Source organism: Pinus tabuliformis, chromosome 1_1 (assembly GCF_031772625.1).
Source record: "Pinus tabuliformis cultivar Carrire ecotype Pingquan chromosome 1_1, CPIR1, whole genome shotgun sequence".
Lineage (NCBI taxonomy): Eukaryota > Viridiplantae > Streptophyta > Pinopsida > Pinales > Pinaceae > Pinus > Pinus tabuliformis.
In genome coordinates, this window is record NC_142297.1 from 943,973,361 (window position 1) to 944,045,449 (window position 72,089).

Genomic DNA, 72,089 nt, shown 5'->3' on the forward strand with positions numbered 1-72,089 from the left:
TAACTATCTTTACACACTCTGCTCTCATTATAACCATAACTCTCGCTGTCCTATCATTGATATGTGTACTCTGCTTCATTTAGTGTTGTATTGTTCATTCCCTTGCCTTGTTGTCAGCACAACACCTTTCATAGGATTTGTGGTCATGGAATCCCTTTTCCAATTGGAGGGGGGAATGTATGCATTATGGGATAACATGCGATATGATTACTGCACTCTGCCATAACTTGTTGATTTGACAAAATATTAGTATTGCATGTATACAAAAGTTTTTCTGATTGACATTTTTGCATGCATCTTATCTGCTACTATTTAAAACTAACACTATGGATTCAAGAACATTCTATGCAAAATAGTGATTTGTTTACAGGAGAACAACAAGTATGGGCAGAATTCTATTTGAAGCATGACCATAGTATTGCAACTAACAGAAGAAGCTCGAGCAACTTGCGAACGTGACCAATTGTTCCGACATGATGTGCTTGCCTGGATTCCACCTTTTGCCTCACTTTCAGTATCCATTCAGCCTACATCAGCTTCAACAAATGCCAGTTCATACATGTCATTCTACATTTTTTTTCGGAGGTAAAACTTGAGGTAAAATAGCATAATTTTCTGATTTATTATGAATTTAGGAGAATTTAATGAAAATCCATTTTGAGCATTATTTATCATCCTTCATTCCACATCTTTACCACTTCCTATTTTTCAGTGGCATATCATCTTTCAGTTTGGGGGAGTGTTGCTTTCATTCATTTTTTTCTTATGACCATGTCATTCATATTATTTATCATCCATTGCTATTCTTATTCATTCTCGACCCCTCCCTTATTCCATGTTGTTTTACACCAAGCATAGGATTCAACAGATGCTAGCAACCACCTCTATTTGTTTTCTAGTATCGCATGAGGGCATGCTAATTCTTCAGCGAGGGGGGAGGAATCGCTACGCATGATGAATGTTTTCTACTTTCTTCCTCATTTAAGGCATACAATTTCATTTTTATACAGTGCAGAAATTGATTTCCATAATACTTTTAAAACTATGAACTCAATTCTTGTGATTTCTGGAAAATACAAACGTATCATTAAAATATATAAACCCAGATAATTTCAAGTTAAATTGGTTCATAAAATTTTAGAAATCATGCACTATCACCTACAGCCATTATGTTTATATCTCATGATCCGTGCATCAAAACGATCTGATTTTTGGATCATAGAAACATTAATATATTATAAATCTACTTGCAACATTTCAGCAAAATCTCGTTTGTAGTTTTTGAGAAAATGGTTAATTAAGTTTGCTATTACTTATATCATATTTTGCTGCAACTTCATATATACATATAGTTGAATGTTAATGTAAAAATTGTTACACCTTCATCAAGATTACTAAAATTGAATATTCATTAATTGAGGAAAAATTCATTTTTTCTATCCATTTAATGAGCTGAGATGAACAAACTTTTTATTGCTTGGTTAACACATGGGTTTTCTCTTTGGGTTGCATGAGAACATGCAATATATTCAGTTTTTGTTGCATGAGGACATACAATATATTCAGTGTGAGGGTATGTTGGGCCGTTAATATGCCATTATTATTATCACTTTTGAACACTTATTCTACCCATTTCTACTCTTCTTTATCATGTCATTTATCATAATTTATCATATAATTCCATCTTATAATGATTTATGCTCTTATGAAAAAATATTATTTATTCTCCTTTATTTTTAATAAATTGATGATTATGCATTATTTTATCAATGATGCTTTATTAATAAATTAGTTGTAACATTATTCACCATTTTTAGCCTCCAAGATAATTTCTAGATTGAAGATTTGATCATTAAATATTCCAACTCAGAAATTCGTTGGAATAAGAAATGACAATTTTAAGGTTGAGATTCTGGCAAATGAAGAAGAATATGGAAAATCCAGAACATGGGTTTTGTCCTGAACGGACCAAATTAACTTTATTGAAGAACAGTTTGCCCAAATTTGGTTTGTATTGAGAGAAACGTAGTGTTCTTTGAGCATGATTTTCTCAGATTTGTTGTTTGGCCGTTTTCCAAATTTCAGCTGCAAAGCCAAATTCGCCTTTCTCTTGTTGAAAGGTGGATGGAAATATATTTTTTTGTTGATCAATTAGTTAGAAACAATCCAATTTTGTAATAATGATCATATTGTAATCATCACAGTTGTAACTGCTCTCTGCTCTCTGTGTATTTAAATCAGAACAAAGATCAAAGAAGGGGAATGATGAATTCAGAGAGGGATGGCTGAGAGATGGAGAGATTTCTTATTGTAATTATACAATTCCTCATCGACTCCCATTGATTAAACAGAGATCGACTGTTTGTGAATGCTGTTATTCATGATTAATACAACAACGTGTTGCCATTTAACTTCTTTGTTCTGCAGTAGCTCAGCGGCGTTTCACCGGTGGTTTTGGGCCTGACCCTGGTGGATCGATCCGATGTTTATATCTCTACCTTTTCGTTATTGTTGTGAGATAGTTCATATTTTCTTTTATTACAGTTTGCAAGTTAATCGGTTCACTGTTTAACTGCTTTGATATCAGTGTGTTATATTAACGAATCACGTTGCTGTTATTTTATTATTTAACAAGAATCTCAACACTGTATAATTTATCTTGTTAATGCCCTAATAGAGTTTTGCTATTCTATTTCAATTATGGTTTCATTCCAATTGTTGTTCCATTTGATTGATATTCATTACAGATTGTTGTTCAATAAGATTGGTTATCCGATTCCATTAATTAGAGTTTGATGTTCAGATTTATTAAATAGGATTCGTTGTCTAATTCCTTTAATTATAGTTTGTTGTCCATTTACTTTGTTGTTCATTTCTGTTTATTAATTGCAAAGAGTTTGCTTTTAAAGAGTTTTCCTAGTTTACTTTCAATAGCAGCTTTAGTTCAATTTCTATTTCCTTTTAATTGCTTTAAAGCGGGACTATCAACTGTAGAGATCATTGGTTATTGCTTCCTCGTTCTCAAATTGATTTTCTTGTTCTAGTTTGATTTCAATTGCATCAATCTCTAGAGGAATGAGTTATTGCTACTGTATCCTCGATTGATGTTTGTTGAGTGAATAGTTGGATTCAGAGCATTTCAGTTTATGTTGTTGTAGTTAGATTTCTTTTTCAAGCATTCATTTACTTTTTCATTTTAATCACTATACTGCAAAACATTACTCTTGAGTAAATAGCCTCCTTAGACTGAGTACACTCTTGAAATAAAAAGTCGTCCCTGGGTTGACAATTAATGTGAAGATAATTAGGAGTGAAAAAGACACCTTTTATCGCTCAACAAACTTCAACGTCCATAGTCGTCCTTTGCCGGCCAGGCTGAAGGGTCTTGGATAAGGTCACAAAGGTTGAGGCAGTGTGTGGGGCGACTCCTGCGACTGATGTAATGTAGTGGAGGTGGTGGTGGGAATCTTTTCAATTACGGTGGTTGCGGGGATTTATTGCTCGACCTCCACAGTAAGGTCGACGATCAGAGCTGGTGGAATAACTTTTGGCTTTTTGATAGTTGGGGAGTGGAAGAATCACTTTCTCTTGGGCTTGGGGACTGTGGGCTAGGAGGGGGCTTGATCTACTCCTATTGGGAGCTTCATGGCCAGCGACATTGTTATGATAGGACAAAACATGATGGAGCCTTGAAATTGGGTAGGGTAGTTGCTCTCACCTGACTCGAAGCTAGCAATTGTCTGTATTAGTTCGAACATTCTTTCCTCCATCTGGAGCACCATTGGTTGGATTTCCTCCTCAATCGGCCGCATCCTACTTCTCTCCTCCCCATCTACCCCTTGCCCCTGCGGATTAAACGCTCCAAAGAGGTACTTGTGCTTTCCTTCTGTTATCTCACAAGCCACTCCTGGCCATGACCCCACTTATCTGTGTAACACTTCTGCCGTTAGGACAAACCTCTACGGTCTCATATTAAGCATTTCTGGGTGGACACACCATGGTATTAGGTAAGTATGTGCATGGGAGGCACCAAACTAGAGTTCTTCTGAGAATTGTTCCAACAGAGCCCTGGGTATCCTCTCTATTGACCTTATGGTGGCCATCATCTACTCATACCAATCTTTGAAGGATATTTCATTGATCTCTTTCATGTTGGGGTTTCCTGATGCCTTCCATGGATCATACCAGAGTGCAATTGGTTGGCCTTCGACTATGGGCACCATTTCCATCTTCTTTAGTGGCCTCCATTTCCACATCGTTAGCGACATCAAAAGGTATCCAAACATGAACCCAACACCTCTTTTGTACACGTCTTTACATGCTTCAAACAACTTATTGAGAACAAAGGCTGACCAGTTGAGCACCTCTCCTTGGCAACAATGTTCCGCAACTGAGATTGCGTCCAAGGTGCATTCGTTCTTTGTGAAGTGCCACATTGTTTTTCCTACAATGAGGTAATAGGAAAACCTAATATCATCCTTGTTAATCTTATCTAGCTTTGCTCCTCTCCTACCCTGCTCAGTCCCATATCTGGCATAAATGTTTCCTTCATTCTGCTTCTTGCCCCACTTAGCCTCTGACTAGAACGCGATGCTAACTGCATTTCCACCCTCATCTAGTCCTGTGAGCTGACTGATATCTTCCACATGGATGGGGTACTCCTTATCCAACCACAGTGATCCTCCATGCATCCTACTCACTAACAGCTTGGTACACTGCATCACGGAAAATTGAGTGTCGAACATAGGTAGACTCCTCAAATGGAGTATTTTCGATCTCTGTATTCCCTTAAAGTATTCCCTGACATTGGAGGTCTTGGTGCCATCCTCCTTTTGGAAATCCTCCACATAAACTTCTCTTTTCATGGTCGAATCTCGAAACAATCTGTGAAGTCGTTGTCTATCAAATTTTTCTGGTCATACTTTCCATACAGATTATTGACCATTTCAATTCATGCATCCAAGGTGTCCTATAGGACTGATATGAGTCCTTTCGCCATCTCCTTTCTCCCGTGATAGACTATCTACACTAGAGGCTTCCTGCATCATTGTCTCTGCACCTATTCTTTAGAGCGAACCTGTAACTCTTCCATTGTATGCAATTGGAATTCCCTTCATTCTTCTGCAACTTAAGTAGCCAGCCCTGACATGACATTCCCTGACTGATGAGGCCTTAATAACTAATTACTCCATCAATTTTCCCATGCATTCTAGCTATACCTTGCTGCCGCTGGCTGACTTGGATGCGACAACCATGATGTGGACTAGAAAGTATAGAGTGGGCTACATGGCGTATTTATTTTGCCTTGATGGGTTTATTTATTAACTAGCTTTATGCTTAATGGGAAAAGATATTTCAGATCCTACTTTGACAGTTGCTTATTTAGTTACTTAATTTGGAAATGACTACTGGTACGACAGACAAGACGGGTATCTGTGTGGTCATAAATGTTGGAAAAACTGCATGCCTACGTGTACTCTGTTGATTAGGATTATGTGTGTGGCCACTGGCTCTACTAACTGGGATTACATGTGTATCCACTAATGCTACCCCCTCACTAACTCTAATGATTGGGACTAAATCTGTGTCCACTGACGCTACTTCCCCTCGACCACAAATGGGTTGCGGTATGTGAAGACTTTGCCGCAACCTTATTATTCCGCCACCCTTCTTCTTCTTTCTATTTTACGTGTTGCGGAAGGGCTTCAGCCATGCACCATTTACCCATCCATGCAGTAAGACTCCATCCAGTTGCGCGAGCCTTAATGTACCCGAATCTCTTATTTCCGTTACTATAAATGGACCCAACGATTGCATCTGCAGTTTCCCTTAGAACTTCTGGAATTTGCTGTTGTAAAGGAGTACCTGTCCCTCGACTTCAAACGACTTCCTCTTGATATGCCTATCGTGCCAAGATTTTTTCCTTCGTTGCTCCACTGATTAATGGAACTCTACTAAAAAAACCGAGTTTCGTCAAGTTCCATCAGCTAGTTTAGTCTGTCTCGTAAGGCAATGTTGTCCGTCATTCCCGTTGCCTCTTAAATGAACATGCTGGGTAGTATAAATTCTGTTGGTACCACTACTTCCCTTCCATATACAAGTTTAAATGGAGTTTTCTTATGGAGTCTTTTTATTGTCGTCCTATATGCCCATAGAGTCATGGGTATTCTTTCATCCCAGTCGTCCCTATTGGCATATACGACTTTCGTGAGCCCTTTCTCTAGTATCTTGTTAAATGCTTCTACTGCACTGTTGGCTTGTGGGTGGTACGGGCTACTCTTGTTATGTTGAACCATGAAGGTCTTCAGTAGAGACTCAATGGTCTCGTTCAAGAAATGCATCCCTTGGTCACTTGTGAGGCTCCTCGGGCATCCGAACTGTGAAATGATGTTCTCAAATATGAATCTTGCTACTGTTTCTGCTGTGCAGTCCTTTACGAGTGTCGCTTCTGCCCACCTTGTGAGGTATTCTGTTGTTGTTATGATGTACCTTGCTCGTGAATGCCTTGCCGGTGGAGAAATGGGTCCAATGAAGTCTACTGCCCATTTATCAAAGATTTTCACTGTGTGGACCGGATGTAGAGGCAGCTCATCACGTCGCGAAGGCTTCTCGACCCTTTGACAAAAATCACATGTCCTCACTAATTCTTTAGAATCTTTATGGATAGTTGGCCACTATAGTCCTATGTGGCGTATCTTTCTTGCGGTGGCCTTACCTCCTAGAGGACCTCCTGCGACCCCTGTGTGGCACTCCCATAAGAGATCATTCCTTTCATGCTGAAGGACACAATGCCTCAGTATTTGATCTAAGCCCATCTTGTAGAGGTGTCCTACGATCAGCTAGTAATCTTCTGCCATAATTACCAAGTGTCATCTTTGTGCTACCGTGTATCTTACTGGGTAGTGACCGTTTGTTAAAAATGAGGCGATTTGTTCCAGGTTTTCTGGGATTGCCTTTATTCTAAATAAGTTTCCATCGGGCAATCGATCATCCACCACTCCTTCATTCTCCCCTGTGTCTAGCCACGACAGGTGCTCTAGTCCCAGATTGAGTCTGCTAGGCTTTACCACTACCTCAAACGTAAATTCCTGGAACAGTAACAACCATCAACATATTCTCCCTTCTAGTATTGGCTTGTTTACTAAATATTTGAGCGCAGAATGGTCTGTAAAGAATTTGAATGGCATGCTCAGTAAATAGTGCCTAAACTTTTGGAGAGATAAAACCATTTCTAGGGCTTCTCTTTCAGTTGTTGTATAGTTTCTTTTTGCAGTAGACAGCTTTCTGCTAGCATAGTACACTGGATGGTCCATGTTTTTCTCCCCTGGTTGTGTTAAGACCGCTCCCAATGCTATCCCTGACGCATCGATGTGCACATGGAACATTTTGTTCCAATCAGGATACACCAGTATATGGGTGCTTACCAGTCTTTCCTTTAAGTTATTCAGGGTTGTCTGATAATCCACAGTCCAAATGAACTCTTCCGTTTTCTTCAGTAATTTTTCCATTGGAGTTATGATGAATGCGTAATTCTTGATGAATCGCTTGTAGTACCCCGTATGACCCAGAGTTTCTCTTTGTTGCTTTATATTATCCATGGTTCCATGTAGATAATTAAGACAACCTTTGTAGGGTCTACACATACTCCATCCTTGCAGACGATATGGCCTAGTAAATTTCCAAAGGGGATTGCGAAGATACATTTCTTGAGATTTAAAGAAATCTGCAATTGTCTACACCTCTTGAACATTATTCTTAATAAGTTGGTGTTTTTTTTCAACAGGTTGTATACCATCCAGTCATCCATGTAAACTTCTAGAAACTTATGAATATAATCTCGGAATGCAGCTATGACGATCCTTGAGAAGACTGCTGGTGCATTCTTTAGTTCGAATGGCATCACATTGTATGCATATGACCCCCACTCCATAGTAAATGTTGTTTTCCTTTTATCTTCTTCAACTATTATGATTTGGTGGTAACCTGAAAACCCATCTATGAACGAATATGCTTCGCTCCCTCCAACATTATCTAGGACCTCATCACTGAAGGGCGTGGGGAATGGGTCATGCTTGCATGCATTGTTTAGGTTTCTGTAGTCGACACATACTCTGATTTCAGTTGCATCGTTCTTGCTCTGAATAACTATCGGGCTTATCCACTCAGCTTCTTCCACCGAAAAAATGATTCCCGCTTCCAACATTTTGTCAATTTCCTTCTTAACTTTCTCTTTCACCCTTGAGTTCAATCTGTACGGTCTGGGTTTTACCGGCCAGGAATCCAGCCTCAAAACAATTTTCATCTCCCCAAGGTTTCCTTTTATTCCCTTCTGTTCTACCACTCAAGCTGGGAATAGATCCTGATATTCTTGTAATAGGTCAAAAATTTCTTTGGTGGCTTGCTTGTCCCAATAGTCTCCCACCAATGCTATCTTGGGCTTATCCTCTGACCCAACATTTTGCTTTCTCAACTTCATTGGTAGAAGGTGGGCACCTTCCATTAAGGGGCTCTCCCAGATGTCCCTCTCCCCTTCCATTTCCCCAAAGGTTAGGTGTCTCAGTCCCTCCAACCCATCGTCTTCTGATTCTGCATCTACCTTGTCGTAGGTTGCATATCCTGGCGACTCTATTTCATACAGATATTGCAGAAAATTTGTTGGAAATAATACTGAGAGGGGGGGTGAATCAGTATTATCACATTTATAAAACTTTTCATTTCCAAACTCTGATTCATATATGCTACTTCCACAACTTCTTATGATTATGTTAATTGATTTTCAATGAGTGCATTAGAACATTATCAACCATATTATCAGTTAACAAATGCAGTAACATAAAATAGATCATCACACATAAGGCACACACATGAACACCATGATATAAGGTGGAAACCCAATGCGGGAGAAAACCACCTGCTGCAAGTCATCTCAATCTTCTTCTTAATAAGAAAATCCTTTTACAATGTTTGTACTGGTGTAGTCTTATACCAGTACGGGAGATACAACCCCCTTTGCTCTTGTACTAGCCGATCCATTTACTAGTACGCAGGCTGCTACCTGCTACAATGCTCCAAAGATTTCCTTTAGCTCTTGTACTAGCTTAGATACTAGTACGTAGGTGCTGACCTACAATCTTCTCTCTTCTAGGTACCACGTTTCATCAATTTTCAGACTGGATACACTGAAGCACAACACATAATCTGAAAGGCCACATTTCATCCAATTTTCATACTGGACCCAACAACAACATAAACAAGCTTCTGAATCATCCAAGCACTAGATCCATACATATACAAGTGAGTCATCAACCAGATCTAGTCCATCAGATCACATGAAGATAAGTCATTATGAACCCGATCCATTCATCTATCAAAACTGAAACATACTCTATCACTTCTCAGAATACTGTCATAATATCAGAAACCAGACATCACTTCAAAACCCAGAACACAGCAATGATAAACATGGACAGCTAAATATATTTCAAGAGAAGTACACAGCTTCACCCATGTAATGCCTGCGTACAAGTACGCACTGTTCTTCTGTGGCACCGCGGACCTCCGCACCTGCCCCTTCTGTGGCGTCGCGCACCTCCGCACCTGTGCCTTCTGTGGCGCCGCGCACCTCCGCACTGCGCCTTCTGTGGCGCCGCGCACCTCCGCAGCTGCGCCTTCTGTGGCGCCGCGCACCTCCGCAGCTGCGCCTTCTGTGGCACCGCGCACCTCCGCAGCTGCGCCTTCTGTGGCGTCGCGCACCTCCGCAGCTGCGCCTTCTGTGGCACCGCGCACCTCCGCAGCTGCGCCTTCTGTGGCGCCGCGTACCTCCACAGCTGCGCCTTCTGTGGCGCCGCGGACCTCCGCACCTGTAGCGCTTCTGCGCCTGCGTATCTCCGCGCTTTACTTTCACTACACTTGCGTACCTGCGGGTATAGATAATTTCAAGACTTCAAGAATAACCCAGACTGTTAGATCTACAGATCTGATCATGCACCGAAGAGATCTCAACCCATCAGTAGATTCACCTTATTTAGATCTAGACATTACTCCCAAGAGATCATAGTATTTCAGATCTAGCTCCCATAAGATGTTCAACCCCAAAAGCATACTTAAGCCAAATGATCTCCTTTTCTTTATATAGGCAAGCTCTTCCTCAAATCATGGATCAATACCACGAGCCAAAACCATAATAACACAATACCGTTGGCTAAATACCAAGGGTTAAACATAAGAAACCCCACGTGTGCTTTTCTCTGCCTTGAAGTAAGTGAACTGGGGGTACGCACCTCCTGAACGGGATAACTGCGGGTATGTATGCACTTTATGTAACACCGGCCTGCGTGTACGCACCTTCTTTAAGGTGTACCTGCGTACCCCTTATTTTCTTCAATATTTGATAGCTGATCATCAATCTCTGCTGCTGACTTGAAGTACTGTGATCTATCACCTAAATGGGTTGCCATCAAGGACAATACTTTAGCCATAATGCCAACAAAATTTTCGTCGGGCCTTCCCTCAACCAACGGCTCTAGTGTGAACAGACTCCCTTTTATTGCCTGGAGTGCCTCTATCATTAATGCCTCATCGCCTTTGAATGAGAAGTTACTAAAAAGCTATACTTCCATGGTATCCCAATCTGTTGTCTACCGACAGATCTCCTCTTAGACATACCAAGCTCGAGGGACAGTGCCGAGGGTATGTATAAATGCATGTACCCATTGATCTTTCGACATTCCCTTTCTCTTCCAATTCGTTATGCAATCCTTGATGTTCTTCTCAGGACTTGAATCCCCCCTGTATCTTCCCTTATCCTGTGGCCGATCTTCATCTCAAGCAAATCTTTCTTTCATGGCTTGTTTGACACTCGTCCACTCTCTTAGTGCATTACAGTGTGTTTTCCACCATCTTGTCGGAGTTGCCATGAGGCCGATGTTGAGGAAGGAGATCCTTTGATCCTTTGTCATTTCCTTGTATACTTTGTCTAAGAAGGTGTCCACCGGTTCAAGGCCATGGTACTTTGGATAGTCAGTTATCTCCATTTCTCCTCGGTTTACTTGGCTTATCATTGCACATCGTCTAGTGGTCAGTTCATATCCACCCTGCTACCATGCATCCCACGCAACTTTTGAACTGGTTTGCAAGCTTTACATACTTCTCCAACTCACTGATCCTCCAGCCGTAGGGTTTATGTACTCCTCCCGCTTCCCTCCTATGAGTGTGTATAGTTGGTCTAACCCTCCTAGCTCATCCTTGTGATCTGCTGGTTCTGTAAACCTAGGCCCTTGGTAGGGGTCTAATGGTTGGATCACCCTTAGCCCATCTGCTTCGAAAATCATCAGTTCCTTCTTTAAGTCTATGACCGCATAGTTCTCATATGCCCAATCAATCCCCTGGAGTTCTGGGGATGGGTCCTTATCCCCCATGATGTCAATCACCTCGAATTTTGTGTGCCTCTTCACCCCTGCCACATCAACCTCTACAATCTCCAATCTCCAAATTGGTAGTATGCAGTATTGATTTGCTATTCTTAGTTGAATTGGTGAGTATTTTAGTTGAGGCTTCCTCATTGCCTCCCAAGTTTTCCTAGGTAGGATGTTTACATCCGACCCTAAGTTTAACATGGTGTCCCTTATTTGGAATCCTGCCACTTGCGCATTGATTCAGAACTCCTTACCACTTCTTCTCTTGTTCCATTTCACTCTTCTGGAAGCCTTCTCTTGCAAACCTGCGCGTGGTCGTTCCACTTCCTCTTCTTCCATGGATACTGCAGCCTTTAGACTTTTTCTCAACTCCTTCAGCATGCCTTCATCCTCAATGATTTTCAAGAACATCTTAAACCATTCCCCAATCGGCTGGGTGTGATCAGGCATGTGATATCGTGGTATTTTATTATCTTTCTCCACAGTCTTCACCTTGAACAACTTAGCTGCTTCGTGATAGTACTGCTTTTGGCATTCAAGCTAATATACCTTTTGCGGACACATGGCTTTAAGGATTAAGGGGGGGTCCTCTATGTAGTGGTCCTCCCCTGTATTCTTCCCTCCTCGAGTGACTATATTAATATTGGTTGTAGGGAGGCCATCATTAGTCCGTGGTTCAGCATTCACCAAGTTGGCACCTCTCTGTCTAGTCCTTTCTTCCCACTTTGCAATGAGTTCAGGACAGTCCTCTGTTGCGTAGGTATTAATTCTGTATTGTGAGCACCATCGTCTCCTCAGCAGGAGAAATTCTTTGGCAACATTCCCTTCCTAGTCACAGTTGTAACACCTCACGGGCCATGTTCCTCCCGTTCTTCCTCCTTGCCCATTTCCTCCTCATCCTCCCTGGTTTGACTCATTAATTCTGAACATGGATCTATCCAGAGTTTTTGTTAGAGTGTCCGACACTCGGCACTGATCGGTGTGATGCGTTTTTGATGCACAAAACTCACAGTAGTTTTTATTGGGGATGTTAGATTACTTTTTGAAAATAGGGCACATCCGTGGCAGGTGTCCATATGCCCTATAGATCTCGCAAAAGTCTTGATTATTCCTCCCTGGGAAGGCCCCTTGCACTTTTACCACCACAACTCCTACGATTGGTGGGGCTCCTAATGACCCCACAACCCCGCTTGGATTATTAATCCCCCACAACCTCTGGCATTCCATCGCAATGTGCCCCTCCACCATGGAGTGGGTGCACCAAACGTTGGGTCTGGTTGGACGCATTGGATGAATTTAGTTTCTCTGTCAAAGTCGCGATCTGGTTCTGTAGGCCTAAAATCAACAGATCTTGCAGGCTCGTCCCTCCCCTGTATTCATACAAGTATCTCGCCATAGCTTTTATGCGTGATGCTTGTTCCAACACATCCTAGAGGGCTCCTATCTTCTGTTGCGTTAGTGGCATTCTGCTCAAAGGCAAGAGTGCCTTAATGAATCAATCCCACTGGTGGTTTGTGTCCAGAGTGTAACTCAACTTGGTAATGGCATCCTTAAACCTTTGCATGAACTCCCAAGATGTCTCACCCTCCTTCTACTTAATTTCCCATAGTTTCGATAGCCCTTGTTGATCTGTCTATGGTACCTTGAATTCCTGCACCAATCCTCTCTTAATATCATCTATTGTGGCCCTCTGATTCTGCTCTACCCATTTTATAAACCAGCGCAGAGCCCTTTCCCTCAACGTGGTTTGGAATTCTACTGCCTTGTCATTATTTGGGGTCTGACGGGCCCTCCAAATAGCTTTGCAGAGATACCAGTGTTGCTCCACATCCTCGTTTCCTCTCCCCGCAAATTCAGGATATCTGGTAAAATATCCTGCCATACTAAGCTAGGTAGGAGCTATCAGCATGAACCCTTTGCTCCGAGGCTGTTGGGATCCCTATTCTAACACCCTGCGGTTGATAGGCAACCAAGCGTGCACTCCACCTGCTCCTCGAATTGACTAATGCATGAAAAGTGTGACGAGAGACCAAGGGCATAACATATCCATGAGGACAAGTTGGTGTTCCGTCATTTATAGGGGCGAGCTAGGAGGAGCTTGTTCACAAAGCCAACCGAAGAGCGTAGCCAAACGGAGGGAAAACCGGTGGGGCGGTCCCACACCATGGGCGGGTCGACCACACGATGGCGTTACATATCATTTGTAGGTGCGTCAGTTGGAGATATGTGGAAGGGTCAGCCGAGGGCGTGACTTCCATGCAAGGAGGCGTATAAACAAGCGATGAAGCTTGACATTTGAACCATCGAACTTGGCTTCGTTCGAACAAGGAAAAAGCACAGAGATAAGGGTATAGCTGCAGCAAGGCGCAGTGCTAATGCGCTCGCCTGCTAGGAAGGATACATGGAGATTTGCGTAGGTTTGAAGTTCGGTTGAGTGTGGGTGGAAGGTGTGTAGGGGTGCTCGCCTGCCAAGGTTTGAAACAAAGGTTGAGGTTGTAAGTTGGGCGCAGGTCGTGCACGGGTGCACCTGCCCGACTTGACAATAAGACCCGATTGTATTGTATTCTTGGTTAAGTCGTGGTGAGACCACCGTGCGCTCTTGCATGGGTGGGTGCCCGACTTGGGTGTAAACGCCGGTGGAGCCAAGCTCCCAGTCACTTGTAAAAATTCTTCATATATAATAAAAGAATTCTCTTGCATATGGATGTGTTTATGCTGTTGTTCTATGATGTTCTTATATTAATGGTTTCCACACATTAATATGTTATTCATGTTTAATGATGAATGTTAAGGCATAGTTCGTAAAGTAATGTAACAATGGTGAATGTTAATTACTTAGACGGTGCCGCACACGGCCAATTTAACGAATAAAGAATTAGGGCGTGACAGGTGGTATCAGAGCAGGGTTGCTCATGACAGGTGAAGCTGATTCAGGGTTGAAGAAGCTTGATGAACGCAGAGAACAGAAATGTATGGAGGGAAAAGTTATGGAGAAATCGTGGATTAACAGTCCGGGTTTCGTGGACTTGATGGTGCATGGCAAGACCATTCAAGCTTTTGTGGACACAGGGGGGCCACTCATAACTTCATGATGACACGATTAGCAAAAGAGGTTGGACTGATGATCTTCCCATCGAATGTGGAAGTCAAGGCAGTGAACTCTAGAGCTAAAGTGGCGGGTTTGGCACACGAGGTGGTGTGCAGATAAAATACTAGAAGGTCAATTGGACTTCACAGTGATGGAGATGAACGACTTCGATATGATACTCGGACATGTTTCTTGAAGGGCAACATGGCTATTGTTGTCCCCTTCTGTGATGAGGTGGTGTTGGTTAGACAGTCACAAACTTGGACTTTGCCCACTCATAGGCAAAGGAGGGAAGTCAGGGTGTAGCATGTTTCGGCACTGAGTTTGGAGAAGGCTATGAAGGAGTCAAATATGGAGACATATGCGGTGATGTTTAAGGGAGTTGAAGGTGATGGAGTGGGGATGCCTGTTCCAACCGAGATTTCTGAGGTGCTGACCAAATGTGTGGATTTGATGCCTAATGAGCTGCCAAAGAAGCTTCCACCAAAGCGTGCAGTGGACCATAGCATTGAGCTTGAGCCAGGAAAGCAACCCCCAGCTAAAGCACCTTATCGGTTGTTAGGACCTGAGTTGGAGGAATTGAAATGATAGCTAAAGGAGTTAGCTGATGCAGGTTTCATGAGACCTTTAAGGTCCCCTTATGGAGCTCCAGTATTGTTCTAGTGGAAGAAGGATTCGAATGAGCTACGGATGTGCTGTGATTACCGTGCATTGAACAAGCAGACATTAAGGAACAGATATCCTTTGCCATTGGCTGTTGATTGCTTTGACAAGCTTGCGAAAGGCCGAGTGTTTTCCAAGCTGGACTTGAGACATAGGTATTATCAGGTGCGGATAACTGAAGGAGATGAAAAGAATACTACGATAGTAACAAGGTATGGTAGCTTTCAGTTCCTTGTTATGCCATTCGGGTTGTGTAATGCTCTTGCTACGTTTTGTACGTTGATGAATGATGTCCTACGACCATACTTGGATTCGTTCGTAGTAGTGTACTTGGACGATATAGTGGTGTTCAGTGACAACATGGAGGATCATAAGAAGCACTTGACGATGGTGTTCGAGGCACTGAGGGAAAATCAGTTGTACTTGAAGAAGTCTAAGTGTGTGTTCGCTCAGACCAAGATTCCATTCCTTGGTCATATTGTTGGTCAAGGGTACATACGGATGGAGCCGAGCAGAGTGAAAGCGATCGAGGACTGGGTTGAACCAAAGAATTTCCATGAGACGAGGGTGTTTTTGGGCATGACCAACTACCAACAGAAGTTTGTAGAGGGGTACTCGAAGGTAACATCATCACTGACAAACCTAATGAAGAAAGACAAGAGGTGGAGTTGGACGGATAAATGTTAGAAGGCATTTGATGACTTGAAAAGGAGGATGGTTACAGCACTAATACTGAAGTTGCCTGACTTCGAGAGACCGTTTGAGGTACACATTGATGCTTCGGATTATTCCATAGGAGGGGTTCTTATGCAGGATGGGCATTCGGTGGCGTACGAGAGTTGGAAGTTACAGGATAGAGAACGGAGGTATCCGATCCATGAGAAGGAGATGACTGCGATCATTCACTGTCTTCATGTGTGGACGCATTACTTGATTGGGAAGCCGTTTGTTGTCAAGACGGACAACAATGCAGCAAGTTATTTTGCATCACAACCGAAGCTCTCTACAAAGCAAGCTCGTTGGCAGGACTTCTTGGCAAAATTCGACATGACTATTGAGTATAGACCGGGAAGACACAATGCGGTAGCAGATGCCCTTAGCAGGAAGGGACAACTTGCCACATTGGAGGGAGAAGATCGGGTAGCTAGGAGTAGGAGTCGAGTTCAGATGTCGGAAGAGATGCAGAATAAGCTCAAGGAGAGTGTTGAAACCGATACTTGGGCGCAGAATATAGTGAAGCAGATAAAGGAGGGAAAGACATGAAAGTTCTTTCTACGAGACGGGTTCTTGTTCTTTGGAAACCAACTCTATGTTTCAAAGTCATCTGGGCTTAGGAGTCACCTTTTGAAGGAGTGCCATGACTCACCATGGGCTAGCCACCCAGGGATGCATCGTTCTTTGGCATTGTTGGAGAGAGGGTTCTTTTGGGAGAAGATGTGGGAGGATGTAGAGGAGTATGTACATACGTGCATCATTTGTCAGCAGGACAAATCAGATACTCAAAGGCAAGGAGGACTGTTGCAGCCTTTACCGATTCCTGAGAGACCATGGATGAGTGTCTCAATTGACTTCATCAGTCAGTTGCCACAGGTTCAGTGGTATAATGGGATAATGGTCGTGGTTGATCATTTTTCCAAGTATGTTGTCTTTGTTCCAACAAAGATACCTTGTGGAGCCGAGCAGACTGCAGAATTGTTCGTTAAGAACATAGTGAAGTATTGGGGGATGCCATTAAGCATTGTGTCAGACCGAGATCCACATTTTATAGGCAGATTTTGGACCACATTGTTCAAGTTAGTCGGGATAGAGTTGTTGATGAGTTCGAGTTACCATCCGCTGATAGATGGGCAGACCAAGAGGATCAACGCATTGCTGGAGGACTACTTGAGACATTATGTGACGGCTAATCAGAAGAATTGGCCTGAACTCTTGGATATTGCTCATTTCATCTACAATATCCAAAAGAGTTCTGCGACAGGGTATAGTCGATTTGAATTAGTGAATGGATAGATGCCAGTTGCACCGCATACCATAGTGACAGGAGGTTTCTTGAGGAGTCCTCATGCGAAGAAGTTCATGAAGGCTTGGGATGAGACCTTGGAGTTGGCACGGTTGTGCTTACACGAAGCTGTTAGGAGAATGAATAAATGGGCTGATCGAGGAAGACGAGATGCGCACTTCAGTGTGGGAGATATGGTGTTTCTCAGGATTACCGAGGAGCAGTTTAAGCTAGCCAAGGGGACTGCAAGCAAATTGACACGAAAGTATGAGGGACCATTCTGAGTGAAGAAGAGAGTGGGGGAAGTTGCTTATGAGCTGGAGCTTCCGCACCATATGCACATGAAGCATCCGGTTTTTCACATGAGTCAGTTGAAAAAATGCAGACTTGATGCTGATCATCCAGAGAGAGCTGAACCGTCGAGAGGACCAGCCGGGATTGTGGACAAGCCAGGACTGGAGTTGGATAAGATTTTGAGCTACAAAACTACAAGGATTGGTTGCCACATGAAACGGGAGTATCTTGTCAGATGGAAGAATGCACCAGAGGTGGAAAGCTGGGAATCAGAGGACTTGCTTTGGAGATGGAAGAAGAAGATTGCGAAGTATGAACGGAAGATACTGAGGCAGTCGAGATTGTCGAGGGCGACAATGATTTCGAGTGGGGGAGGATGTAACACCCTGCGGTTGATAGGCAACCGAGCGCACGCTCCACCTGCTCCGCGAATCAACTAAGGCATGAAAAGTGCGATGGGCGACCAAGGGCATAACATATCCATGAGGACGAGTTGGTTCTCTGTCGTTAATAGGGGCGAACTAGGAGGAGCTTGTTCACAAATCTGACTGAAGAGCGTAGCCAAACGGAGGGCGAATCGGTGGGGCGGTCCCACACCATGGCCGGGCGACCACACGATGGTGTTACATATCGTTTGAAGGCGCGTCGGTTGGAGATATGTGGAAGGGTCGGCCGAGGGCGCGACCTCCACACAAGGAGGCATATAAACAAGTGATGAAGCTTGACATTTGAACCATCGAACTTGGCTTCGTTCGAACAAGGAAAAAGTGCAGAGATAAGAGTATAGTTGTAGCAAGGCGCAATGCTAATGCGCCCGCCCACCGGGCAGGATACATGGAGATTTGCGCAGGTTTGAAGTTCGTTCGAGTGTGGGTGGAAGGCGTGTAGGGGCGCCCACCCGCCAAGGTTTGAAACAAAGGTTGAGGTTGTAAGTTGGGCACGGGTCGTGCACGGGTGCACCTGCCCTACTTGACAATAAGACCCGATTGTATTGTATTCTTGGTTAAGTCGTGGTGAGACCACCGTGCGCTCTTGCAAGGGTGGGTGCCTGACTTGGGTGTAAATGCCGGTGGAGCCAAGCTCCCAGTTACTTGTAAAAATTCTTCATATATAATAAAAGAATTCTCTTGCATACGGATGTGTTTATGCTGCTACTCTATGATGTTATTATATTAATGGTTTCTGCACATTAATATGTTATTCATGTTTAATGATGAATGTTAATGTGTAGTTCGTAAAGTAATGTAACAATGGTGAATGTTAATTACTTAGACAGTGCTGCACCCGGCCAATTTAACGAAAGAAGAATTGGGGGCGTGACACCTGTAGTCCTAAATTACTAATAATACTAGTTCTTGTGTTGCTCTTGATGTTGAAATTGATTTGGTATTTCTCCCGCGCACTATATACTCACACTGCCTTGGCTAAGCTAATAACAAATTCCTCCGGATTGTGATAAAGTACCAAGGGAAGATCAAGGGAAATGCTACCTATGTCTCGGGGGTATTGCTGCTGACTCTTAACAGATGCTTCTCCTTCATTGAATAATCTCCTCATCACGTCGCCCATATCCTCTTTGCTTCCTTCTTCATGCCCATGCGGCCTCTGCTCTTGTGATGCCCCTTCCGCAACATGTACTTGCGATCCGCCTTTTGCAACCTGTAGGGAAGGTCCGACTTCATTTCCCTAGATGCTACATCTTCCTTCACTGCTCTTGCTTTGCCCGACACCTTCTCCTTCCTTCTCGACTCAGGGTTTTCCCTTCACTACTCCTACTTGGTGGGGCCCCATTCTCTTCTTCCCCAGAGTCTGAATCGCTCTTGTCTACCACTTATCTGCTAACAGTGCCATTCTTTGCACCCTGGCATCTCTTTCTTTCTTCAGCTCTTTGACATCCATCCCTTCAGCAGCATCTCTATCCCTCAACCGACAACATTCCCCCCTCTACGTTCTTCCCCCAGTACTAGGTTTTTACATTGCCATCCCCATGACGGGCGAAGGCAATAGTCCTTCTTCCACCATAAACATCTTAATCCATGTTCGTACTTTCCTCATCAACTTAACCCTTAGTCCCGATCCGAACACAACATCTACCTTTGAGAAAGACTCATAACTCTCAACAGCAATCTCAACTACATATCCTTCCACTGTAGGCTTTACCCAAAAATTAACTTCTCTAATCAGATCATTATCCAACTGTTGCAGTAGGGTGATATTTGACGGAGTCCAGCTGCGACGAGCTATCGCTGATCCACCTGGCTGAGTCTGTCCCTTCAGCCTTCTTAACCAATTGTATAGGTCCTCTGGGAACTTACACCAGAAAATTTCATACTAATCATTAGTGTCGTCAGCATATAAAATTTCCTCACTCACCTTGTTGATCAGTTGACTTCTACAGGTAGCCTGCTCCGCTACAAATTGATCTACTTTATGATTCCACCAATCCCTGATCTCTCTCTTAAATATCCTTGACACCATAGTCTGAACCAGTTCTCGTACCTTTGGGTCCTGGCAACAGAACCATTTGTTGGCTCGAAAGAGTCATTAGGGGGAAGACCCTGGGTTCGGGCACAGGAGGCCAACAATAGTCCGTTGTAGTCTAGGACAATGTCGACATTTTCACCTTACCCCAAAGGGCAAGGAGTCTCACCTAAGGCGTGCCATGACCAAAAGGGAGAAGGGTTCAACATGGAGTCGAGAAAGTATTAATCAGGTTGCATTCAATCACATGTACAAAAACATTACATATAATGCAGAGATAAAAACATACTCGTGATATTCTAAGAACTATCGACTACATGCAATTGATAAGACATTCAAAAATTTGAAGATTCATCATACACAAGGCCCAGATACATCACAAGCTGCAACCGATCTTAGTTGTTTTTTATATTAATATTAACAACAAACATTAGTATATGACTCTGGCTTTTGCCGCAAACAACTACAGGAAATACTCGGCTCAGTTCCACGTGTTTGGTTTAGCTTCAAGGACCAAGTCTTCCAGGCTCCTGCAACCTTCCCTCTATCTACCCAACTGGGGATCCTTTCCCCTACTCACATAGCTCTGCTTCTCCTCTTCTTAACCTCGCTAAATCCAACCCCCTTCTTTTCTGGTCTTTTCCTTTTATATCCTTCTCTGTTGCCTGGACTGCGAGTTCTTGCTCCGCTGTTCTTCCCCTTGGCGGCTTCTGCACCTTCTCGCCCCCTCGGTAGCCTTTGCCTTCCGCTACCACCTTGACACAACTCTTGTGCACCTGCTTATTCCGCCAACCAACCATTGCTACCACCCATTTCCTTCTCATCCTTTGGTCAGCCAAAATTGGTCAAAACCTTTTCAAAATTAAACGACGGCCACAACAAGCAATTTGTTGAGATTTCCAAGTGTAATATCTACCCTATTCATCTCATGCAAGAGGAACTTAAATGACGATAAACTCTTTCTCTGCATTTCCATAGCTTCTCATAACTTCTGTTGCATCATGTTGGTCATCAAGAGAGGATGAAGACCACTGGGACTGATCTTATTCTTCTTCTTAAGAAAGCCTACAACTAAAATAAATGACCGGCATGGGGTATTGGAGGCCGAAAGAGCAGCCACAAGTGAAGTGCAGGCAAATATGGTAATGGCCTTCGCTTCATTGATGGCTCCTTCAACTCCTGATCTACCCATTGATGTTGTTGTTGTTGAATGAAGGTTGTGGCCAATTCTCTTCAAAGTAGGCATGCATTTTCTAACTTGGACTCCATGTACTTGCTCTTCCTGAATTTTTCCATGCAATTGCCAAGGGAGTTCTATGCTTTCACCACTCAATTATTCATCATGTGATCAGGATGACTTAATACACTGGGAATCTGGGAATGGGCATGAAGTAAGGCATGGAGAGAAATCTGTACTGACATGTTGTGCTTCTTTATTTCTGACATGCTCTCTTTCAACACATTGCAGATATCAAGCAAACTGACCAGGTCATCCATATGTCGGCTTAACCATTTTGTGTCTGTATTATTGTCCATCTGCATGTGAGGGTATAAATCCTTCAGACTGGAATAGATAAAAAGCACAACTTCCAGCGCTTGTGCAAGCCAAGCTGCAGAAAAATTGTATGACTCTAGCTCCTATTGTTGCTGCATAAGCATCTGCACCTTATCTCGAAGTTGGTACTGGAAATCATCTGTGGTCGGGTGCACTCTATAGGTCGGCACGCTCCTTGACCTCTTATGCTTGCCGTGACTACGAACAACAGCAGGCATCAGTGAGTGCAGAGCCGCCCCAAGAGAAATGAGGACAAAACTCATGATTGCGACCAATACTCAATCCCTTAATTTCCTCCTTCTCAGGATCAAGATCTGTTTCTCTCTCTCTATGAGACTGTGCTTGCAGTTTCTTGCCTCTCGGAACATTTAGGGGTATCTATTAATACAAGTCAATTTCACACATCCGTGCAGATCAGGGAGCACGAGGATAGCTACGAAAGCATGGTTGATGGAATGAATAGCAGAGATGAAACGTGAGCCCGCCATGCGTGTTACTTTTCTATGGAGCGTGTGTCTCTCTGCCCGGCAACATGCCCAGACAAGCCAAGTGGAGATGGGCATTTTATGTATGAAGTGGGGCATCATGAGTCTATTGCTTCTAATGAAATGAAGCATATAACAAGATTAGAGTTAGATTTAAGCAACACTTCATGTCTCTGCAAATTCACATGGAGGGCACAATGGCTGATTCACGGTTTTTCATTTATGATTAATAATTGCCTGGCAATTCGCATACGGAACGCCACTGCATGGTACATTATGTGGTTAGCAAAATACGCATAGACAACGCATATTATGTGTTTAGCTACATGAGAAGGGAATGAAAAGGAAAGGAAGCCATTAGTTGGTCGCTCGGTAAGGATACCAAAGGAAGCAGAAATAATAATTTTCTGCAAGGTGTTGCTCATAAGACGCGCAGGAGATTACTCCACCTACACACCGAGCGTTGATCGATGACCATCTTAAAAAAACACTGGATAAATCGATGAATGTTTATGTTGGATAAAATAATTATCTCGAAAGAGTATCTGTATGTTTATCTTGGATGTTTATTTACCGATGTGGATGTCTATCTAAGAATTTTATTTACCAATGATTGAAATGGTATATATGGTTCGACAGTCATGGGTTTGAAATGCAATTAATAAATCTTTCATATTTCCATTAACTATTTTGGAATCAATAGGCATGATAGACATTATAAGTCACCATGTAGAATTGATAGGCATTGGAGGTCATTATGTAGAATTATAGGTATTATCAGTCCATCTCTTAGTGTCATGATATAAACAATTAGCTAATTAATATCCAAGAGGAACTAGATGCCTTATTGCCATGGATTATATCACAGTTGCTTCCAACGGATATCAGGTCCCGTATTCATGAATTAGAACTCAAGAAAAAGGGCATCTTATCTACTTTGGAGGCCTCTTGGCGTAGAGCACGGCAATTTGGATAAAAGAAGGTGACAAAAACAAAGTTCTTCCATTGCTATGTTAATCATAGGCGCAATATTAATTCCATTTGGGAAATACATGATGCGGATTGTGCGCGCTTCCAGTCATAAGAGGACATAAGTGGAGCCGCTGAGGGTCACTTCCAAAATGCTTACGAACGAAAGGGGGAGGTTGATGTAGATGCTATGTTATGGGCTGTTGATATGTATCCTACTATATTCGATGACGATGATAACGAACATCTCTTCAAGGCTGTCACAGAAGTTAAGTTAATGGAGGTTTTAAAAGCCTTCAAGAGGGATAAGAGCCCGGGCCACAGATGGTTAGCTGAAATATTCACACATTTTTTTTATATTTTTAAAAGTGATCTTTTGAATATGGTGGAGGAGTCAAGGATCACGGGGAAAATCCATCCTCGCATAAATTTGACTTATATAGCTCTCATTCCTAACCGTCGACCATCATTGACTTTTAATGACTATAGGCCCATTTCGTTATGTAATATTATTTATAAGATCATTTCCAAAACCATTGTCAGCTGGTTGCGGAATATACTGTCTAAATTTATATCTCGTGAGCAGGGAAAATTTTAAGAACCCCCCCTAAATTTATAAATATAATAAATGGGCGAATCTCCATGGTATATAGGAAAAATGGAAGGCGATTTTATCAATAATATAATATGTATATATAATTTTTTGGCGAATCTCTCACCAGGCATGGCGAATATTTTACTCAATTATAAAATCTTGTAAGATCTTGGCGAGTCTTTCACTAAATAATAAAACTTTGTAAAGTCCTAGTGAATCTTAGCATAGGCTACATGCTGGTTTAATTCCCCCATTTAAATAAGCTACATTCCAAGTGAATACCATGGGTCAATACCATGTGCCATTTTGGTGAATACCATGGGTCAATACCATGTGCCATTTTTATTTTTATTAATTCTAATATTAGGGTTAATAATGATTTTTTGCATGGTATTAATAACAATCTATTAATTCTAATATTAGGGTTAATAATGATTTTTTGCATGGTATTAATAACAATCTAGTCCATGGTATTTGTCCCATAGTATTTTCGCCATAGGTTTCACCTAAATATAACCCATTTTTTGAGTGTTCGTAAACATAAGGTGACTTATGGAGTAAATATAAAAAAAAGTTTTATTTGTTTACCATACCTCTCGTTTATTTATATTTTTATTAATTTATCATACCTCTTTTACAATTATTAATTTACCATACCTCTTTTACAAATATGGTATTTGGCCCATAGGATTCACTTAAATAAAACCTCTTTCTTGAGCCTTCATAAATAGAATGAGGGTTATGGACTAAATATAAAAAGAGGTTTTATTTATTTACGATACGTCTAGTTTATTTATATTTTTATTTATTTACCATACCTTTTGAGTAAATATAAAAAGACGTTTTATTTATTTACCATACCTCCACTTTACTTATATTTTTATTTGTTTACACCCTTACATGTATATAAGGTGACTTATGGAGTAAATATAAAAAATGTTTTATTTATTTACCATACCTCTCATTTATTTATATTTTTATTAATTTACCATACCTCTTTTATAAATATGGTATTTGGCCCATAGGATTCACTTAAATAAAACCTATTCTTGAAAATGGGCGAATGGATTCACTTAAATAAAACCTATTCTTAAAAATGGGCGAACGGAAGGTTGTAAGTCCTAATTTCAAGGGCTAAATTTACCTTTTTTACCCTCTCCCTTAAAATAAGGTGGGCTATTTGAGGTGATTTGTAAAAATGTACTATGATACAAAATATTCGCCCACTAAAAATTTAAAACCCCTTAATTTCGCCAAAGGGCGAACATTCACCCCTAAAATTATCCTTGCTCGTGAGCAATATATGGAGATTTTATAGGACCGGCAAATACATGATGCAGTTTCCATTGCTCAAGAATGTATGCATTCGATACATAAAAAGCACATTAATGCTGCCATTCTGAAGGTGGATCTGCAGAAGGTGTATGATTGTGTTGATTAGGGATATCTGCGTTTGGTTTTACATAAGATTGGGCTACAGCCCAGATGTGTGAATTGGGTCATGGCATGTGTTTTGAATATTAATTATGCAGTGATTATCAATGGATACCCTACTCAGTTTTTCAGGGCTGGACAGGCACTGCGTCAAGGCTTCTCGCTATCCCCCCTCTTGTTCATCCTGGCTATGGACAGCTTGAGTTTGTGAATAAAAAAAGCAGTGGTGGATCAATATCAAAATTTCACATGGTTTTTTTTGTTGATGATGTGCTCATCATGGGTATGTTAAATCGTCTCTCATGGCTTAATCTTTTTCATATATTTAAAAAATTTGAAAATGCCTATGGTTTGGGTATGAATTTGAAAAAATCAATTGATTATCATGATATGGGGGATATGGAAGTCATTGATTATATTAAGAATTTGTTCGGTATTGAGGTGGAGTCGATGTAGAATGGTTTGCAGTATCTCAGTTATCACATTAAACCAAACTGTTATAGAAACATAGATTGGCAATGGTTGGTTGATCGGTTTTTCAAACGAATTTCTGGATGGGAATTCCACTGTTTATCTCTGGGTGGACGTGTGACTCTCACATAAGCTATTCTTACACAACTGGGGGTATATTGGGCACATTTATTTCACATTCCTATGGCAATCATTAATAGTATAAACCGTATTATTGCCAATTTCATATGGGTTGGTGGCAATAGACAAAACAAATTCCACCTCACCAAATTGTCACATATTGCTTGCCCAAAAAGAATGGGGGGTTGGGGTATTATGAATCTTAAATCTTTTGGAGCTTCGCTGCTGATGAAATCCTTATGGTGAGCTATCTTATGAAAGATCAAGATTTCCTATATTGGTTTCACAGGCACAAGCTTAGAATTTCATGTGGATCGGCCATATGGCTCAATTTACAAAAGGTTCCAAATTATTTTTTACAACATCTGGTGTGGAATATGGGTATTGGTCACTCTATCATTATTGGGGTGGATCGGATTCAAGGAGTTGGTGGGGATTGTTGTCTATCTGAATCTTTACTTGCTTTTTTATATTGAAAAGGCATAATATTTTGGAACCAACTAATTAATACATGGCGAGAAAGGTTCCCCATATGGAAAACACCACAAGATCTGGGGATGGTTGGTAATCTGGGTATGGAATGGATACAAATTTCTACTGGCTTAAAAGCATTGGGTATATGCAGGGAGGTACAATGTGATAGACTAATCTAGTCGGGCATAATGAAGTCCAGAAATGTTATGGTGGTTGATGTATATAGTAAGCTGTGTGGTAGTGATGGCGGGTATATGGAGGATCCAACAATGTATTCCCTCTAGAAAAATCACATTCCTATCAAAATCATTTGTTTCTCATGGTTAGTATACCACAACAAGATTCTCAGATGGTAGAACCTAAAAAAGCGTTAATGGCATGGCCTAAGTATGTGTGTGATATGAAAGCAAGAGGAGGAAAACAATTACCATCTATTCCTCAAGTGTCACAACGTAATCTAGGTATGGGAAAAATTAGCTTTGCATTTTGATTTCCCTTATAAACAATTTCTTGACATTGTAGATTGTATGGGGTGGTGGGGTAAACAAAAGCCTGCATGGAGGAATATTCTACTCTTTCTTTTCTGGTCCTTATGGAAATGGAGGTATAAATTCATTTTTGAAGACTTGGCTGAAGACTTTGAACTGATACATGAGAATATTATATCGTTATACTCATTGTATCATGTTCAAGACATTGTACCCAAAAAAAAATCATATTTCAAGGAGAAATGGCCCTTATATGGTGTTCCCAATTGCTTCTTCGACGGTGCAGCACAAAACAATGTTTGTGGTTGTGGTATCTGGTTAGTAATGTCAAATGAACTACAATATAGAGCACACTGGAATGTTGGTATGGGATCAAATAACAAGGCTGAGGCAATGGCACTATGGGGTATCTTATGGCTTATAAATTTTCTCAACATCCCCGAGATCCATATATATGGGGATTCTAAGATCATCTTGGATCATGTAAATGGCAAGGCACAGATCAAACAACCAGCTCTTCTTGGCTGGTTAAGGAGAATTGATAGTCTTTGGTCTAAGCTCGGGAGACCTCCAATCAACCACACTGGCAGAGAACATAATCAGATTGCAGATGCGCTCTCAAAGAAAGGACTGCAAGGAAATGTGGGAGAAGTGCAGATGGACATAATTATGGAGGAGAATACTATGGGCACCATGGAGTTCATGTTTCCAGGATAGTATTGCATATAGATTTTGGCTTTTTTGTATAACAGATTTTACTTTTTTGTATGACAACAGGTAAAAAATGAACTCAGGACGATATGTTTTCTTATATGTTTCACTGTGAATATGGGCTGATGGTTTCATCAGAAAGTTTATATTTGATGAAATATCTGTGGTGACTCTCTTTCATATATGCTATACTCCATATGCAGCTCTTACTTGTATTTTCTCTCACTGGATGTACATGACTGTATATGGTCTGTTTAATGGGGTTGATTGTCATAGCAACCTAGATTATTTGGTTTTATGATGAACCATGCTAAGGAATGTTACTATGATGTATATGATCCAATAGATTAATATAAATATAGATTTTTTAATATTGAAAAGAAGAAGAAGAAGAAGAAAGCTAATTACTACGAATGATTTCGGAGCAAGCCAAGAATATATGAAAGGAAGGACTACATTTTGTTTAGGCTTTATCTGTTTTAATTGTAAAACTTTTACTATGCATTAATAATTTGTTTTTTCGGATGTACTTTTATTTTTATTCCATTCTTTTTACATAATAATTGAGATATACACTACAAAAAAAATGTAAAATATTTTTTAAGTTTCATTACATTATAAAAATCATTGGTTAATAAAATGTTGATAAACATCAATTTATGATAACTATCAAAACACTAACTTCATTATATATCTTATATGGTTAAAATTATAAAAATTATAAAAATAAATTTATTCCAAATTATTGTTATTATTTTGATTAATTATAAAAAGAACTAAACATGTAAAGAACACACACAATATTCTTAACCATGTAGATTCACCCCAACATTACCATGGAGATTCTTAACCTGTAAATCGGCTTTGTGACAATATTATAGGCTAATACCATGCCTTATTAATACCACATGCCCAAAAAACCAGCACTCATTTAATATGATACGTGTTCATATGATTTGTTTTTTTTTAAATTAATCACTTAGCCTTAATTAAAAGGGAAAAAGTGCATAACTACTTTTGAAATAAATCTTAACCTTTGATTTGTAACTATTACTAAGGTTATTCTAGAATATTCTATTAAGGTTAAATCCATTCTAGATTACCAAATAATTATTGCTAATTAAATTAAAATCTTCAAAACCCATAGTAATAAAGTCTCATTCATATAATTGACTAATGTAAGGATAATTAGCTATTATATAATATAATAGTAATCATTTACTTGTATATATGGTCTAAGTACAACTATCATATCCTTAGCAAGAAAGATATGTTTCATATAGGAAGATGCCTTCCATTTTCTCACTCATGAATATTCTATGATCATTCTATGTAGATTTTACCATCATGGGAATACGGAATCTATTCATGTGAATGGAGAAGAGGAAAGATCCTATGCTTGGGGAATCTTTGTCCTTAACTTTCATGGCTATAATGATGGCTATTATCTTTGTAAGTGGTAGGATTCTCTCATGTGGAAAAAAAGTGGATGGTTGGATAGTAATACCATGTTTATAATGTCAATAGTAGCGATGCAATACCTTCAGTCTTGCAAGATTATTATTGCCTCTTATTAACTATTAGAGGACATGCGTTTTTTTTGTTGTTTTGTGTTATTATCAAAAGTTAAAACAATTGATTACACACTTTCTCCACATGCTAAAGAGTAATGAAAAGGAGTACCTTAAGGGACTATTAAGAAAAGAAAAGGTGGGTCCTCGTTAAGGTGTGTAGGGAAATGGAAGACAATGTCGCGACTAGTTTGAGTGTTATATGAGGCCTTAGGAAGTTTTGTAATAAGCATATTGTGTTGTCATGAGAATAATGGATTGGGTTAAGTGATTTTAGAGCTTTGTAGGAGGTTCCTTCACCATGTTGGAATCATGGACTAACTTTGGAGTAGAACTGTGGTTAATTTTATTTCACTTCCAATGCTCAAAGGCAAGTCACTCCTAAGAAATTATTCTAGTGAAAAATGATACGTTACAAGTAAGTATTCATTGTTAGCTTCTGATTCAATGCTTACTTTGGTGCTATTGTAGTGAATTTAAAAGGAATTGAAAGAAAAATATTCAGACACAACTATTTCACAATTCTTTACTATGTTCCTATATGAATTATGTAATGCATTATTGTTATAGGTTAAATTCAAACTTTTAGATGGTTAACTAAGAAAATAAATTTAAGTAGCATTGGGTGGCTTAGTAAGGGAGACATTCTACGAATGGTAGAAGTTAATAGTAGAATAAAATTGAATTTATAATTGAAAAGGAAAATAAGATCTTGATGAAATAAAATGAACTTTATAGACCTCAAAGTACTATGAACAAGGACTCCATCCATGATACATATCCTTTGTAAAGGGTCTTTCATTACCAAGAATGAATTCTAAGTCAAATTAGATAATGTTAACATAAGGGCCTTGATTATACCCGAGAGAAAATGCATCCTAATGCTAAATATTTACTTGTGAAACATAGGTACTAATTCTAAAAATTTATTTTCAAATCATAAATATATTTAATGAAAACACATGCATGATCATATACACTAAAAAAATATTGAGTTTTCTTCTTTTTTTTCTACGTGTTGGATAGATTAAGTATTTTAGTTTTAGCTTTAGATTAACAAACATAGTGGTTTGGCCACATAAACATATATAAAAAAGAAAACTATTTTTCCACCTTAATAATCTTATCTCAATTTTCAATCGTCCTTTAATAATTACATATTTATAAATATTTATTTACAAATTCTAAACAATTTTTTTAAAGAAATATATATTTATACATATATCTCATAATTATAAAATATATAAATATTTTATTTCTAATATAAACTTTTATTTCCTTATCCATATAGAAAACGAAATTTACTTTTAGAATCATAAATATAATTCTACGCACATAAAAACTAAAAAAATGATTGACTATGCTATAATTCTTAAACATGGTCTTAACACTTCACCTTGTGATTTCATGATTTCATTCATCTTAACATTTTTTAAGAATTAAAATTAACATTAAAAAATATAGTGCTGTATATGAATCGATTGTTATTTACAAAGATGGGAATTCAAGAACCTAAATTTTTTGAATTATGTTATTTTTTATAATAATAAAAATTATATCTTTTTCAAACTTATTGAATTTCTTATGATTTAATATTTCACAAAATGTTTGAATTAGTTGTGAATGTACCTCTTATAATCATTCTAATCAACAAATTGTTGCTATTATAGAGTAAGTTCAATGAACAAAGTATTAGTTTGCACCAACCCAATAACAACTTAGAGTAAGTTCATGCTAGTATCTTCGAGTTTACATTCATTACGAACTTTAAAAATTATTTTTGAGAAAATGATTAATAGAAAATGGAATGCCCGTGTTTTTTAATTACTTATAAAACATTATATTCTTCCTGGTGGAAGATATGAAAGTATTTTAAAGTATTTTAGAAAAAGTTAATATTTTAGTTTCCTATAGGGTTGTGAAGCTTGGTTACAATGTGTTTAAAGTAATCTGGAAGAAAATCAATAAAAACAAGAATAAGTCATAATATACAAATTAAAATCAATATATAATATTCTAATTTCTTTCTTGCAACTTAGCATTCTGGACATTTAGACTAAGATTATGATTGGGTAACTAATGTAAAAGAGTAATTTAGATTAAAATTATAATTAAGTAACTAATGTAAAAGTGTAAATAATTAATATTAAGATTAATAAGATTCATAGCATTCTGTCAAATTCAATTAATAGTTGCCAGAGGATAAAGGGAGGGTGGCATAAGGATGTTAACTGTTAGCCACACCTTCAAAGACAAACAAAATACTAATACAAAATATAGATATTGTTAAATGCATTATTACAATAAAATTTAAATAAAATATGAGACACAACTATTTAGGTGGTAAAGCATTTCCTTTAAAAACAACTCCCTTGCCACTGTGTCCTTGTTTGCAACATGAAATGAAATGTTAAACTATTGAAATGTTTTAAGCCATAGGATCCACGACCTTCTTCATTTACACAATTAACTAACTTACTAAACCCTATGAATCTCTTCCACCACGTTTATGACGATATAGAGGTCAGAGCCACCATCGAAGAGATGCTGCTAAGAATCGGATAATGATATAGTCAGATCAGCAGCCATCGGAGAGATGCCGCTAAGAATTGGAAGAACTTCCACACTTAACCAACTCCGCGGTGGCCGCCAATCGCGTGGAAGAGAAGAGGGGGAAGCGGCAGAGGAAAGAGCTGCATACCTTCCAGAAACCTGCAACAAGGTGAAGAAGAATTCCACCTCGTGAAGCAACAAGGCGGGGTTGCAGTTTCCTGTGGCAGAATCACTCAGTTTCTGAAGGCCGATAAGTATGTCGAAAGGGTGGGAGCAGGCGCCACCTTGCAGCTATAGTCAATTCGATAAATTTGGCGATTTTTATAGGTAAAGCTGCGTGACATTTTCAGGATTTTGATGATATATTCTCATAGATACGTTCTGACTGTTACAGTAAATGTTTTGCATGTATTCTTTGCGTTTTTAAACTGTTTATAAAACAATTTGTTTCTGTCCACACAATTCTTTTGCCAGGGGAAAAGGTGTCGTTGGATAGTGGATCGGTGGATGTGCTAAAGTGGCCACATTAATTTTCGTTTGTAAAATAATAAAAATGTTGCTTATGCAGTTTTATGTAAAATCAATTCTGTCTGCGTCCATCTGAAGATCTTAGGGCCTTGGAGTTGGATCACAAGTGCTTTTCCACCGAGTCATACTCTGGTTTAGATTGAGCTCCATGGCAGGAACTTTTATTCGGAAATTGAAAATTAATTTTATGATAATATTATTCTGAAATTGAAAATTAAAATATAACATTTAGCTTTCAATTTAATATTTATGTCTGTAATATACAATAAAACAACTCACAAAAATAATAGCGGACATATTGTTTAAAGTTTATAATTTATGTAGATCAAAAATAAGATTTATAATTATAATAAAATTATATTTTGTTTTATTATAATATTTTATAATTATTTATTAAGTTAATTATTTAATTTATTCTGCATTTATTTAAAAATGGTAGGGCCCTGGACTTGGATGCCAAGTGCTTTTCTAAGAAGTCACACTCTGGTTTACACTGATCTTCATCCGACAAACTTTTATTCTGAAATTGAAAATTAATTTTATAATAATATTATTTTAAAATTAAAAAAAAAAATATGACATTGAACTTTCAATTTAATATTTATGCCGTACAGTAAGACAACTTACAAAAATAATAGCGAACATATTAATTAAAGTTTATGATTTATGTAGATCTAAATTAAAACTTATAATTATATTAAAATATATTTTTTAATTTTATTATGATATTTAATAATTATTTATTAAATTAATTATTGAATTTATTTATAAATATATACTTATATTTATTTATGCATTAAAATTTATTTAATATATGACCAGCAATATAAAATATTTGAATATTATATATTTAATATATTAATAATTATAATATTTAAATTTAAAGTTTTAAAATTAATAAATCAATAAGATTTTGATTCAGCGTATGATGGAACAGTTTAGCCGGTCATAGAATACGATAAATGAATATATTTAGTCTAGCAATGCGAGAGATGAACATATTCGAGGTCACAATGAGAGTAATATTGGAATGGGAATGTGGGAATTATCCAGTGACTTCACAAGTTTTTTAATTAATTTTATTTAATTTTAGTATGTTTTTATATTAATTATATGACAATTTTATAAATATTTTATTAATTTTATTTTGAATTTTTTTTGTATTTAATTATAATATATATAGATATATTTTGATATATTAATATTAATAATATAATAATTTTATTATAAATTAGTATAAATTTATTTTAAATATGAATTTAATATAAATTTAGAGGGATCCAATTTTTTTGTATGTAAATATTTTTATAAGTTAAAATTTATATATATATATATATATATATATATATATATATATATATATATATTATTTTAATCAATATGAGAAACTTTGATAATGGACAAATATCTTTACTCATTATACTATTGTGTAAAATAAACTTCTCGACTCAATAATAAAATGATCTAATTACCTTTTAACTTTTAACTTTTTTATGTTTAAAATATATATTAGAATAATAATAACAAAAATAATTTACATTTAAATATATTATATTTACATAACTAAAATTACATAGATTATTAATGAGGAATTCAATAATATCATTTGAAAAATTGACCATATGTGTAGAGAATAACACTCCCATCAATTACGCAGACAAAGACAAAGGCCAATTGAGAACGAATTAAACCTAACTTAATTAATCCGATAGACCTTCCTTTGAAAGAGACTTTAGTCGCCCTTTTCTTTCTAAAGTTGACACCTGTCGTGCAATTTTTCTTTATTATCTTTGTCATTCTACCAGAAGCAACTGCTGGAAATTCGTATCCACTTACCTAATGGAGTTGCAATTGACAACCGATAAACGCAAGAAAAATACACATGGTATATGCATCGTTGTCATTCTTTGATAATAAAAAACAATAGTGTTGCTTTCTGCACCGTTTATCACGCTGGGGATGGATACGTGTAACATGCTCAGCGTATATATCGTGAAGCACTCCAACCATTCCTGCAGGTCTTCTAATAAACTCTATTCATTTGCGTTAAACTGATGAGTATCCCTGCTAGGAGTATGAAATGAGATGGATGCATCAGAGAAACATAAGCGTACAATTCGATTAAAGTATGCAGGTGAACATAAGTGATGAATTCTGCGCAAGATCCAGAGGGGAATGCTGGCGATTTTAAATCTCGAATTATCAGATTAGTCTTCCTCAGCCCGCTGGCGTTGGGCGTGGTTTTTGTGGTGAGCTTCTTGGTCGTGCTATTCACAGCCAGAGGAATTGTGCCATATATCCTCCTCCCACTCCATGGCGAAGTATTTGTCTCTTTTGTTGCCTGGAAATTGATCTCCAGGTGGCAGAGAATGCGAAAACAACAATCTACTGAAGGTGCCAACGTATTCAACGGAGAATATCTGAAGAATCTGACTGGCCTTCCTGCAATATTCGCTTACGAGAGCATTGAGATAGCCACAGGCGGGTTCAGCAAAGAAATTGGAAAGGGAGGATTTGGGCAGTTTATGAAGGAACTTTGATGGATGGTACACTGGTGGCCGTAAAATGTCTGCTCAACGAGTCGAGGCAGGGACAGGCAGAGTTTTGTGCAGAAATCGCCACAATATCGTCCATCAATCATTCGAATCTTGTGAGATTGCATGGAATTTGTGTAGAAGGTGCTCATCGTATTCTGGTCTACGAATTCATGCCCAACGGGTCTCTTGATAAATGGTTGTTCGGCCTAGGCAAGTGTTTAGATTGGAAAACTAGATATTCAATTGCTCTGGATACCAGCCGGGGACTTGCGTACTTGCATGAGGAGTCGAGGCTTTGTATTCTACATCTAGACGTTAAGCCTCGGAATATTCTGCTCGATGAGGATTTCAAGGCGACCGTGTCTGATTTCGGCATGGCAAGATGTCTAAATAGAGATATAGAAAGCCACTTGGTGACACTAGTGAAGGGCACGATTGGATATATGGCGCCCGAAAGCTTTGGGGAGTAGGAATCACGTCCAAGAGTGATGACTTCAGCTACGGGATGGTACTTCTTGAGATCATCAGCGGGCGCAGAAACGTCCATAAAAATGGGGATTCGGACAACTGGTATTTTCCTTCCATTGCTTTTAACAAAACGAGGGAAGATAAAATGGAAGAATTAATCGAGAGTGGATTAAAATTACAAAGGCCTGAGGGTTTTGACAGGGCATTTAGGTTGATAAAGACAGTGTTGTGGTGTATTCAAAGCAATTCAGAATTGTATGTATGTCCTGCATATTGTCTTTCAATGAAATGCATTTGGGTTTGTAGAAATAAGTAGATAAATCAATTCAAATCTCAAGATAAGAATATTTTAAAAATTATGTTTTCTTGGGGTCCTTAATAAATATAGTTAAAGTCTATAAGCACTTTTTTAAGGCATTACAACACACCTGAGTAACTAACTTAATCATTTGCACATTTCTTGTCTTTTGGTGAGCGCATTGGGACTTTTACAAAAGTTGTCCTGTTTTTCCGAACACAGAAAGGATCAAAGAACTAGATGTATCTGCTGTGTTTCTTTTCTTGTTTAAAACTTTTGAACAATCGATATCATTCGATGTTTATGTAAATTAATCAAAGTCTCATCAATTTTAGGTGAACAATCCATTGATACTGCGTTGTAGCATTTCTTTTTGCATTATGATTAGGTGAAGCAGTAAACCATGGTGCATATTTAACTATAATGGCCTATTGTCTTTTAACTCCTGAATTTATATTTTATGCGATAGCTGAAGAACTTGTAGCTTGTTAATTGAAAAGAAAAACTTATTGTTGGATGATAGAGCTTGACATTATTCTTGTGGTTGATCTCTATTGGATGAGTTTATGTTTGTTGATTTAGGACAATGGCAACGTCCTTAGGCTCTATATGCATTTTATTATCAATATAATATTTTACATAATATTTCTCACTGTAACTGGAAATGGAATGATGTTCATCTTAATTGCACTCCATTGGTTGACATTGGAATGATGGCCATCTTAATTACACTTCATTGGCTCACTGAAGAGTAGAATATGTAAACAACTTAAAAGTGATTATTAATGAGAGGATGAGATTTACCATTTTTTTTTTATGTTATCTACAAAACATAAAACACATATAGTTCAATAGCAGATATTGATTGTGAACCAAAACAAGTTTTAACTGATCTAATAAAATTGAAACTTGAATATCTACTTTAAACGCATATGATAACAAACACTACTTATGAGAAAAATAGTGTTTGACAATAGAATTCTAATTAACAACTTTGTATTTTCTTTGGATAAATACAATTGTGTCTCTTCTTGTGGTCACTCGTTTTAGTGACCCACTGGTGCTAACTAGAGCTGAAAATTTTCTTGTCCTTGCCTTTGGAGCAATTGTATGCATGTGGAAGTAAAAGCAATTATGTCCCACTGGTGCTAACTAGAGCTGAAAATTTTCTTGTCCTTGCCTTTGGAGCAATTGTATGCATGTGGAAGTAAAAGCAATTATGATATCGCTATTGATTTGCCAGACCATTGTTATGTACTTTTTCAGGTATGAAGATGTGTAACTTGTCGTTTAGCTTGGTACATTCTCTTGTATACCACTTTACTTTGAATTTGTCAATATCATAAGTCCAGTAGCGATTTAAGTGTATGTCTGCATGGCAGAACTGTTTGCATGGCAGAACTGCATTGGGCTTGAACTTTTCTAAAAAATTACATTGTATTTAAAGAAATATGATGTCCAGATAGCATAGAACTCCAAACATCAAATCTCTTTACTCCTTGTAGGCTTGAACCAAAATCTCTTTTACAGAAATTCAAAAACTCTAATTTAATAATCCTATCGGCCTCTCTTTATACCTTTTAGGACAATTGCTAGTTTATTTATTTCATGAAATCCTCTGTGGTTATCTATTATCAATGGAGCTTGCGTCTAGATATAGCCTGGACACATGTCATTTGAGAATCTTTGATATAAACACGTGTCATCACTTTGAGAATCCTTGATATAAATTGACGACTGTAAAAGTTAATTGAGTGAGTATAGTTCAGTTGGGAGAGCGTCAGACTGAAGATCGCGTGTTTGATCTACACTAACTACATTCGTAGTGAAAGTCTCCCCAACATGCTTACCATATTCGTACTGAAAGTTTCCCTATGGCGATCTTAATATGAAATTTGATTGCTTACCATATTCGTACTTAAAGTTTCCCCAACACGCTTACCATATTCGTACTGAAAGTTTCCCTATGGGATCATATTGCTTACCATATTCGTACTGAAAGTTTCCCTATAGGGATCTTAATATGAAATTTGATTGCTTACCATATTCGTATTGAAAGTTTCCCTATGGGGATATTAATATGAAATTTGATTATTTTGCATTGAAAAAAGGAATTGTCTTTCGTGTGATTTTTCGAAAGTTTTCCCAACTCATTCACCACATCGTACTGAAAGTTTTTGTTTCCCTAGAGGGATCATGATATGAAATTTTATTATTTTTCATTGTACTTTCCTATTCATATGAAATTTGATTATTTTGCATTGTACTGTCCAATTCAAAAGAAAAAAAAAGAGTTGTTTTAGTGTGATTTTTTGGACTTTCGTCGTCCTTTTCTTTCTAACATTGAATCCTGTCGTGCAATTTCTGTCTATTATCTTTGTCATTCTACTGAAAGAAACTGCTAGAAAGTTGTATCCACTTACCTAGTGGAGTTGTAATTGACAACCGATAAACGCAAGGAAAATACACATGGTATATGCGTCATTGTCATTCTTTAATAATGGAAAACAACAATGTTGCTTTCTGCACTGTTTATCACGCTGGGGATGGATACGTGTAACATGCTCAACATATATATCGTGAAGAACTCCAACCATTCCTTCACGTCTTCTAATAAACTCTATTCATTTGCGTTAAACTCATGAGTATCCCTGCTAGGAGTATGAAATGAGATAGATGCATCAGAAAAACATAAGTGTGCAATCCGATTAATGTATGCAGGCGAACGTAAGTGATGAATTCTGTGCAAGATCCAGAGGGGAATGCTGGCGATTTTAAATCTAGAATTATCAGATTAGTCTTCCTCAGCCCGCTGGCGTTGGGCGTGGTTTTTGTGGTGAGCTTGTTGGTCGTGATATTCACAGCCAGAGGAATTGTGCCATATATCCTCCTCCCACTCCATGGTGGCGTATTTGTCTCTTTTGTTGCCTGGAAATTGATCTCCAGGTGGCAGAGAACGCGAAAACAACAATCTACTGAAGGTGCCAACGTATTCAACGGAGAATATCTGAAGAATCTGACTGGACTTCCTGCAATATTCGCTTACGAGAGCATTGAGATAGCCACAGGTGGGTTCAACAAAGAAATTGGAAAGGGAGGATTTGGGGCAATTTATGAAGGAACTCTGCTGGATCGTACACTGGTGGCCGTAAAATGTCTGCTCAATGAGTCGAGGCAGGGACACGCAGAGTTTTGTGTAGAAATCGCCACAATATCGTCCATCAATCATTCAAATCTTGTGAGATTGGATGGAATTTGTGTAGAAGGTGCCCATCGTATTTTGGTCTACGAGTTCATGCCCAACGGGTCTCTTGATAAATGGTTGTTCGGTCTAGGCAAGTGTTTAGATTGGAAAACTAGATATTCAATTGCTCTGGATACCGCCCGGGGACTTGCGTACTTGCACGAGGAGTCGAGGCTTTGTATTCTACATCTAGACGTTAAGCCTCAGAATATTCTGCTGGATGAGGATTTCAAGGCGACCGTGTCTGATTTCGGCATGGCAAGATGTCTAAATAGAGATATAGAAAGCCACTTGGTGACAGTGGTGAAGGGCACGATTGGATATATGGCGCCCGAATGGCTTTGGGGAGTAGGAATCACGTCCAAGAGCGATGTCTTCAGCTACGGGATGGTACTTCTTGAGATCATCAGCAGGCGCAGAAACGTCCATAAAAATGGGGATTCAGACAACTAGTATTTTCATTGCTTTGCTTTTAACAAAACGAGGGAAGATAAAGTGGAAGAATTAATCGAGAGTGAATTAAAATTGCAAAGGCCTGAGGGTTTTGATGAGGAATGTAGGTTGATAAAGATGGCGTTGTGGTGTATTCACAGAAATTCGAAATTGTATTTATGTCCTGCATATTGTCTTTCAATGAAATGCATTTGGGTTTGTAGAAATAAGTAGATAAATCAATTCAAATCTCAGGATAAGCATATTTTAAAAATGATGTTTTCTTGGGGTCCTTAATAAATATAGCTAAAGTCTATAAGCACTTTTTTAAGGCATTACAACACACCTTTGTAACTAACTTAATCATTTTCACATTTCTTGTCTTTTGGTGAGCGGGTTGGGAATTTTACAAAAGTTGTCCTGTTTTTCCGAACACAGAAAGGATCAAAGAACTAGATGTATCTGCTGTGTTTCTTTGCTTGTTTAAAACTTTTGAACAATTTAATCAAAGTCTGGTCAATTTTAGCTGAACAATCCATTGCTACTGCGTTGTAGCATTTGTTTTTGCATTCTGGTCAGGTGAAGCAGTAAGCCTTGGTGCATATTTAACTATAATGGCCCTAGTGTCTTTTAATTCCTGAATTTATATTTTATGCGATAGCTGAAGAACTTGTAGCTTGTTAATCGAAAAGAAAAACATATTGGTGGATGATAGAGCTTGACATTATTCTTGTGGTTGATCTCTATCGGATGAGTTTATGATTATTGAGTTAGGACAATGGCAACGTCCTTAGGTTCTATATGCATTTTATTATCAATATAATATTTTACATAATATTTCTCACTGTAACTGGAAATGGAATGATGTTCATCTAAATTACACTCCATTGGTTGACATTGGAATGATGGCCATCTTAATTACACTTCATTGGCTCACTGAAGAGTAGAATATGTAAACAACTTAAAAGTGATTATTGATGAGAGGATGAGATTTACCATTTTGTTCTTTATGTTATCTGCAAAACATAAAACACATATAGTTCAATAGCAGATATTGATTGTGAACCAAAACAAGTTCTAACTGATCTAATAAAATTGAAACTTGAATAGCTACTTTAAACGCATGTGATAACAAACACTACTTATGAGAACAATAGTGTTTGACAATAGAATTCTAATTAACAACTTTGTATTTTCTTTGGATAAATACAATTGTGTCTCTTCTTGTGGTCACTCATTTTAGTGACCCATTGGTGCTCACTAGCACTGAAAATTTTCTTGTCCTTGCCTTTGGAGCAATTGTATGTATGTGGAAGTAAAAGCAATTATGATATCGCTATTGATTTGCCAGACCATTGTTATGTACTTTTTAAGGTCTGAAGCTGTGTAACTTGTCGTTTAGCTTGTTACATTCTCTTGTATACCACTTTACTTTGAATTTGTCAATATCATAAGTCCAGTAGTGATTTAAGTGTATGTCTGCATGGCAGAACTATTTGCATGGCAAAACTGCATTGGGCTTGAACTTTTCTAAAAAAATACATTGTATTTAAAGAAACATGATGTCCAGATGGCATAGAACTCCAAACATCAAATCTCTTTACTCGCTTGAACCAATATCTCTTTTAAAGAAATTCAACAACTCTAATTTAATAATCCTATCGGCCTCTCTTTATACCTTTTGGGACAATTGCTAATTTATTTATTTCATGAAATCCTATGTGGTCATCACTCTGAGAATCTTTGATATAAACACGTGTCATCACTTTGAGAATCCTTGATATAAATTGACGACTGTAAAAGTTAATTGAGCGAGTATAGTTCAGTTGGGAGAGCATCAGATTGAAGATCGCGTGTTCGATATACACTAACTACATTCGTAGTGAAAGTCTCCCAAACACGCTTACCATATTCATACTGAAAGTTTCCCTATGGGATCATATTGACTACCATATTTGTACTGAAAGTTTCCCTATGGGGATCATATTTCTTACCATATTCGTACTGAAAGTTTCCCTATGGCGATCTTAATATGAAATTTGATTGATTACCATATTCGTACTTAAAGTTTCCCCAACACGCTTACCATATTCGTACTGAAAGTTTCCCCATGGGATCATATTGCTTACCATATTCGTATTGAAAGTTTCCCTATAGGGATCTTAATATGAAATTCGATTGCTTACCATATTTGTATTGAAAGTTTCCCTATGGGGATATTAATATGAAATTTGATTATTTTGCATTTAAAAAAGGAAAAGTTTTCCCAACTCATTCACCACACCGTACTGAAAGTTTTTGTTTCCCTAGAGGGATCATGATATGAAATTTGATTATTTTTCATTGTATTGTCCTATTCATATTAAATTTGATTATTTTGCATTGTACTGTCCAATTCAAAAGGAAAAAAAAAGAGTTGTTTTAGTGTGATTTTTTGAACTTTCCTTGCCCTTTTCTTTCTAACGTTGACACCTATCGTGCAATTTCTGTCTATTATCTTTGTCATTCTACTGAAAGCAACTTCTGGAAAGTCGTATCCACTTACCTAGTGGAGTTGTAATTGACAACCGATAAACGCAAGGAAAATACACATGGTATATGCGTCGTTGTCATTCTTTAATAATGGAAAACAACAATGTTGCTTTGTGCACCGTTTATCACGCTGGGGATGGATACGTGTAACATGCTCAGCATATATATCGTGAAGAAATCTAACCATTCTTGCACTCCTTATAATAAACTCTATTCATTTGCATTAAAATCATTAGTATCCCTGCTAGGAGTATAAAATGAGATACGTGCATCAGAAAAACATAAGCGTGCAATCCAATTAATGTATGCAGGTGAACATAAGTGATGAATTCTGCGCAAGATCCAGAGGGGAATGTTGGCAATTTTAAATCTAGAATTATCAGATTAGTCTTCCTCAGTGCGCTGGCGTTGGGCGTGGTTTTTGTGGTGAGCTTGTTGGTCGTGCTATTCACAGCCAGAGGAATTGTGCCATATATCCTCCTCCCACTCCATGGTTGCATATTTGTCTCTTTTGTTGCCTGGAAATTGATCTCCAGGTGTCCTAGAACGCGAAAACAACAATCTACTGAAGGTGCCAACGTATTCAACGGAGAATATCTGAAGAATCTCACTAGACTTCCTGCAATATTCGCTTACGAGAGCATTGAGATAGCCATATGCGGGTTCAGCAAAGAAATTGGAAAGGGAGGACTTGGGGCAGTTTATGAAGGAACTTTGGTGGATTGTACACTGGTGGCCGTAAAATGTCTGCTCAATGAGTCGAGGCAGGGACAGGCAGAGTTTTGTGTAGAAATCGCCACAATATCATCCATCAACCATTCAAATCTTGTGAGATTGGATAGAATTTGTGTAGAAGGTGCTCATCGTATTCTGGTCTACGAATTCATGCCCAACGGGTCTCTTGATAAATGGTTGTTCGGTCTAGGCAAGTGTTTAGATTGGAAAACTAGATATTCAATTGCTCTGGATATCGCCTGGGGACTTGCGTACTTGCACGAGGAGTGGAGGCTTTGTCTTCTACATCTAGACGTTAAGCCTCAGAATATTCTGCTGGATGAGGATTTCAAGGCGACCGTGTCTGATTTCGGCATGGCAAGACGTCTAAATAGAGATATAGAAAGCCACTTGGTGACACTAGTGAAGGGCACGATTGGGTATATGGCGCCTGAATGGCTTTGGGGAGTAGGAATCACGTCCAAGAGCGATGTCTTTAGCTACGGGATGGTACTTCTTGATATCATCAGCGGGCATAGAAACATCCATAAAAATGGGGATTCGGACAAGTGGTATTTTCATTCCATTGTTTTTAACAAAACGAGGGAAGATAAAATGGAAGAATTAATCGAGAGGATTAAAATTGCAAAGGCCTGAGGGTTTTGATGAGGAATGTAGGTTGATAAAGATGGTGTTGTGGTGTATTCAGAGCAATTCGGAATTGTATGTATGTCCTGCATATTGTCTTTCAATGAAATGCATTTGGGTTTGTAGAAATAAGTAGATAAATCAATTCAAATCTCAAGATAATCATATTTTAAAAATTATGTTTTCTTGGGGTCCTTAATAAATATAGCTAAATTCTATAAGCACTTTTTTAAGGCATTACAGCACACCTTTGTAACTAACTTAATCATTTGCACATTTCTTGTCTTTTGGTGAGGGCGTTGGGACTTTTACAAAAGTTGTACTGTTTTTCCGAACACAGAAAGGATCAAAGAACTAGATGTATCTGTTGTGTTTCTTTTCTTGTTTAAAACTTTTGAACAATTGATATCGTTCGACATTTATGTAAATTAATCAAAGTCTGGCCAATTTTAGCTGAACAATCCATTGCTACTGCGTTGTAGCATTTCTTTTTGCATTCTAGTCAGGTGAAGCAGTAAACCTTGGTGCATATTTAACTATAATGGCCCTAGTGTCTTTTAACTCCTGAATTTATATTTTATGCGACAGCTGAAGAACTTGTAGCTTGTTAATCGAAAAAAAAAACTTATTGGTGGATGATAGAGCTTGACATTATTCTTGTGGTTGATCTCTATCAGATGAGTTTAGGATTGTTGAGTTAGGACAATGGCAACGTCCTTAGGTTCTATATGCATTTTATTATCAATATAATATTTTACATAATATTTCTCACTGTAATTGGAAATGGAATGATGTTCATCTAAATTGCACTCCATTGGTTGACATTGGAATGATGGCGATCTTAATTACACTTCATTGGCTCACTGAAGAGTAGAATATGTAAACAACTTAAGCGATTATTAATGAGAGGATGAGATTTACCATTTTGTTTTTTATGTTATTTGCAAAACATAAAACACATATAGTTCAATAGCACATATTGATTGTGAACCAAAACAAGTTCTAACTGATCTAATAAAATTGAAACTTGAATAACTACTTTAAACGTATGTGATAACAAACACTACTTATGAGAACAATAGTGTTTGACAATAGAATTCTAATTAACAACTTTGTATTTTCTTTGGATAAATACAATTGTGTCTCTTCTTGTGGTCACTCGTTTTAGTGACCCACTGGTGCTCACTAGCGCTGAAAATTTTCTTGTCCTTGCCTTTCGAGCAATTGTTTGTATGTGGAAGTAAAAGCAATTATGATATCTCTATTGATTTGCCAGACCATTGTTATGTACTTTTTCAGGTCTCAAGATGTGTAACTTGTCGTTTAGCTTGTTACATTCTCTTGTATACCACTTTACTTTGAATTTGTCAATATCATAAGTCCAGTAGTGATTTAAGTGTATGTCTGCATGGCAGAACTGTTTGCATGGCAAAACTGCATTGGGCTTGAACTTTTCTAAAAAATTACATTGCATTTAAAGAAACATGATGTCCAGATGGCATAGAACTCCAAACATCAAATCTCTTTACTCCTTGTACGCTTGAACCAATATCTCTTTTAGAGAAATTCAACAACTCTAACTTAATAATCCTATCGGCCTCTCTTTATACCTTTTGGGACAATTGCTAGTTTATTTATTTCATGAAATCCTATATGATAAACGTCTAAATATAGCCTGGACACATGTCATCACTCTGAGAATCTTTGATATAAACACGTGTCATCACTTTGAGAATCCTTAATATAAATTGACGATTGTAAAAGTTAATTGAGCGAGTATAGTTCAGTTGGGAGAGCGTCAGACTGAAGATCGCGTGTTCGATCTACGCTAACTACATTCGTAGTGAAAGTCTCCCCAACACGCTTACCATATTCGTACTGAAAGTTTCCCTATGGGACCATATTGACTACCATATTCGTACTGAAAGTTTCCCTATGGGGATCATATTGCTTACCATATTCGTACTGAAAGTTTCCCTAGGGCGATCTTAATATGAAATTTGATTGCTTACCATATTCGTACTTAAGTTTCCCCAACACGCTTACCATATTCGTACTGAAAGTTTCCCTATGTGATCATATTGCTTACCATATTCGTATTGAAAGTTTCCCTATAGGGATCTTAATATGAAATTCGATTGCTTACCATATTCGTACTGAAAGTTTCCCTATTGGGATATTAATATGAAATTTGATTATTTTGCACTGAAAAAAAAGGAATTGTCAAGTTTTCCCAACTCATTCACCACTTTCATACTAGAAGTTTCCGTTTCCGTTTCCCTAGAGGGATCATGATATGAAATTTGATTATTTTGTATTGTACTGTCCTATTCATATGAAATTTGATTATTTTGCATTGTACTGTCCTATTCAAAAGGGAAAAAAGGAGTTGTTTTAGTGTGATTTTTTAGACTTTTTGGTGGAAAACATTTGAGGTAAAATGTTGATTTCTGTAATTTAAAGTAGTTTTTTGACTGTATATATGGATTCAGCACCCTAGAAAATCCCGAGTTGTTTTAGTGTGATTTTTTGGACTTTCCGGTGCCGGAATCCATTGGAAAACATTTGAGGTAAAATGTTGATTTGTGTAATTTAAACTGGTTTTTTGACTATATATATGGATTCAGCACCCTGGAAAATCCCTAGGACACTTTGATTGCACATGATTATCCATCTAACTTGTGATTTCGATAAATTCTGGCTGGATTTTAGAGAAATTTGACGAGAAAAACCGACCTTAAAAACTTCCAAAAAAATCACACTAAAAACAACTCCAAAATAAAAAACTTTCTAAACAACTTTAACTTGACATTCTGTTCTGTTAGAAACATTTTCGAGCGTTGCATTCCACAGAGGCACATTCGGCACATTCTGTCCCAGAAATGTGTCTTTAAATCCCTAGAGGATTTCAGTGAAATGTGTAACCAGAGTCTGTTCTATTAGGGATTTTTGTAAAATACCATTTGTGATGACATTCAGGATTTCAGTGAAACTGGCCAGCACAGGTTGTTCTTTTAAAGGAAAATTCAAAAAATGTGAAATACCATTTGCGGTCACATAAATTACATATATTGTAAAACAATTACAAATAAATTCCAAGTGGATTGAAGTACAACATTGCGGTTAGAAGAATATATCTATATATATATAAAGGGCCGGAAAGTTTAGATTTGCCATTTTCAATTATAGCGAGATAAATTGAGAGTTAAAATAAAAATTTAATGGTGATTTAAGACTTTTGTTAGATTGGAGTGTCTTCCAAATTTCACCGTATGAATGTTACTTTGGTTATTCTGTAAAATCAAACTTGGCAACTCTGATGCCTCTGCTAATCATCTATTTATGAGCCCTTTTCCGAAACCCTAACCGTGATTTAACCGTTGCAGGCAGAAGATTGGGCTTTCTTGGCAATGCACCGTCCAAAGGTAAATAGTTTATTTACTTTTGTTACAGAGATTAAAATGTGGTGGATATTATTCATTTTCACCGTAATCTAATCTCAGTGTTCTGTCGCGAGTTTGGAGATAATTTCCCATATATCTTTTCTTTGTTTACTAGCCGGCACAAGGGATTACTTTTTATTGGGGTTCGTAAGTGCGGCATCTCAGTTTTCTGTTGTGAGTTTGCAGATAATTTCCAGAGATAATCTTTTTTTGTTTACTAGTCGACACAAGGGATTACTTTTTTTTTCGGGTTCGTACCTGCGGTTTTTGTTGTGCAACCCCTTCCTTACTTTAAATTGGGGTTCGTACTTGCGGCTTTTGTTGTGCAACCAGTTCCTTAATGGTGTTTTCCGTAGCTTAATGGTCGCTACAACTCTAATTTACCACCCCAATGCAGTGGTAGTTTCAAGTTGAATTTGTTGTAGTATTTAACATAAGGGTTTCCCTACCCTTGTCATTGATTGTTAAATTTATTGGGACAAATTGGGTTTTCTTTGAAAAAACTGATTTGGAAGGTCTGGTTTTCCTGAGTACCCTTGTCATTCATTGTTAAACTTATTAGGACAAATTGGGTTTTCTTTGAAAAACCTCATTTGGGATGTCTTATTGATCATCTTACTATTAATAACACTTGAACTCGAGCATTTAATACATGGCTTGGTCTTTGAGAGTTTTTATATATTAGTGTTTGATAGTTTTCATTTATAGTAATATATGTATAAGTTTTACTTCTCAACTTCTGTGAAATAATTCTTTTATGTTTTTATATCAGTGTTGTTTTCCCGGTTAGGGTTATGCACTTATAGATAGCTATATTCGTATATTTATGGCTCGCGGGACTAGGTTACTTCCGGGCCCGTAATTGCCTGTGATTGCTTTACGAAAACCCTGCAAGGAACCACTGTTCTCTTATGATTGTCAACTATGTTGATGGTTTTCCCTTTTGTTGCGTTTCTAGTTAATGTATTTTATTTTTGTTGAGTTTTTTATTTGCAATTATCATTAAGAATTTTTTAAATATATGTGATACATTATTGTGTTGATTTTTTGACTTTTTGGATTGATAGTAATTGAGTGCTTTGTTATTCTTGAACAGGTGTAAATTCAACTCCTTATGCATTCATAGTGTTTTAAAAATTTCTTTAAAACCACCCAACATGTTGGTAAAACGATTTCGCTGTGTATGGTGTATTTTTTTTTACAAAACAGAATTTGAGTAGGAAATTATCATACAATCATAACATATTAAAAAAAAAAAAGAGAATAATAAACCTTTGTGTGGATGTAAAACAAGTTTCACTGGAAGTTTAATGGTGGCATTGTTACCTTGTTGATAGTTCTTTTGAACAAGTGTTTGTATTACAAGTAATATTTTAGAAGTTGGAGGAATAAAATTATTTTGTTGTTTGGATGGGAAAATATGTATGGACAGAGTAAATAATATAATTTTTACACATTCTTGACATGAGGCATGGGAAGGCTGGTTTGCAAAAGTTGTGTTTTTTTTAATGAAAGAAAAACCTTATTCAAAACCAACAACATTACCACTGTGAGGTATGCATTTGTACCTTTTCTCCTCTAATGGGCGCTGACTCATGTTGATATCTTCAGAATTGGGCAGTGATGATGGATGGTTGTACTTCAAATAAGAGAGTCATTGGGTATTGATGATTCATGGTTGTACTTCAAATAAGGGAATTTTGAGTGTTCTAGGAAATTTTTGAAGGCTAATGAAAATGGAAAATGGTTAACAGTAACCATTTATATCCAAGACTATTTGTTGATGTTGAGAAATAGCAACAAGAAATTTCAGTTTAATTTGTCTTTGAATTAAACTGTGAATTAAATTAGAATTCTATTCTCATAGCAACTTAAAATAGTTAAATTAAGTTTATTAAACTTACTTAACTTATGAAATTTGAGTTAGAAGTCTTTTGGAAGTCATGTATATGTTCTCCCTACTTTGTAGGAGTCCAGTGTGAGTTAATTATGAATTGTAAAATAGAAGACTCAGTTTCATGAGTCATTTCAGTTAAATTAGTTCTCAAAGTGATTGAGAGAACTAATAGTGAGTTAACAGTCAGTGGTCACGCTAATAAACTCCACTGATGCTACTCTAGTTAACTGAATATTTACTTATCAGAAACCCATGCATGTCGATTCTAAGAAAGACCCAGTTGAGACTAGAGTGTAGGGACAATGTACTATTTGTTTTAGATTAAGAGTGTAGGGACAATGCACTATTTGTTTTAGATTTTTCTGAGTTGCACTGATAGTGCATGCAATCAAGAACTAATCTTTGAGAGATTGTACTATTTTTATAGGATTTATTTCCTTTTAAATACAAGCTATCCTTCATAAAAATTACACATTGGAATATATACTTAGAGAGCTTGTGAAGAGGCTAAGATTTGGCCTTGAGGTTGCTCATGAGTTGGAGATGGAATTTGCTGAGTGCTGGGATTATTCTAGAGAAAGCATTGTAATTGCGCAGGGACAATATACTATTTGTTTTAGATTTTTTTGAGTTGCACTGATAGTGCATGCAATCAAGAACTGATCTTTGAGGGATTGCACTATTTTTACAGGCTTTATTTCCCTTTAAATACAAGCTATCCTTCATAAAAATTACACATTGGAATAGATACTTGGAGAGCTTGTGAAGAGGCTAAGATTTGGCCTTGAGCTTGCTTATGAGTTAGAGATTGAATTTGCTAAGTGTTGGGATTTTTCTAGAGAGAACAAGCATTGTAATTTCATCTTGATTTTTTAGATTAATAGAAAACAGATAGTGGGGATTTGAGCTATCGCTTTCCCAGATATTTATTGTGTTATGTGCCTTCGATTCTCTTTCTCTATTGATTATTGTTTGCTCGATGTTTATGGCTCTCCATTGTAAATAGTAGAATTATATTTTTGTCTCTTGCTTTAGCAAATTGCATTAGCTTGTGAATCTACAAGATTTTCTACATGGTACCGGAGCAAGGTTGTTTTTTGGGCCGAAAGTTTGTATACCATATCAGAGAATTTCTATGCAAAATTTTCAGAAAATAATTACATATTTGGATTCCTTGGGAAAAGATATCCAAATTATAAAAAAATATTGGCCGAATTGAAGTTCAAATGAGGGAGATATCATTGATTTAAAATCAGCTCTGTAGAGGAGACTTCGATGTTTTGAGTTTCTGGGTTATAGGTGAAAGTCGAATTTGCAATACATACTTTAGGATCGACAAATGGCATTCCATGGGTTGAGGCTTGAGTATGCCTTAGAAGACAACTTGAATTTCATAGCTTGGAGGGACAAGATGGAGGCTGTGTTAGAGGACAATGGCTTGAAGGAATTTGTTGAACAAGCAATTCCTAAGCCAACAGCTACTGATGCACAAAACTTGGCTAAGTGGAAGAATTGTGTGGTGAAGGCAAGGCGGATAATTCTCGAGGGAGTTAGAGATCATATTGTATCGAGTCTCCATGGAAAGGAAACCTCACATGCTATGTGGAAAACATTGACGAACTTGTATGAGAATAACAGTGATCAAAGGAAGTTGGCACTGAAGGATAAACTTCGTAAAATCAAGATGGAAAAAGGTGAGATGATTCCAAAGTGTTTGACCAAGTTCACTAAATGTCAGGATGAACTTGGAAGTGTTGGAATCATGATTTCCGAGGAGGATATGGTGAGCCTTTCTCTTCTTAGACTACCAAAGAGTTAGCATAGTTATCAGGACTCTGTCAATGGTCGAGAGAAGCTACCAGATTGGGAACGACTATGGTTGGATTTGATGCAGGATGAGATCAGGAGGAACACCAAGGATGTCTCTTCATCAAATACTAATGATGAAGAGAACTATGCCTTAGCAATTAATGCGAGGAAGGGGAAAGTAAAACTTTCTCATTCCAAATCAGATTCTTGTCATGGAGGTAGGAAGAAGGACATGACGAAAGTTAAATCCTTTCATTGTCACAAGATGGGTCACACTTTATCATTCCAAATTAGATTCTTATCATGGAGGTAAGAAGAAGGACATGACGAAAGTTAAATCCTTTCATTGTCACAAGATGGGTCACTTTGCTACAAATTTTCCATTGAAGAATTCCAAGGAGAAGTCCTCAGGAGGAGCAGTGGGTGAGGCTTTGGCCTCCCAATTTGAATTGGACATTTCCCTCATTGCATGCATGGTGACTTCAATGATGGGAAGTGTCTAGTACTTAGACAGTGGAGCTTCATTCCACATGAATGGCGACAAAGATTTATTCAGTGAACTAGAGGAGAAAGATCTCAATATGCATATCAAGATGGGTGATGATAGTAAGTATAGTGTTACTAGTGTGGGCACTATTAATTTTCAGAGGGAGCAGGCAGCTCCACTCACCTTGAATAATGTTATGCATGTACCTTGACTAACGAAAAGCTCAGTATCCATTGCCATGCTTGAGGATAGAGGCTATGATGTGATCTTTTTGAAAGGAAAGGCGTTCCTTCGACACATAGCCACGTGTTAAGTAAAGAAGATAGGGATTAGAGTTCAGAATCTATATAAGATAGAGGTAGTGAATTGTGCTTCTTTGAGTTCAAAAGTAGAAAATATGTTGAGCCGAGAAATCAGTGAATTGTGGCATAGGCGATTGGGCCACTTGCATCATGAGGCTTTGAAGATATTGCAGCAAATCTCCACTGATCTTCACAAAGGTACGCTTGAGAAAGTTGATACATGCAAGGGTTTTACTTTGGGAAAATACACCAAGTCTTCCTTTCGAGACATAGACAGATAAGCAGAGTCTATTCTAGAGAGTCCATTCAGATGTGTGTCGACCATTCTCGACAACATCCATGACCAAACGCAGGTATTATATTATAGTTTTTGATGAATATTCTCGTAAATGCTGGGTATTTTTTATGCAGAAAAATGATCAAACTTTCACAAAGTTTTGTGAGTTCAAAGCATTGGTAGAGAAAGAGTCTCGCAAGAAGGTTAAAGCTCTACAGAGTGATAACGGTGGTGAGTATGTCACCAATGAGTTAAGAACTTCTGTACAACGAAGGGGATTAATGAGAGTTGACGGCACCCCATAACCCTCAACAGAATGGGGTTGTTGAGAGGAAGAATAGGAGCATAGTAGGGGAAACAAGGGCGATGTTGCATGATCAGGGCCTACCACTACACATATGGGTTGAGGCATGCAACATAATGGTTGATGTTCAAAACCATAGCCCACATCAGGTACTTGAGATGAAGACACCAGAAGAGGTTTATTTTGGTAGGAGGCCATATGTTGGTCCCTTCAGGATTTTTGGGTCATCGGTTTATTTCTATGTGACAAAAGATGCACGAAAGAAGCTTGAGCCAACAACAGAGTTGTGGATCTTTGTGGGGTACACTGATACACCGCAAAACTATAGGGTGTACATGCTGATGAGTCAGATGACAGTGGTTCGAAGGGATATCAAGTTTGATGAGGAGAAGGCCATGCAAGTATCCCTTGGGAGGGAGTATGAGCTGCATGTGGATGAAAAGATTTTCTCTCCTAAGGTTGAGGGGCCTCAGATTGATGTAGAGCAGCCGCATGTAGAGGTTCAAAGAGTGGAGACATCCACTCAGGCAAAGTCTTCCAGAGAGGGAAGAAAGCACACTAGAGAGGACGTCATATTGTTGGATGATGCACGAGAGAATGTGGGAGAACCCTCTTCTCATCACAGATAGAGGAGGTCACCAGAGAGGTACATTGGATACATGGCACTTATGGGTGCATGTGTTATGACAGAGCCATCTTCCTTTCAGGAAGCAGTGCAACAGTCAGTTTAGGTTTATGCGACAGTGTAGGAGTATGACTCCATAGATCAAAACAATGTTTGGGATGTGGTCCTGAGACCGGAGGACAAGTTAGTTTTGAGATCCCATTGGATTTACAAGGTAAAGAAAGCTGCAGATGGTAGTGTTGAGAAGCATAAGGACATATTTGTGGCCTGTGGCTTTTCATAGGTAGAGGGGATTAACTATGATGAGACCTTTTACCTTGTTGCAAGGTACTTGTCAATTAAATCTATTTTGACACTATCAAAATAGATGTGTTGGAAGATCCATCAAATGGTTGTGAAGATTGCCTTCCTCAATTGCATGATTGATGAAGAGGTGTAGATATACTAGCCCGAAGGTTTTGAAATCTGTACCATGATTCACATGTGTGCCGACTCAAGAGAGTGTTGTATGGGCTAAAGAAAGCACCCCGTGCTTGGTACAATAAGATGGATAGCTACTTCACTGGGTTGGGCTTCACGAAGAGTGAAGCATATGCGAACTTGTATCACATAGTGGTGGAATGTAAGTTGTTGATCATTGTACTTTATGTAGATGATCTCATACTAATAGGTGATGATAATCTCATCAAAGCTTGCAAGGAGTACCTTGCAAGATAGTTTGAGATGAAGGACATGAGGGTCATCCATTACTTTCTTGACATGGAGGTATGGTAGGAGATGGGGAGTTGTTTGTATCTTAGGGAAAGTATGCCAACAAGATACTCAGGAGATTCCGCATGGAGAGTAGTAAACTCATGGGGACTCCTCTAGATGGTAACTGGAGGAAGGAGGATGCTACTTCGAGGGAAGTAGTTGAAGCTACTGTTTACAAGAAACTTGTGGGTTCACTCATTTACTTGGTGAACACATGACCAGATATGTGCTATGTAGCTAACCATCTTAGTTAAGTGATGGTTAGGCCTACCAAGATGTATTGGAAGGCGGAAAAGCATGTATTGAGTTATCTCAGAGGAACTATTCAGTTTGGGTTATGGTAAATACAGATAGAGGGAGAGAAGCTTCAAGGCTTCATCGATGCAGATTGGAAAGGGAGTCCATCCGATAGGAAGAGCACATCAAGAGGGATCTTTAGTATTGGGTTAGTGGAAATTTCTTGATACAACATGAAATAGAGATCGGTTGCACTCAGTTCGGCAGAGGCAAAGTACATGGTTGCAAGTCAGGAAGCATGCGAGGCTGTCTCGATGAGGAATATCTTGGTTGGTTTGTTTGGTCAGCAGATGGATCTGCTAGTGATTTATTGTGATAATCAAAGTTGTATAAAACTCTATGAAAATCTATTCTTTCATGATCGACCCAAGCATATTGATATCTAGTATCATCATCTTAGATATTGTGTATTGAGGTCTATCATGTTGTTAGATTACATTCCCATGGAGGAGCAAGATGCTAACATATTGACAAAGGCATTGCCAAGATGTAAATTTGAGTTTCATAGAGATAGGATTGGGGTAGTTGATAATCACTTTCTTGTTGAGAGGGAGTGTTGAGAAATGGAAACAAGAAATTCCAGTTTAATTTTTCCTTGAATTAAACTGTGAATTAAATCTGAATTCTATTTTCATAGAAACTTAAAATAGTTAAATTAAGTTTATTAAACTTACTTAACTTATGAAATTTGAGTTGGAAGTCTTTTGGAAGTCATGTATATGTTCACCCTACTTCATAGGAGTCCATTGTGAGTTAATTATGAGATGTAAAACAGAAGACTCAGTTTCATGAGTCGATTAAGTTAAATTAGTTCTCAAACTGATTGAGAGAACTAATAGTGAGTAACAGTCAGTGGTGACACTAATCAAGTCCACCAGTGCTACTCTAGTTAACTGAATATTTACTAATTAAAAACTCTTGCATGTTGATTATGAGAAAGACCCAGTTGAGAATAGAGTGCAAGGATAGTGTACTATTTGTTTTACATTTTTCTGAGTTGCACTGATAGTGCATGCAATCAGGAACTGATCTTGAGGGATTCCGCTACTTTTAGAGGCTTTATTTCCCTTTAAATAAAAGCTATTCTTCATAGAAATTACACAATGGAATAGAGACCTGGAGAGCTTGTGAATAGGGTAATATTTGGCCTTGAGCTTGCTTATGAGTTGGAGATTGAATTTTCTGAGTACTGGGATTGTTCTAAAGAGAACAAGCATTGTAATTTCATCTTGATTTTCTGAATTAATACAAAACAGATAGTGGGGTTTTGAGTTGTGGCTTTCTCCAGATATTTATTGTGTTATGTGCCTTTGATTCTCTTCCTCTATTAATTATTTTTTCTCGATGTTTATGGACTTCCGTTGTAAAGAGTAGAAGTAGATTCTTGTCTCTTGCTTTAGAATATTGTATTAGCTTGTGAATATACAAGATTTTCTACAGTTTAAAGGACGATCATCCTTGAAATTTGTGTCTTTATTGTTGTCTTGAGAAAGCATAAATATTTTGGTCTTTTAAGTTCTTGTTGGAAAACAAGAATGTACATTCCAAGTGTCAATGAATGAGAAATGAACAAGAGAGAGTTCACTCTCTTGGTGGATAATGTTGTTGATTGCACAATGAAATGGTTTTGATTGCATTGCATGCAGAATGAAAATGATGGCTTGTATTTGGTATTTTTTTTTGGATGATGAGTTATGTCACTGGTTGTGTCCTTGTAGGAAAATCTTGAGTTAGATGAGAATTATGTTCTTGTTTGTATCTAGGTATATATAAAATACAATCAACTATTACTTAGTGTTGATGATGTAATAAGGAGTCTCTGCCTTGAACTGTTATCTAGTCAATTGTGGTGTCTGACAAGAGCACTCAGTGATGATTACCTTGGACAAAGATATAATTGGGTTAATTAGCATGGCTTGGAATCTAAAATGGAGATTTTAGATGTTTCCATCATAATAGGAAGGCAAGGCCAATCATGCACCATGGCTTGCAAGTCCAGGGGGTAGTCTTGTGTATCAAATAGGTCCTTGGCACTAAATAACTATGGAGCTCTATAGAAATATATATATGAGTTGTAAAGGAGCATGCAAAGCTAACATAGGGTCAAATCAACCATTAGAATTTTTGATAATGCCCCAAGATATCTGATATTGTGGGCATGGATATTTCCATACATAATGGTGTCCCTATTGGTGTATGCAATTATTTTTCTATGGGCTTTTGTTCAGTGTCCTCGGGCATGCATGTATAACAAAAATTAGTCTATTTTGTCTTGTGATGGTTCCCATCCACATACCCGTAGGATTTTTCCATGTGCATAGCTTACAAATTTATTATAGTTTGTTTTTAGAAAGTGTCCAAAATAATTCTACTGATTAGTTCCATCCTACTAGAAGATTAAGAAAAGAAATAAAGCTGGATTTGAGCTCCTTGATATTATTTGAGGGATGCATCCTCAATGTATTTCCACTGTTACAGTTAAATCAATATACTTATTCATGACTCACTAGATATCATAATTCCATCATAATGACAACCTTTTTAATGTTGCATCTCATGAGTTGAATTTGCCTTCGACATGATAGAAGTCTATTGAACCTTACCATTACTTGTGTTAAAATTTCTTTGGCATAAATAGAGTTGCTTGCATGAATTAGGTATGAGAGATTGTGGAAATCCTGGTGTTGCTTGATTGCATATTATAGTATACACATGTTGGGGATCCCATGGTTTGTTTGGGTTAAAGGATACTATAGAAAAGTTAAGAAATTGATAAATATTGTAGCACAATGATCATGAGTCAATTACAGGTGAAAGTGAATGGCATTATTTGTGCTAACTTGAGACTACCTGCAGGTCTTGAGAATTAGTCTCTTTGTGTATGTGAAAAATTTAAGAATGTGATGCACGCTAATGTAACATGTAACTCCTTCACTAATTCTATGAGACTGTAGATACCAACCTTGATAAGAGGGTCAAACTTTTCTAAAAATAATTTAAAAAACTAATTTATATGGTAGATATGGTCTAAGAAAAGAGGTTGATTATCATTATTTTGCTAGCATGAATTTAACATTTGCCTTTGCAGGATGATAGAAACTCCACAAGGAAATAGACCTTCAATCCTCAAGGAATTCCTTGAATTTTGACAAAAAGAAGACTCAAGATTAACAAACAGAGTATGTGGCTTGAAATCTGAGGTCAAAATCCAAACTGAAATTTGTGCTCACTTTCAAAGTATTGAAGGGTAAAAATATTGTTAAAGAAGTGACATGAGAAAAATTAAATGATCTGGTACACGCTATTGAGACTGTACAATCAAGTCCATAGATTTACAAATTGGTTGGCTTCCTTCATTTTCAGATTTTGTAAATTGATATCCTATCACTAAAGTGTTTTGTGTTTGAACATGAGATGATACTATTTCTCAAATTGGGCTGGCATGTTGCCCTATTCTTGGTCATCTTGTGAGCAGGCATTTTGTATTTATTGTTTGTATCCTATGGATACAAGAGTAAAGATAAAATATAATCTATTTGTAACTTGGGGAACATATTTGAACTTTTTGAAACCTTGACAAAAGTAAATAACAAAAGTGATCAATATCTGGATTTCATAGTCATCAATCCAAACGACCGCAAAGTCATCAATCAAAACATCTATTTCAAATATATTGGGAGGTTTACCAAGTGAAAAGTAAATAACAAAATTGGATAAGATGAGTAGGCTACTACCCATGTAAAGACATTTACCTTATCCTTCTCCTTTGGCTCAGATTCTCTAGGTATCCTAATCTTAGGAGGTTGATGTGTAGGCTTTTATTTTAGTGTACATAGGATAAATATTAATATATTTTTGAAAGAGAGTCTTTAGTAAAGAAACAAAATTGCATAATTTTTTTACTTTTTTCTTCTATGTTATTGTTTCCTATCCTACTACCTTACTACATTTATTTTGCAACATGTGATGCAAATGCTAGTAGATAAGGATAAGAATAAGTTAATATATTGCAAAGAGAGAAAATAAAATGAAATATTTATCATATAAGTAAAGTAGATAATGAAAAAAACTTTCTCCTTGTACATAATAAAATTATATCTCAATCTCAAAATATATAAAACACTATTAATATCCATAAATTGTTAACATAAAAAAAAAAAACAAAAGAGGAAAATGAATTCATTACTCGAAACATTTTGATAAAAATATTAAAAGAAATTAATTAATTTCTTCTCAACTTTCTTTCATTATTATAAAACAAAATTCTTAATCATTATCTTCATAAAGAGAAATAAACATTAACATAAGTTAGTGGTTTTTACTTAAGGGTTGTAAATTGAATATATGGTAAATTAAAACAAGGTAAATAAACTCAGTTGTTAAGATCATTAAATAAATTTAATTAACACAAAGAATCATTATTTATATTGTAAAAATTATTAATTTAACATTAAATATATTGTTCTTGACGTTGATCGATGACATCCAAAATAAACATATTGAGTAAAATAGTGCACTAAGAAAGCCACAATCAAGCCATATATGACTGAGTCCTTGATCTAATTGACCCTGAGTTGTGCATTAAATCAATAATCAATCCATATACTAACGGGTGGGGTTGAAGTGAGTCCTTGATATAATTTGATTTTGATTATGTGGAAATTGTAAGAAATTTTCTACTGCTAATGAAATCAAACTGAAATTAAGAGACATAGATTTCTTTTACTATTCTACTGAAAAGAAAACACACGATAGAAACACATGCAATAACATGAAACCATAAAAACAAAAGGAACATAATGATTTTATAGGGGAACGCCACTAGAAAAACCCCTCCTCCCTTTGTATTATATTAGATCAGAAAAAAATGATCAATTAAAATGATTGCTTCACACATGAAGCACACCCTGTACTGCAATTATGATCTCGTGCTCCTGAGACTACTCTCCAAAAGACTTAGCCAAATCTTGGCCTCCTTCTCCTCCTATTTCCTTGCACAATTATTGAGGAAATTAGCTCTTAAAGAATAGGAGAAGCCTCTATTTTGTTGAGCAATTCCCAAGAGAAGAGTGTCACCTTCTGCATACAAACTATACACACTATCTAGTATACAATAATAAATCTATTGATGCCTTTTCCATCCACTTAACCAAGTAATTAGAATTTCATCCATGAATAGGTATATATATTTAGTAAATTGGTTAGTTAACTGAGAGATCATTGAGTTAACAATGTTTATAACTACTCAACTAAACTCCTACTGAATCTACTAATGACTAGATCTTAGATAAATGAGTTTAACTAACAATGACACCATTTGATTGCTAGATTTTATCAATCAAGCCAAGCACAAATCTACTTCTATCCTAAAAACTCAATTTTATTGATTTAACTACGAGACAAAGCCATGCCACTCCAGCTAACTGCAATTCAAGTCATCCTTCTAATGTGGAAAATCAAATTTCTCCATTTGACTAAGGCACAAGTCAAATGGAACCTTTTATTGCTACAATTATAACACTCCCTCTTGGCATAAAAAGGGTTATGCAAAACCCCAATCCTTCTCTTGTAGGAATTTACTGTAACATCTCTCCTTCTCATTGCTATTGTTGTTGGCATTATGACTAATGTGTTGTCCTTGATGGAAACCTGCTTGAAAAATATGTCCTTGATGTAAACATGTTGACAATATGATTATTATGGAACTAATGTAGATATAAGGAGTATTGGTATAGAGAATATGGACAGAATAATCACAGCTCAATTACATATGGATAAAACTGTGAAGCTTGAAAAACATATAAGGCTCCTGTGAGGAAGGGTCACGTACATACACATGCCCTGTAAGTAAAATTCACGTACATAACTGAACCATGGAGATATGGATTCTAGGGACCATTACCATGGTATTTTCCCATAGTAACTTGGATGAGAACATTTATTTGATCTCGTAAACAGATACTAACAATATTACCAAGTGATTTCTAAGGTATTAACTAAGGAAAAATATATATAAGGGGATGGAGATCAAGGTGTTGGGAGTGAAATTGAATATTCATTCATGTGTGATTTGATTTGAAACAAGTGTGCACAAGGGAGAAAGGAGATAGCTCAAATCTGGAAGATCTGAAAGTGCATTAATTACTAAAGGTTATACTTGATTCATTCGTTTATATTTGAAGATCTAATATTGAAATATCTGTTTAAATGTGTTTGAAGAAATATTTGATTTAACATCAAAAATTTTTGAAGTATGATTGTAATTTGCAGTGAAGATATGATTTAGTATTTTAAGATATGTACGTTGGTTCTCTTGAGTAAGGTTATGTACATACGTGGATCTTGTTCAACACATTCACGGATAAATTTTGTTATTTTATTCAGTATGTTGGTATATATATGTGGATGTTATGCGTGAGATTCACGTACATACACATATTTGTCTTATGGAGGTCGTGTATATACAATAGGGTTTGAATTTGTACTTGATGATGACAGTTGATGATGTCTATTCTATTTTTTGATGTCTATTAATGATGTTTTGATATGCATGGTTTGTATCTAGCATTGTTGACTGGGTTGATTTGATTATGGATTGGAATATTGGTTAGTCATGAAGCTACATGATGTTGATCTATGATTAAGTTGCCACTATGACTCAGTATGATGGTAACTTAGAGAATTATGAAGTGATTCATTTTAGCATTCAATGATTTGAGATGTGTATTCAAGTTGTACTTAGAAGAAACACATATGTACGCGATTATACTTTAGAATGGTTGCGTATAATTTCTGAAGTAAATTTGATCAAGATTTCTGTTTTGATGACAATGTGGCTATGATCTTTATTTCTAATTGGTTATTTAGTGGATTGATTTATGGCTTGATATAATGATGGTTCATTATGCATTGGTATGATCTGGTAGATGATTTAGTATTCAATGTTTCAGTTTCTTCATAGATTCAACTGGTATTCAACGATAACTCAATGATTATATTATGATTCTCTAATTCAGTATTCATATTGGTATATTGTTTTTGGCTTGCTGTTGATGTGGAAAATTTTATGAACAATGACCTACAAATTGTTTGATATGTGGATCCAGTGTGAAAAATTACGAAACATGGTCTAGAAGGTGTTGAGGGTTGCAGCCTTCTGTGAGGGGGTAGAAGCTCCCTTCCAGTAGGAGTATGTAAACGAGGTAAGGGAGTTCTGGCTCTATTTCAGTGGGTGTTGGAGAACAAGTGGAAGTTGTGGCCTCCTGCAGGTGGGTTCATGCATGCTGCTAATAGTTTACACCAATACAAGATGTAATGAAGATTTTATTTTGATAAGAAAAAAGACAAAGATGATGAAAATGGTGGTTTTGTCCCACATTTGGTTTCCACCTAAAATTCTGGTGTTCTATGTGTGTTTCTTATGTGTTGTGATTTATTTGTTCTTTACTGAATTATGAATGGTTAATGAATTTAATAAAGAAAAGTTTAAGTTAAGTCACTGATGAAAGACATGAGAAATTAAGTAGACTAGATATATATGGTTTGTATTTACTAGAGTCATGTACACACGTGGGTTGCATGAAAAACAATAGCATACAAAATTTTGAATGAAAAATTGAAAGTTAAAATGAATTAAAAATATTGATTAACCCCCACCCCCCCTCCCAATATTTTTCCTAACAATTGGTATTAAAGCAGGTCCCTTAGAAGAAGCTTTATTTATTAAAGGGAGATCTATCAATATCAGCAGTCAAGAGGGAATATCTTCTATCAAACCACTTTTTTTAATGGAATGAACTTTATATTTTGGAAAATCAAAATGAGAGCGCATTGGTAGGCACTAGGAGATGATGTATGGGTAATTGTTGAAGTTGGTTATCAATACCTAACCTCCATTCCCACAGATTATGTAGAGAATAAATAATATGAGATCAATGCAAAGGTTGTAAATGTTATGTTGGGAATTTTAGCTAGATCTGAGTTTATGAAAGTCATGTAGATGAACACCACAAAATAAATATGGGATAAACTTGTCCAAAGCTATGAAGGTGAAAATAAGCTAAAAAGTGTTGAAATTCAAGCATATAAAATACAGTATGAGACTCTTAGAATGCATGATGATGAAATCATTGTAAGAATTTTCCTTCCAGTAGACAATATTGTTAACTCAATGAAAAATATTACTGATGAGGTAAAATGCACTACTATTGTTGAAAATATTTTGAGATCACTAACCCCAAATTTCGATTTGAAAGTATCTGCCATTGAAGAAATGTAGGATTTAAAGAATCTCACTACTAAACAACTCCATGGGATCTTGAAAGCTTATGATATGAGAAAAGGGGATACATCAGGTATTAGAGAAGTAGCATTCAAAGCCACAAACAAAGGGAAAGAAAAGGAAGAGCCTAATGAAACAAGTTACATTTCAGATGAAGAAGAAGCGAATTTTGTGAAGAAGCTCCAAGTAGGAACTAGAAGGTTCAAAGGTAAGCTTCCTTTCAAATTTTTTTCCTATGGAAGAGTAGGTCACTATGCTGCTAAGTGTCCTTATAAAGAAAATCATGAAAAAGGAAATAATGTTTAAAAGAGGAATGTTAGAAAAGGTTTTACTAGCAAGACATGTTTTTATACTCATGAAGATAGTGAATATTCTTCCAATAATGAGGATGATGAAGCAAACCAATATTTCCAATGATTTATGGCATTTAAAGAACAATGTGTAGATTATTATGACGATGTAATTATGGATTCTCTAGAAGAAACTGATAGACTCAGGGTCATAAATAAGAATCAAGAAAAGGAAATCAATATGTATAAAGAAAACACCCTTGTTGAAGAAATAACTCAGCTAAAGATATGTCTAGAAGAAGCTAAATTAGTAGAAGAAGATTTGAAGAAACAAGTCCAAGAAAGGGAAAAACACTATGAAAACTTAGAACTTAAAATTATGGGTCTAAGAAAGAAACATGAGAAAACAAAGGATCTAAATCTTAGATTTCCTGAACGATCTGAAAATTTAGAAGAAATCATAAAACTTTAACATTATCCTCTAACCAAGACAGGTCTTCGATAAATGGTGAAACATCAGAACCTATGAAATATTTTGAAATAGGTACAAAAGGCTATGTCAATGCGGTAAAAGGAAGGAATCATTACAATTATAGGACTCAACAAAAGAATGAAGAGTCAAATTATTCTTAGGAAAAATAACATTTCCATGAACAAAGGACAAGCTACTAAAAAAGGTATTATATTCCCAGGTATTCTTACTTCAATGGTCAATGCTTCACAACTTTGGTCACAAAGAAGTTCATGATGTTGCTTATAAAATGATTATGACTAGAAGTAAGAAAATAACATAATGCAAGTAGGACAACGAGGTCTTCTGATAATAATTTCTCCCCTCTTCAAAATGAAGTTGAATGTTCTATTTGAAATAAATTTGGTCATGAAGAAACTGATTGCAGAAGTAGGATGAATTGATCTTATCAACATGAGCATAAAACAAAAACCCCGAAGGTTTGGAAAAAAAATTACTTCCTCTGAAAATTGTTGTTTAGTATTTTATGCAAGAGATCAAGAAAATATTTGTTACATTCATAGTGGTTGTGCAAAGCATATGACAAGTGGCAGAGATAAGTTTGTTTCTTTTAATAAAATTAATAAGGAAAAGAACGTGACTTTTGGCAATAAATCACCTGCTACTACCAAAGGAAAACTATCTTTCATATTAAAAGAAAAGGTTAAGGCTGAGAATGTATTATTAATTGATGGGATAAGACATAACTCCTGAAGTGTTAGTGAAATGTGTGATCAGGGGTATGAAAATATCTTCAGATCAAATAATTGTGTGGTAAGAAATTTAGATATAGGAAAGACCATAATCAAGGGAACCAGAACTCCAAGCAATGTCTATATCCTAGAAGGAGGCAAAGAGTACTTTTGTTTGAGAAAATATGAAGAAAGTTGGCTTTGGCACAAAATAGTGAGACATGCCAGTTTTTCTCAACTATAAAAATCAAGCAAGGTGGGAGCAATTCATGACTTTCCACACATTTCTCCACCTAAGAATAATATTTACAAATCATGTCAATTTGGTAAGCAATCCAGAGTTCAATTGCGGCTAAAGAATGCACTTCAAGTAAACCCCTTGAACTTTTTCACACTGATTTATGTGGACCTATGAGAAAGAAGTCTCCCCATATCCCAACCCTACAAGGGTGAAAATAAGATTGCTTCCAGTTAAGGAGTTTTTCTAGGAATGGAACAAAACCAAATGCATAGGGAGGCATAAGTGGACCAAAGAAGATGGTTCAAGAGCTTAGTTGGTGGTTCAATACTTCATTCTATTGATTCATGACTTTACAAGAATGTGTTGGTTCAGTTTACTAAATTATAAAGATAAGGCATTTGAAAAGTTTAAAATATTCAAGGCTATGGTGGAAAATGAATTGGAACTAAAAATCAAATGTATTAAATCTAATAGAGGATGATAGTTTATATCAGATGATTTTTTCAAATTTTTTGAACGACATGGCATCAAAATAATTTTTTCCATAGCTAAAAATTATCAACAAAATGGAGTGGTATAAATAATTAACATAACAATTCAACAAATGGTGTGTGTCATGCTTAATGTGTTAGGAACACCTCACACCTTCTAGCGAGAAGCAATACATACAGTCATGGATATTCTTAACAAATCCCATGTTCGAGTAAAAATTAATAAAACTGCATATGCAATCTGGTATGGTAAGCCTGCAACTGTCAAAACACTTTAGAATATTTGGAAGAAAATGTTTCATAAAGAAAAATGATGATAATATTGGAAAGTTTGAATCTATAGATGATGAAGGAATCCTTCTCAAAAACTCTTCCATAAGTAAAGGATATAAATGTTATAATAAAAGGCTCCAAAATATTGTTGAAAGTATAAATGTGATTGATGAAGCATCCATAGGTACGAAAAAAGAAGCTCAATCGGATGATGAACCGATTCTTAGTAAAATCCAGGAATTTGTAGGAGAAGATGAATGAGAAGCATCAGAAGAAGGAAATGAAAATACATGTATCTCATAAAAGACTCCATCAAGGTATGTTAGAAAAAATCATCTTGAATCTCAAATTACAAGCGATAAGGAAGCAAGAATACAAATTATAAGAACGTCTATTGGATCATCTAGTCACTTAGCCTTAGTATCCACAATTGAACCTAAAAATATGAATCAAGCAAGAAAAGATGAATGTTGGGTTAAGGAAATTCATGAAGAACTTGATCAAATAGAAAATAACCATATGTGGGAACTTGCACCAAAGCCTCATAATAAAAATGTAATTGGAACAAAGTGAGTGTTTAATAACAAACTAAATTAGAATGGATAAGTAATTCAAAACAAATCAAGACTTGTATGCAAAGGCTATGCTCAACATGAAGGGATAGAATTAGAAGAAACATTTGCACCCGTAGCTATACTTGAAGCCATAATGATGTTTCTTGCATTTTCCAGCTTTCATAACTTTAAGGGACATTAAATGGATGTTAAATCTGTAGTTTTATATGGGGACATAGAAGAATAAGTTTATATTGAAAAACCTGAAGGATTCATACTTGGGAATGATAAAACTATTGTTTACAAACTTACGAATGCATTATATGGGTTAAAACAAGCTCCTTGTGCATGGTATTATCATTTTGACAGGTACATTCGGCAATAAGGATTCAAGAAAGGATTTGCAAATAGCAATTTATATATCAAATATGAAAAAGAAAAACTTTTAGTTGGTTTGTTTTATGTTCATGACATCATATTTGGAAGAAATGTTGAATCTCTAAGTCAAGTATTCGCTTCAACTATGCGGTAGGAATTTGAAATTTTTTTACTTGGTGAGCTAACATAATTTGTTGGTCTTCAAGTTCATCAAACTGAAGATGGTATCTTTCTCTCTCAAACAAAGTATCTCATGCAGATTATGAAGAGACATGGACTAGAATACTGTAAACAAGTGTGCACACTAGTGGTAACAGGTTACAATCTCAGCCAAAATGATGGCTTTCCTATATTTAATCAACAGGAATACATATCTGTGATTGGAAACTTGATTTATCTTATCGGTACAAGACTAGACATTATGCATGCAATTGGCATAGTTGGACAATTCCAAACAAATCCTAAGGAAATTAATCTCAAATCAATCAAGAGGATATTCAAGTATCTGCAAGGCACTCAAGATCTTGGTCCATGGTATCCCAAAACTATAGGTTTTTCACTCCATGCTTATAGAAATTAATACTAGGGAGGTAATGTTGATGATCACAAAAGTACTAGTGCAAGAGAATTCTATTTGGTACGTTTCTTAGTTTCTTGGTTATGTAAGAAACAAATTTCTATTGCTTTAACAAATATTGAAGAAGAATATGTTGTTGTTGCCTCTTGTTTTACTCAACTTCAATGGATGATCCAAACATTGCAGGACATTCAAGTCACTTGTCCTCATCTTATACCTATTCTCTGTGACAACACTAGTGCCATAAGTATCTCTAAAAATATTATCATGCACTAAACAAATAAGCACATCACAATCAAATAGCATTTTTTAAGAGAGAAAGTTCTTGAGTAAAAATTGAAGTTGGAATATGTTCCTTCAAATAAACAAGCTACAAATTTATTCACCGAGCCTCTTCCATGTGATTCCTTTGAATATCTTAGACTTAAATTAGGAATGATTCCTACCTCTTCACTCTTATAATTATTATAACAAAATAGGAACAAGCATGTCATGTTCAGGGGGAGTCGTGGCTATAAAAAATTAAGAGTTTATATTATGTATATGGATATTATGAAAGGCAGTCGTGTGTATACACAGTTCTTGATCTAGACAGATGCGTATGCTTCTTAATAATGAAAAATAATTGGAAAATATTCAGGGTGAGCCTCTCACATGTTTCACCATTCTATTATTAGCATTCTGGCTCTAATATTGTTTAATTCTAGATTGTTAATAATGTCCATGTGTTTCTTACAATAATATTGGTTTATGAGTTGTTGCAAAATTTTGTCGTTGCTAGTTCTTTGGTGAATTTGCTGATTGATGAGATGGTTATAATATGATCAGAATTGATGATGAAAAGTTGGCATAGGTTCAGGGGGAGAATCTTCTTTCTAATGGTCCATTGTTGGCATTGTATTTTCTTGAGCACTCCATGTTGCATTATGATGACTATGATTGCTGGTGATATTGCTATATGATTACTGTTGTTTTCATTATTGAAGACATATGTCTTCATGTCACTATTTCAATAATGATTTGGTTGCTTATGATGAAGTAAGATTATTGATTGATCGTACTCCTTGATGCACTTTATGAGGAGAGATTCATGCCTACATTTTCTTATCTTACATGTTGATGACGAGGATGCTATTGTCATTATGCCATTTTTTTGCTATCAGACGATTATGTTGTAAATTCCTATGTGTTGCATGGTGGTTAGTGATTACTATCATGGTCTTGCTACTTCATTGTTGAGATTTATCTTAAGGTTATTTTGTCTCTTGACGTAAAGGTCATGAAAAGACCCATGTTCTAATCATTGTAAAATTTTGTCATGTTTGGGCTATTGGGATCAAGTCATGCTATGTATGTAATCCCATTATTTTGGGACATTGATGAGTGATTGATGTCATCATGGGAGCATTGAGTCATTAGCGATAAGAATGGTCATATTTGGTTGAGTCATAAAGACTTCTATTTTTATTGTATATCTTTAAAAGGTCCAACATATGTTCAGTGGGAGCATGGTCGATATGGATTTCTCATTATTCATATTCAACAAATCAGACATACAACAATGAGCACTACAAGGGAAGTACTTCATTCATCATGATTCAACCCTGTGCACTTGATGTCAAAGGGGGAGAGAAAACTTGGTGCTTGAATTGGTGTTTGGAGAAAATAATTAGTTTGAGTAGGTGTGTATGTAGATGTTTCCAAACACCACATCGGTTGCCATTAAGTCCAAAGGGGGAGATTGTTGGAATTATGACTAATGTGTTGTACTTGATGGAAACTTACTTGAAAAATATGTCCTTGATGTCAACATGTTGATACGACGATGAATGTGGAAGTAATGTAGATTTTAGCAATATTGGTACAGGGGATATGGACAGATAAATGGAAGTTCAATTACATATGGATAAAAATGTGAAGTTTGAAAAGAATGTGTGGTTCCTGTGAAGAAGGGTTGCATACATACACAATTCCTGTGAGTAAAAGTCATGTATATAATACGAACCATGAAAATATGGATACCAGAGGTGATTACCATGGAATTTTTCCATAGTAATTGGAGTGATAATGTTTATTTGATCCCATCAACAAATACTAACAACATTACCAAGGAATTTACCTAAGTTATTGGCTAAGGAAAAAGTTATATAAGGAGATGGAGATCAAGGTGTTGGGAGTGCAAGTGAATATTCATTTATGTGTGATCCAATCTGAAATAAGTGTGCACCAGGGAGCAAGGGTATGACTCAGATCTAGAAGATCTGAAAGTGCATTAAGTACTAATGGCTATACTTGATTGATTTGTTTGTATTTGAATATCTAATGATGCAATATCTATTTGAATGTGTTTGGAGTGATCTATGATTTAATAGTAAAATTTTCATAAGTATGATTGTGATTTGTAGCAAAGATCTGATTCAACAGTTTAATATTTATACGTTGGTTTTATCCAGTAAGGTTGTGTATTTACACAGATCTGGTTCAACATAATCATGCATAAATTTCATGATTTTATTCAATATGTCAATATATATACACTAGTGTTATGCATGAGAATTGTGTACATATGTAGATCTGTCTTATGGAGGTCATGTCTATATACTAGGTTTTGAATTGCTGCTTGATGATGATAGTTGATGATGTTTGTTCTATTTTTTGTTGCATGTTAATGATGTCTTGAAATGCATGATATGTATCTAGTAGTGTTAAATGGGTTGATTTGATTATGGATTGGAATATTGGTTAGTGATGAACCTAAAGGATGTTGATTTCTAATTAGGTTTTCATTGTGACTCAACATGAAAGTAACTCAAAGAATAATGTAGTTATTCAGTTTTAGCATTTAGTTATTTGAGATCTGTACGTAGGTTGTATTTAGAGGAAGTGTGTATATACACAATTATGCTTCATAACAATCATGTATAATTTGTGAAGTAAATTTGGTCAGGGTTTGTAATGAATGTAGATTACTTCTGTGTTGATGACAGTGTGAATATGATATTAATTTCTGACTGGTTATTTAGTGGATTGATTTATGGCTTGATATAATGATGGTTCATTGTGCATTGATATGAACTGGTACGATGATTTGGTATTCATTGTTTCATTTTCTTCAATGATTTAGTTGGTATTCAATGGTAACTCATTGATTGTATTTAGATTATGTGATTCACTATTCAAAATGGTATATTAGTCTGGGCTTGTTGTTGATGTGGAAAATTTGATGATAGTGTCCTATAGGTTGTTTGATGATTGTTTGACAGGTGGATCTGATGTGAAACATTTTGAAATGTGGTCCAAAAGATGTTGATGGTTACAATATTTAGTGAGGGGGAAGAAGCTCCCTGCTGGTAGGAGCCAGTAAACAAGATAAGGGGGTTGTAACTCCCTTCCAGTGGGTGATGGAGAGAAAATGGATGTTGTGGCCTCTTGTAGGTGGGCACCTACATGTTGGTAAGAGTCTGCACTAGTACAAGATGTAATGGAGATTTTATTTTAATAAGAAAGAATATAGAGATGACGACAACAGTTGTTTTCTCCCACATTGGGTTTCCACCTAAGATCCAGGTGTTCTATGTGTGTTTCTAATATTCTGATTAATCTGTTCTTTAATGCATTCTGGATGGTTAATGAATTAATAAAGAAATGGTTAAGTTGAATCACTAATGAAAGATATGAAAAATTAAGTAAAATAGATATATGTGGTTTGCCTTTACTAGAGTCACATACACATGCATATTACATGAAGAAAAATAGCATACAAAATTATGAATGTAAAATTGATTGTTAAAGTGAATTAAAAATATTTATTCACCCCACCCACCCTCTAAATATTTCTCCTAATAGTTGTTTCTACTGAAACAAATACAACTGAGAAGCATCCAAAATACTGAATCAACTATGTCTCTGAGTTGTAGTTGTCTCCTAAGTCTCTAACTTCTACTAGTCTGTAGTTGTCGCCCAAGATCTAATTGCATCAACTGAAATTGATCCTTCTGCTACTGAATATTGTGGTTCCTTGTAGCAAGGGTAATGATCCATGGGAAGAGTATGTTTTAATTATTGTTGCTCTCCTATGGATCCTGCCCAAATATTTGTAACTCTGGGATTAAGGCTCTACATCGGCCCACCTCGATTTTGGAGGTATAGTTGCATGTGTGGCGAAATCTACCTCTAGATTGCAAAGGTTTTTAATTCAAACACCAATCTGTTTTACTTGTCCAGCAGGAACATGCTTCAAATAATATTTCCCTTTATTGAGAAACACATCTTGTCCATGATCTTCAAGTAAAAAAACAAAAATTAGATTGTTCTTTAGAATAGGCACATAAATTACATCTGTTAGTTGAATATGGTAACCTGACTCGCTCTTAAAGGTCATAGTGCTAATGCATTTGGTATTACACCTTCCATCATCTCTAAGTTATATGTCTAATGGTAAGTCCTTCTCCTCTAGGCTACTGAAGAATTTCTTACTTCCTATCATATGATATGAGGCATCAAAATCTAGGTACCACTCACTCCCTCTTACTGTGCTTTCCATGCAAGCAATGAAGGTGAAATATAACTAGAATTGTGATCCAAGAGAATCTCCTATTGTTGTTGTTTTAGGATTCTGTTGGTTTGATGGGCCCTGACCTAGGTCCAGTGTTAAGTAGCCAAGGAAATACCTACACTAATGGCCCTTTCAGCATCAATCCTAGGTGCGCGGATTGAAGTCTCACGCGAATCATTATGGGGCGATGCAGGAACCAAGTTTCTGCACCTTGAGATGGTAGAAATGTTGCTTTTAGACCTTCACTCTACCTTTGCGTAGATCGATAAGCCCTTTAGGGATTATCAATGTAATTCTCTTACTCATCCGTGAAGCCTCCGCGAAAGTCTCCGATCATCCTTCACGGACCCTAAATAGCCAATTCAGACGCTTACATGCCTCTGTAATTATCCTTACTTCTTTGTATACCCTAATTAGCTTAATTATTGGTTAACTTCAACATGTAAACATATATTCTTACTTGCGTTCATATGACAAAGTAAAATACATAGATTCATGCATCAATATAGTGTTAATTCATAAACCCAATATTCAACATAACATAATCGTAACATTCATAACATAAGTAAAATAACGCATACACAGATATATCCAGAACAATTATCTTTATTAATGGTTCAGATCTTTAGTACAGACTCTAACTACCCTGTGCACACAGTTGCAGGGGTCTGCACACTCAACTGCGAACTTGTACACTAGGCCTCTATGCACCCAGCTGTAGAGCCTCTTCCTACGCTAAGAATATTCGCTCTTAGCTCTCACAGACCCAAAAAGTTACTTAGAACTCCACCAACTATTTGCCTTAGACTATTCTACGACTTCCCTTTTATACATTCCCATGGCTTGTGGATGAAGGGCGGATCTCATCAAGCCGACACAAACTATCTAAACTAAGGGCAGAAACCCATTTTTAACTATTTACATTTTCACGCTCCATGACCACAAAATGTGGAGACTTTACATTCTTTATACAAAACTTGGGCCTTTAGCCCTAAAACTTAGGCTTTTAACCCCAAAATTGACCCCAGGGGGCTCGTTCCCAACATGCCCCCAGCACAAATCTGGTGACTCACCCTTGAGTCACTCTGTTGGTGCAGAGATATTGTTGTCAAGACCTCCCAGCTCCACCTATACCACTATGACTTTGGTGGTGCACTGTGTTACCTCCTGCTTCACCTGGTTGACCAACTGCTTCGTTGTTGGCCTCGCGCTGTCTACCTATATTTTCTGTTGTGTCACCTATAGACTAGCCAATTTCCCTTCAATGGAGGCAGTGAGTACATAGGCTTCCTCCAGCCAAGGCCCTAATTTGGCCTTCAGTACTCTGTCCTTGCATTGAGCTGCATCCACTTGTTATTTAAACGTCTTTGCTTCCTGCAGCTTCGCTAACCTTTATGTAATGGTGACAATGTGCACTGTTTCTTTAAACTCATCACATCTCTGTTGTAGCTCTCATGCCTCTGTTTCCAGCCTCTACACATTGGGATCCTCCTGTAGTTTGATGAATACTTTGAGTGACTGCTTGAAAAGCATAGTGCAATCCTTCACTGTGGCATCTACAGCTGTTACTGCATCTTTGACAATGGTCACGTACTACTCTTTAAGCTCTGGTGGAGTCGAAGGCTGGGCCCTCAACTCGAGCTCCGTAATTTTAAGGTTTAGTTCAAACTAAACCTTAGCCAACTCTATTTTCCCTTCATGCACTCTGGCAGTGAGCTTCTGAATTCTCACATCCATTGGCACATCTTTAGAAATATCCATCTCTGGAACAATCCTGCATGCCTCAGCCACCACCTTGGTCATTTGCTCATTCTTTTCTGTGATGGCCTTAAGAAGATCAATTGCAGAATTATTTTGTACAACCAAGTGCACATTGTTCACCTTCTACTCACTGATAACGTTCAGGGTGTGCTGTTCCTAAGCCCAAAGGTCCGCGATCACACCATCTTGTAAGGTATGAAGGGCTTCACTTGGAAGCGCGGCCAAATTTAGCCCAACCCTCTTGAGGCCATTGACAATGGCCCTCTCAGCTTCTGCTTCTATAGTTAGTGCTCCATCTGGCAGCGCTATGGCCCAGGGATCCAGCGTGCGCACCATTTCTGCTCGCTCTAAAGTTCCAGGCACCAAACTAGTTGATGATGCTCTGCTTCACCACACACTGGTCTGTACCTGTGATGAATAGATCTGCAACTCATGCAGACCCATTTGAATGGCATCCAAGCCCTATTTCTACTGGTGCTTGAACTGCTGCAGCAATTCCATGGTTGCATCCCTCACCATATCACC

At 37.0% G+C, this 72,089-nt stretch overlaps 2 pseudogenes; both read left to right on the forward strand.

The window, feature by feature from the left end:
* The first annotated feature begins 34,040 nt into the window (after positions 1-34,040).
* On the forward strand, positions 34,041-35,214 carry LOC149217591 (G-type lectin S-receptor-like serine/threonine-protein kinase SD2-5 pseudogene; annotated as a pseudogene).
* Positions 35,215-37,930: 2,716 nt separating this feature from the next.
* LOC149217592 (putative receptor-like protein kinase At5g20050) lies at positions 37,931-42,775 on the forward strand (annotated as a pseudogene).
* Positions 42,776-72,089: the final 29,314 nt, after the last annotated feature.